General features: G+C 38.4%; 1 protein-coding gene and 1 pseudogene across 1 annotated transcript; one reads left to right on the top strand and one right to left on the bottom strand.

The window, feature by feature from the left end:
* LOC131894626 (zinc finger protein 431-like) overlaps nucleotides 1-4,791 on the top strand; it is a 22,607-nt pseudogene extending 17,816 nt beyond the window's left edge.
* A 31,171-nt stretch (nucleotides 4,792-35,962) lies between these two features.
* LOC131894455 (zinc finger protein 431-like) lies at nucleotides 35,963-58,572 on the bottom strand. Its single transcript, XM_059244709.1, has 4 exons — nucleotides 58,496-58,572; nucleotides 40,013-40,139; nucleotides 39,752-39,812; nucleotides 35,963-37,626 (listed from the first exon to the last, which is right to left on the bottom strand). Exons 1-4 carry the CDS (start codon nucleotides 58,496-58,498, stop codon nucleotides 36,165-36,167), a joined length of 1,653 nt encoding a protein of 550 aa, XP_059100692.1. The 5' UTR covers nucleotides 58,499-58,572; the 3' UTR covers nucleotides 35,963-36,164.
* Nucleotides 58,573-67,398: the final 8,826 nt, after the last annotated feature.

Below are 67,398 nucleotides of genomic sequence, written 5' to 3' on the forward strand. Positions count from 1 at the left end.
TCATACATTTTCTGGTATTATATTTTAGGCTACAATTGGGAAGACCATATTATTGAAGAACATTGTCAAAGTTCCAGAAGACATCGAAGGTAATTTTTATGTGCAAGGTGATACAAGTGTTCCTATGGAGAAATTTTAATGTGTCCTAGAAGTTTTAAGGAAAAGCAACAGTATAAATAAGCACAGCTTAAATTGTATTGATGATTACTAAATCCTCAAAAAAAAATATCCTCAATGTGAGGTAGCTAATATGTGTTTACAAGGCACTCTTCTAAGAAAGAAGAAAGGAAACAGTGCCTTAACTGATAACATCATTTGAATCATAGCCCTATGAGAGCTATGCTGTATAACTGCCAATCCATTTAGTTTCATACCACTCAGATATTACAAAAGGTATGCATGTTGAATAGGTGTTAAGTATTTGTCCAAAACCTTTTAATAAGCAAAGAGTCCATACTAAAACTAGTATAGCTCATATACTCATAACTCCTAAGTTTAGTGAGAGAGACAGTTTATGAGAATCAAGAAGGTTATTGTGGAGAAACTTTAATCCCTATATCACATGTCTGTGAAGAACAGAAAGTCAATCTGTATGAATGCAATATGGAAACCTTTTATTTGTTATTCTTGCTTTACTAGGTATATCATATGTCACTCTGGATATAAGCCATGTAAGCATAGGGATATGGAAAGAATCAACTTATTTCTGTCTCTCAATAATAGGAAGATATATAGTAGTCCCCACTTTGAGTAGACTTGTAGAATGTGATACAAGTTTACAATTAATTGGTTTTACAACTTCATTGGGAATACATCAACAAACTCATACCAGAGAAATTCACTTTGCAAATGTAGTATGACTCACAGTATAGGAAAATTTGCAAATGCAAAATTGTAGTAAATCTCAGAGTTCCTCCAGTTCTCTTTCAATATTTGAAAAATCTCATTTAGAAAAAAGATGCTGTAAATGTGAGCCATATAATAAAGGCTCTTACCATCACAGGCACTTTCAAAAATGCAAAACAATCCTTAATGAATAGGAACACCATGAGTGTAAACCTTAAGATCTGATTCCTCTTTACAGTTAGACCAAATTGTAAAATTAATTCATACAGATATAAAGATTCATCAGTGTAATGAATGTGGTAAAGCTTTTTACATTTGCCAATTATCTTTGCAGGTATGAAAGTAGTCATACTGGAGAGAAAACCTCTGAGTATACTCAGTATAGTAAAGACTTTGCATATCACAGACATCTTCAAAGGCAAGAAAGAATTCATGCTGGACAGCAACCCTATGAAAGTCTTCAATATGGTGAAAACTTTGTACGCCACAGTAGTCTCCGAAGAACATATACTGGAGTGAAACCCTATGAATGTAATCAATGTAGTAAAGCTTTTGCACATCACAGTAGTCTCCGAGTACATAAAAGAACACATACTGGAGAGAAACCTTACAAATGCAATCAATGTGATAAAGCCTTTGTACGTCAGAGTAATCTTCAGAAACATAAAAGAACACATACTGGAGAGAAACCCTACAAATGTAATCAATGTGGCAAAGATTTTGCAGATCCCACTCATCTTCAAGTACATAAAAGAACACATACTGGAGAGAAACCCTATGAATGTGATCAATGTGGGAAAGCCTTTTCACAAAATAGTAGTCTCCAAATACATAAAAGAATACATACTGGAGAGAGACCCTATGAATGTGATCAATGTGGGAAAGCCTTTTCACAAAATAGTAGTCTCCAAATACATAAAAGAACACATACTGGAGAGAAACCCTATGAATGTGATCAATGTGCTGAAGCTTTTGCATGTTACAGTGGTCTCCGAATGCATAAAGGAACACATACTGGAGAGAAACCGTATGAATGTAATCAGTGTGGTAAAGCTTTTGCACATCATAGTAGTCTCAGAGTACATGAAGGAAAACATTCTGGAGAGAGACCCTATGAATGTAATCAATGTGGTAAAGCCTTTGCATGTCATGGTACTCTCCGACTACATAAAAGAACCCATACTGGAGAGAGACCCTATGAATGTAATCAATGTGGTAAAGCCTTTACATTTAACAGTAGTCTCCGATTACATAAAAGAACACATACTGGAGAAAAACCCTATAAATGTAATCAATGTGGTAAAGCCTTTGCACGTCAAAGTCATCTGCAACTACATAACAGAACACATACTGGAGAGAAACCCTACAAATGTCATCAATGTGATAAAGCCTTTACATGTAGCAGTAATCTTAGAATTCATGAGAAAAAATCACATTGCAGAGAAACCTTATAAATGTTATCAGTGTGGTAAACTGCACTTCATGATAGTCTTTATACACAAATAAAACTTTTAGTGTGTAATTGGTCTGTTCAAGCTTTTGCATATTACAGTAATCTTTGAGGACCTGAAAAAAAACTAGTACAGAAGGGAATCTGACTATGAAGGATTTGATAAGATATTTAGCCAACACACTTATATTTAGTTACTCAAGATTATTCTGGAGAAAAGATCTGATGTGTCAACAATCTGTTCAAGTATTATGATGTCCCTATGAATTAATATGAAGAGGTAACCCTTTTAGATTTCACATCTCTCTTCAATTATGTGAAATAGTTTATCCAGGTGTAAAACTTTATGGATGTGTATTAGTGCCTTTTCTGTTACTGTGATAAAACATAATGTCTGAGTCCACTTACAGAAGAGTTTAATTTGGCCCTTGGTTGCAGAATATTACAGGATCACTATGAAAATGACATGGCAACAATTGTCAGATGTGGTAGGTAAAGCAGAAAGCTAAGAACTCACATCATCAACCTGCAGCATGAAGCAGAGAGTGGGATCTGAAAATGGTGTACAGATGTAAATTCTCAGACCCACCCACCCCCAGTGACATATTTCTTCCAACAGGACAGCATTTCCTAAATCTTCCCAAATGATACCACCAACTGAGAAGGATTAATTTCTCTGACTTCAAGTGTACATGCTTGCTTTCTGTTACATGAACTAATTCATGATGAAGAAAAACTCTGTAAGCCTTCAGATGCCTCAACACCTGTGTTACAGTAATGAATGCTTACATGAGAAGAATATTCATGAGTAAAAACTTTTTAATGATTTGTTTTCATTTTAAATTTGTGATATTAATGTGCCTTTGTGGGTATGTATATGTTTATGCTGGTTCCCAAGATTAGACCCTGTAATCTTTTTTTTTTAAGATTTAATTTTATTATGTATACACTTCTGTCTGCATGTATGCCTGAAGACCAGAAGAGGGTGCCAGATCCCATTACAGATGGTTGTGAGCCACCATGTGGTTGCTGGGAATTGAACTTAGGACTTCTAGAAGAGCAGCCAGATGTTCTTAACCATTGAGCCATCTCTCCAGCCCCAACCCTGTAATCTTGTAGCAGGAATTTCAGGAAATTGTCAAAAACCTGACCTTGGTCCTGGGGATGAATTTGTCTTAACTGCTTGGCCATGTCTCTCACCCTGTAAATGTTCTAAAGACTTTATATATCAACTTGATGTTAGAAAATAGAAAAGAACTCATATAAGAGAAAAATCCTATTCATGTAAACAATTTGGTAAAGACTTTAAACATCAAAGTTGTCTTCAGTTTCAAGGAAAAATGTTGTTTCATCTCTTTTTCATTATATCCTGAAAGAAGTAAATTATTTATCATGTTCATGCAAGTGTAATGGTGAAGGTCAACATCTGTGGTTGGGTTTGTATTTTGAAATACTTGGAGTAGGTATAGAATTTGCTGTATGTGTGGCAAATCCATTTAGTGAAGTTTATTTTATGGTCCTTGTATTCCTTCTGTGGCTATTGTTTATCTTTTTGCACTTTCACTTGGTTGATACATATTTTTCTGCTGCATTGTATAGAATGTGATGCCCATCATCTAAGTGATCCATTGTTTATTTAAGCATCAGGCAGTGTGTGGTCATACTTTTCAATTAAGGGTATCTGTGGAAGTGTATTGGGTTGTTGTTCCTGGTTTTGTGTTTCATATATTCACAAATTCCCTTGAGATGTTCTTTTTGTTATCTGGCCTGGCTTGGATATCTGTAATTAGTCAGGGATACAGTTCAACTCTTGATTCTCATGTGTCAGCCTCTTGAACACAAGTCCAAGGATAAAAGATATACCCCCAATGTTTGCTGTTTTGTCTACACATTTTAACAATGTTATGTTAAAATGCCTAATAGAAGAGAATATAAGAAAAAAATACCTCGTGTGTATCTAATGCAGCATTTTTATCTCTCTGGCTGAGATGTAATAAAGTATGATAATCAGCAATTTACTGTATATCTCACAGCATAGCTTGATTTGATATGGATATGGATATATTATTTGATATTTAATATGTCTTCATGTCCCCATTAGTTGCCAATTTGGCACTTCATCTTGAAGTACTGCCTTCTAGGTGAAATATCTAAAGATGCCAGATAACATAACAGCAATGGCATTTATTTTCCAAAAAATGTGGTGTGTGTTTGTATTGTAATTATTGCTTTTTAGGCCATGACAAATATGTGGAGACTAAAGACAACTTTGTGGAGTCTACTTTTCACCATATATATATATGGATCTATCAAGGTCAGGTACCAGCCCTGCACACCACAGACATTTTCCACCAAGCCTTCTCACTGATTCACAAATAAAATTAGTTGAAACATTGCATCAATAAAATATTGTCTTTTCAGATTGTAAACATTGCCATCTCAGGATGGATAAAAACAGGACAATTTGAATAATAAATCGTATGTGCAAATGAAAATGATATATTGTCTTTTTCTCTTATCCCTCCCTCCCTCTCTCCCTCCCTCCTTCTCTCCTCCTTCCCTCCCTTCCTCCTTCCCTGGAATGTGTTAGTTTATTCTGAGGACTAAATACTTGCTTATAACATTTTCTCAGAATCACAAATGAATGCCAGATAATTTTCTCAGTGGGTAAAATTAGTTGCTGCTAAGTCTGATCTCTAGGAGACCCATATTATCTCTACAAGTTTTTCTCTTATTTCTACACTTAGGCTGTGGCAAATACACACTCCCATACCAGCACATACATAAATAATTTTTAAACCTAAATAAGGGCTAATGAGGTCACTTTCAGCCAAACTTGACTCCCAAGGTTTCATCTCTAGAACTCACATGGGGGAAGTAGATAACTCACATAGGGAAAGTAGGTAATTGACACCTGTAAGTTGTCCTCTCACTGTCACATGCACACCATGGCACAGGTATATATATACACACAGTTCAACATTTCTTAAGTAGCTGAAATTAACAAAGCAAAGAAAATAACCCAATTATTGAGAACATATGAAATGATTTGCCAGTTTAAATTATTGGGAGCTGGAGAGATGGCTCAGTGATTAGGAGCACTGGCTGCTCTTCCAGAAGTTCTGAGTTCAATTCCCAGCAACCACTTGGTGGCTCACAACAATCCTTAATGAGATCTGGTGCCCTCTTCTGGCCTACAGGCATACATGCAGGCAGAACACTGTATACATAGTTGATAAATCTTTTTAAAAAGGGTTTAAAACTATAGAATTTCAAGAAGTATCACTGTTCATCAAATCAATGATGGCTTCTTTGTAAATCTTATTTTATTCTTTCTCTAATTCAAAGATAAATCATTTTAAAAAACAGCTGGGCTTAGAATTGCAAACCTGTAATCCTGGCACTTGAGAGACAGTGGCAGGCCAATATCTCTTGAGTTTGAGGCCACCTTGGTCCACATAGTGAGTTCCAGGACAGCTGTAGCTATGTAGAGATAGCCTGTCTCAAAAAAAAAAAATCTAAAAAGAAAGCATATCTTGAATTATGGAACTTTTCCTAATATGATCTGTTGGGACTCTATCACTGGTTTCAACAAAACCTTTTGTTATCTTTGCTTACATTAAGAGTACTGTATTAATAATGAAACTAAGAAACAATGTGGAGAGTCCATTTGCAGAGGGATAGAAATCCATTGAATCCTTGACAATCATCAAACAAGGACTTTCATCTCCTTCAAGTGATGTGAAACAGAAAGGATAATTGGGCGTCTTCATCTTCCTTATTATAATGACACATTTGGGAGCTAGAGAGTTTGCTCAGTAGTACTGCTCCTCTTAAGTACCCAAGTTTGGTTCTTAGTTCCCACATCAGATGGCTCAGGACTACTTGTATTTTTAGGTCCAGGATGTCAGATGGCTCTTCTGGTCTCCTAGGGCATCAGATATACAAATGGTAAAAAGGCACATATAATGTCATTCCAGATTGTTAAAAAAAAAAATGTTTTTGCTGTGGATGATTGATTGATAAATAAAACACTAATTGGCCAGTAGCCAGGCAGGAAGTATAAGTGGGACTAGAGAGAGGAGAATTTTGGGAACAGGAAGGCTGGGGGAGAGAAGAGGCTGCCAGCTGCCGCCATGAGAAGATGTTAAGATACTGGTAAGCCACGAGCCACGTGACAACTTATAGATTAATAAAAATGGATTAATTTAAGATATAAAAACAAGCCGGGCGGTGGTGGCGCACGCCTTTAATCCCAGCACTCGGGAGGCAGAGCCAGGCGGATCTCTGTGAGTTCGAGGCCAGCCTGGGCTACCAAGTGAGTTCCAGGAGAGGCGCAAAGCTACACAGAGAAACCCTGTCTCGAAAAACCAAAAAAAAAAAAAAAGATATAAAAACAAATAACAAGAAGCCTGCCACGGCCATAAAGTTTGTAAACAATATAAGTCTCTGTGTGTTTACTTGGTTGGGTCTGAGCAGCCATGGGACTGGTAGGTGAGAGAGATTTGTCCTGACTGTGGGCCAAGCAGGAAAACTCTAGCTACAAATGGCACCCAACGTGGGACTCGAACCCATGACCCTGAGATTAAGTCTCATGCTCTACTGACTGAGCACCAGGCAGGAAAACTCTAGCTACATGTTTCTTCATGTATATGAATTAAAGTTAATTTAGGGGTATAAGTATTGCTACTGTCTATAAAAATGTGTGTTAGGTACCAGTGGAGACCAGAAGATGGTGTCAGATCCTCCATGACAGAAGTTACAGAAAGTTATAAGCTGTATTTTGGGTGATGGGAATCATAGCCAGTCCCTGTGGATGAGCAGCCATTGTTCTTAGGTGCTAAGCCATTTATTTAGCCCTATGAACTTGTCCTTAATAGCAGAAAGGTGTGGAAGGCTGATCCTAAGTTAATCTTTACCTCAGCCCTGATGACTCAGAAGAAATATAACATTGATATCACCAGAAATTAACTTAGAATCAGTGCTTAAAGAAGTTTCTGAGCTCAAATCTCCACAAAATGATGGGAGTCTAAAAAAATGTTCAGGAGAGAAACTGACAATACAAGTCTTAGAAAGTGGCTGATTGCTTGACCAAAGATACAAGACTGAGTTTATCTCTAATGTGGTCAGTAGACATCAATGGCAGCCCACAAGGGCACAGGTCAGGTGTACTCCTGCTTGGGTTTATGCCTCTTGTAAGGAGAGAAAAGGAACTTGCAGATGGAAGGAACTGGAAGATTAGAGTGCTGAGAGTATTTCAGATAATAGAGGTCAAGGTTATAAGGATTGAGCAGGAAATAAACTCCATAGAAAACTAGGCTAGAGGTCATTGGATGGTTTGAGTGAGAATGGCCTCCATATGGTTATGTATTTGAATGCTTGCTCCCCAATTAGTGGAATTGATTGAGAAATAGGATATGGCATGGGTAGAGGAGGTGTGTCACTGGAAATTGGTTCTCTCTTTCTGCCTGCTGCCTGCAGATCAGTATGTAAACTCTAAGCTTCATGCTTGCCTACTGCCATCTTTCCTGACATGAAAATGGGTTAATGCTCTGAAAGTGTAACAAGTCCCCAATTAAAAGCCTTCTATTATAAGAGTTGATTTGACAATTTCCCCTTCACAACACTAAAACAGTAACTTGGACAGTCATTTGTGTCATATTTTGGCAAAGAAATCTGTCTGTTTTCTGCCCAAGTCCTGAAAGACTTAGGCAGAATTAAATGGTAATGACTTCTTTGACAAAACACTGAGTCAGTGATACAGTTAGTACTTATGATTCATGCAGGTATATAGTGAAAAAGAGCAACAAATAGGCACAAAGAAATGAAACATGCAGTTTGGAGGGGGAAACAAGTCATTTTAGGAGGAAATAGAAGAAGAGGATCACCCCTCTTGTTTCTGGGCCCATTGAATAGGATATGGCATTGCAAGAGAAATGTCTGCTAACAGTTATTTAGAGAGACACACAAACAGTTCAACAGTATTAAGTATACATCACAGAAATAGTATCAACAATTGCTAACTTCAAAAATGGATGGACAAGCTTGGTGTGGTGGCTCATGCTTTATGCCTTTAATCCAGAACTCAGGAAGCTTTAGTTTGCAGTCACATACTGAAACAGAAGCAGTAATTTCCAAGGAGGTTGGTGACATTAAAGAGAAGGTAGCTGCTCCTCATTGTAAGCATAGGAAAAGTGCCCTAAGGGTAAGACCTCACTCACTTAAACCTTCAATTTATGGAAGTAAAAGGCAAGCCAATTCCTAGCCACTAAAACCAATTTCATACAGAACATGTTGCTACTCTGTTCCAAGTTGGACAGAATCCATGAATAACCAGATCCCCATATGGTGGTATCACCTGAAATTTTTTTGGAAATAAAAAAGAGACAAAATTTAGCCAGGTGGTGGTGGTGCATGCCTTTAATCCCAGCACTCAGGAGGCAGAGCCAGGCAGATCTCTGTGAGTTTGAGGCCAGCCTGGTCTACAGAGTGAGATCCAGGACAGGCACCAACTACACAAAGAAATGTTGTCTCAAAAAAAACAAAAAAATAAATAAATAATAGAAAGTAGATTCAATAATCTACCTCTTATCTATAATGTAGTGATATATTGTATATGCTAATAAACTTATCTGGGGATCAGAGGACAGAGCCAGCCACTAGATTAGACAGAGAGGCCAGACAGTGGTGGCACACACCCTTAATCCTATCTCTTGGGAGGCAGAGACCCATCTGGATCTCTGTGAGTTCAAGGCCACACTGGAAACAGAGTCAGGCAGTGGTGGCACATGCCTTTAATCCCAGCACTTGAGATCTCATGCCTTTGCTTGGAAAGCAGCATGCCTTTAATCCCAGGAAGTGACATGGCTAGGTGGAGAATGGGATATAAGGTGTGAGGAGACAGGAACTAAGCAGCAGTTCAACTGAGACCCTCAGGAGTGAGAAACAGGATCAGCTAAGGAGTTGACAAGATGAGGTTGGCTGTGGCTTGTTCTGCTTCTCTGATCTTTCAGCTTTTACCTCAATATCTGGCTCCAGGTTTGTTTTTTTTATTAATAAGACCTATTAAGATTCATGTTACAGGGTTAAGCCTTTTGAAAATGAAGCCCCAGGTGTCTAAAACAGAGCAGCAGGGTTTGGTGTTTGCCCTGTTGGGTTTCAGTTTTGCTCTGGTCCAATCTTTCTCACTGTGTTATGAAAGGGTATATATAGTCTGTGCCATTGTATGTTGGAACAACATATTTAGTTTGTTCATTTTGTAAGACACCACAGTCAAGAGAGTACCATGATAACCAAACTAATGATAGTATTTATACTAATGTAACTAAAATGTATTTTCAAAGTGTGTAACAGTTAACATTTAACCTCTGAAACTTCTGGGTCCCACAGGATGGGCTCACCTTAGCAGGGAGTTGGGTTAACTTTGAGCAGAAGGCTACCATGTGATTTGCTGCCACCTTGATTTGTGACCTCATCCTGAAGGAAGCAGCCATGTGACCTTTGGTAATAATTTCATAAAAGAGGAAAATTTAGTGTGAATTTGTGGTTACTATAACCACTTGACATATACCAAAATGATGATAGCCATAAACTTCCTGGTAACACTGAACCTTCAAAATATTACCCCATTTATATACTAAAGAGGTGACATAGCCTTTCATAGTTTGTGTTTGCTTTATTTTATCTTTGACACATTGCTTTACATAATGTATTTTCTAGCTTCCGCATAAACTGAAGAATTTTCTTAGCCATGTATCTCCAAAAGGAAGTTGACACTTTAAAGTGTTTAGATGTGGAAGGCTCATGGGAATTTGCATCAGCCTAGAGCTGGTCTTGGGAGAGCTCACATCCCAAAAGGACCAAAGGAATAAATTTCTGGGTGTCAGACAAGCTGCTACCACCGGCAGCTATGACAGCTGGAGGGTACATATGCAGGCCACAGAGTCTTAATGTGCTGTCCCAACTTGACCCTCCCCATGGAATCTCCAAGCCTCTTTTTCTCTAAGATATTTGAGCCTCTTCTTGTCCAGGTTTGCTGCTGACTTTTGTTTCTGCTCCAGCATAACCCCCAAAACCACACTTTTGTTTTCATTTTCTAATTGTGACATAAACATGCTATGAAAATAGAACATCCAAATATTACTTCTTTCTCCATTATTTTATGACTTGTGTCCTCTGTGTCCTAGATCCTCTGATCTATGGGTATTTAAGTTAAGATTGTGTGTGGTAAATTATACTATTCCTTTTCTAACCTAGGAAGCCTGACTTATAGAAAGCCGTTTTTAAAAGGGGGGGGGGTTTTACACTGAATGTTATTATGCTTGATTCCTATTTAGGGTGAGAAATGTCACAGAGATTAACCGATTATAAATTGAGAGAACAGGCTTAAGGGAATGTTTAAGGAAATATTGTTAAGTTTATCCCACGAGAGAGCCAAAATTCTCACTAATTTGAAGTTTACTGATTTCTTTGACATGTGAGTTTCAATATATACATTCCAGGAGTTTTGCTGGATAAGCATCCAGCACAGATAGGCTAAAATCAGACAGAGAAAAATTCAAGGAGAATTCATTAATGTCATAAGTATTCCTGAGTCATATAATATATAAAGGAGCAGATAATCCATACAGACCCTGTCTTCTGGTTCACTAATGAAAAGGAGGAATCAAATATCCAGTTAAACATCAGGGTAAGCAGCTAATATGAGAGGCATTTCTTTTTATATCTGTCTTAGTATTTTATTGTTGTGAAGAGACACCATAACAGAACCTCTTATAAAGGAAAACATATATTTGGGGCTGGCTTACAGTTTCAAAGGTTTAGTCCATTATTATCATGACAGAAACCATGGTGGCATGCAGCACCATGCTTTTTTTTACAAGGTGTCCCTTGTAGAAAAATTCTCTGAGAAAACTCAGAGAATTGTTTTTCTACATCTTGATCTCTTTATAGGATGGGGGTACTGAATAAGTTTTTCAGCTTGTCTGTTTCTATTTTCAGATGCACCTAAACTGATTGTGGGTATTTGTCACATCAAACCTAGATAGGGAGGATCCAGACTGGATCTTGACAAAATTATCTCCAATAGATCCTAAACTTCATTGTTAAATAAAAGTGCATAACTTCTAGAAGACACTAGAGAAACTACACTTCTGATTTTGGCAACCTGCCTTACAGAGCTATATTCAAAGCACATTGCACAGTGATCACAAACAAGGAAGATATTTTTATGCACAGGCTCTGTTTCCCATGCTCTAGGCAACTCAGTCTTCAGAATAAAGTCATTCAGAGGCTGGTGCCCTGGCTCAGGGAGATGCAAGGGCCACTTGGGTCCCAATTGAATACTTCCCTGGCTCCTAGTTTCACATTCAGCCCTGGGGAAGATCCAGCATATCTGCTCCAACAACTCAGCTGGCCACTCCTCATTATCTTTGGAAAGCAACCCCTAGCTCACCATGTCGGTTCTTCCAAGCTCAACTGAACTCTTCTTATAGATCCTGGCAGTGGTCTCACAGTGCAGCACGTGCTCCTACCTGAGTAATGGAGCAAGGTTGCAACCTGGAGCCTAGAAGAGCCCTCCAACCCTGTAGACTGTTGTGTCCACTAGGAGACCCTGATTGGCTAGTGAGTCTTGAGTGACAAGAGTAGCTCCCTTAAGGAGACAGTGTGCTGAAGGGACACAGCACGGTGCTTATCTACCCTGGCCTTCAACCTTAGACAAAAACCAGTCCCAGTTCTGCAGAGATTTGCAAATTCAGAAGCATTCATGCCTGGCCTCCAAAAGCTGACTTTGCTGTCTTCCCTTACTTAACCAAGAACCCAGTAGTTGTTCAGTCCAAAAAGCTTCATGTCTCAGCCGGTCTTCAGTATGAACAGGAATTCCCAAAAGTGGGCTGTATCACCACTAAAGGAATAAACTTGCTAGAGAGAGCTAGGGCAAACAGGCAAAGAATAAAAGCTTCCTTCTTCCATGTTCTGTATACAGGCTGCCTACATGAGTAGCCCAGTTTAAAGATGGATCTTCCCACCTCAAAAGAACCAGATTAATGTTGGATTTTTACTGTTTCACATGATACATCCCTCACAGGTGTAATAAACTGCACTGGTTTTAGTTAATTCCAGATGTAGTTAAGTTGACAACCAAGAATACCAACCATAAGAGCCAATATAGAATTGCAGAGAAAGGTTTCTTATCTCTAGCAAGCAAGGAGAGCATGGGAATAATTTCCAAAGATTCCTAAGTATGTTCAGTTAACAAGCTCACTTCTAAACATGATCATAACATAAAAGCAGAGATATGTGGGGCATTCTTAGCACAAAGTCATGCAGAAAGCTATGTAAAATATAAAAATGATGGACAGAAATACTTCTGGCATGCTTATCTTGTTCTTAGTGGAAAATCAAGTAAATGATAATTTGAAAGCTGATTGCCTGGGAGCTAATGCTGTTAATCATGATGTATGATCTGAAAGATTATATATATATATATATATATATATATATATATATATATATATATATATATATATATATAAATGCCACAATTCCTACAAATGCAAAAGACAGGGAAAAATACAGAAAATATAGATGTTGTTCTTAGATGGATAGGTATGCTGAGCTATTCTAACCTCAAACAAGGTTGTTTTAGCTTTTGTACAGCCTGACTCAGAGGAAGGCCACAGCTGCTTCCATGCAGGACCAGAAAAAGCTCATTTTAACTAGCCCTGGCAGCTGACTTTCTCAGGGCTGTCACATTATTGTAGAGAATTCCATTCTTTTTTTAACCTTTTATGTGTATGACTGGTTACCTGTATATGTCTGTGCACAGTACCTGTAGAGGCCAGAAGAGGGCATTAGATTCCCTAGGACTAGAGTTACAGCAGCTTCTTAGTGAACATAGGAATGCTGGGGATGGAACCTGGGTCCTCTGCAACAGCACCCAATGGCCCTAAACACTGAGCCATTTTTCTAGGACAGTGGTTCTCAACCTTCCTAATGCTGTGATCCTTTAATACAGTTCCTCGTGTTTTGGTGACCCCAGCCATAAAATTGCTTCATTGCTACTTCATTAACTCTAATTTTGCTACTGTTAGGAATCATAATGTAAATATCTGATATGCAGGATATCTGATATGCAATCACTGTGAAAGAGTTATTAAATACCTATAGGGGGTGCAACTCACAGGTTGAGAATTATTGATCTAGGCCCTCTCATTTTTCATTTAGATTTTATTTTTTATTCATTTTCAATTAAAATATTACATCACTTTTCACCTTCCTTGCCATCCCTTCATCCCTACTTAACTTTCCTACTCCTGCTTGTTTGTCAAGTTTCTCTATACCATATACTTATAGGAATAAGTGTATGAAAATATATGACTGTATTTTGTTTAGTAACTTTTTTTGGTTGTGTATATATAGTTTCAGGGTTAACCACCTAACCATGTATTAGGTAACCAGTTAGAGAGTTCATCCCTGCCTTAGGCTAATTCTTCCACTTGAAGGAGATTCCGTTCTTTAATGATGAACAGGAGTCTGATCCCCTAGTGACCTAACCAGCCTTGGACAAAGAAACATAGTCAAGAACAGAAAACATGAGCCGAAGAAATAGCTCAGCAGTTAATAGTACTGAAGACTTCCAGAGCATGCAGAATGTGTTTCAGTACACATATGGTGCTTCCAACTGTCTGTAAATCCAGCTCCAGGAGATCTGACACTCGCTTTCTGTCCCCCTCACCACCAGGCATGAACTGGGTACAGAGACAAAATTACAGGGAAAACACCCATACACATTAAATAATAACTAAAAAAAAATTTTAAAGAGACAATTGCAGAATAAAACTCTTTTTTTTTCAAGCCAGTAATGGTGATGCATGTCTTAAATCACAGCACACTGGATGCAGAGGCAGAAAGATCACTGTCAGTTTGGGGAAAGCTTGTACTACATCAACACACACACACACACACACACACACACACACACACACACACACACACACACACGAAAAGAACCAAACTGAATAACAGAGGAAAAGAGCATTGGAGAAATGAGAAGATACCTCTTAAAGTCTTTACAGTTTTCACCCACTCATTACCATACAATCAATCCATCATTTTCAAAAACAAAGTTATCCAGCATGTTAGCACATGCCATTAATCACCAAACCTGAGAGACAAAGGCAGGCTGATCACCATGAGCTCAAGGCCAGACTGGTCTAAATAGTCAGTTCCATAGTAAGACCCATCTCAAAAAAACAAACACTAAAAGGGAAATATATTTTTCATTTGTGTTTTAGACAGTGTTCTATTGCTATGCAGAAGCACCATGACCACAGAAACTCTTATAAATGAAAGCATTTAATTGGGGCTTTCTTATGGCTTCAGAGGTTTAGTCTACTATCATTGTCTTTGTTAGGGTTTCTACTGCTGTGACAAAAACACCATGATCAAAAAGCAAGTTGGGGAGGAAAGGGTTTATTTGGCTTACACTTCAGCATTGCTGTTCATCACTGAAGGAAGTCAGGACAGCAACTCAAGCAGAACTGGAACCTGGAGGCAGGAGCTAAATAGTTGGCTCAGCAGCTAAGAGCACTGGATTTTCTTCCATTCCATTGGAATACACACTAACAAAACTTATACACTGAAATCAAATTAATTTTAATTTAAAAAAGAATAACAAATACACGAAAAAACTTTGTTTACAATATGGAGTGTTTTTTATATATATATATATATATATATATATATATATATATATATATATATATATATATATATATATATCTTTATACCATTTGCATACCTGGTGCCAAAAGAGACCAAAAGAGTTCATCGTATCTCCTGGGTCTGGAATTACTGAGCCATCTGATGTGGGTGCTAGTAACCAAACTTGAGTACCCAATAGTAGCAGTATTACCAAGCCTACCCTCCACTCCCAATATTTCATTATAATGCAAAGATAAATATGCCACCTTCTGTGGTCTATGAGTTGAATGTGATGAAAGTCTGATTTAGTGGATTTCTAGCCTTCTGTGAATGGACTTTCCACATTTCTTATTGTCATTTTTAACACGATTCTCTTGATGTGAGTAAAGACACCAAAAGGTTTTGTTAAGTAGTGGTGAATCCAGCCAGGTTATATTATGAAAAGTTCCATAATTTGAGATATGGGGTTTTTTTGGTGGGGGGCAGTGGTTAAAACAGGATTATTCTAAGTAGTCATGCCTTCCCTGAAACTCACTATGGACTGTGTTGGCCTCAAACTCAAAGAGATCTGCATGATTCTGTCTCCCAGTGCTGGGATTACAAGCATGAACCACTAAGCCCAGCTGAGATATTTTTAAGTGATCTATCTTTGAATCAAAGCATGAAAAAATAATGTAAAATTTAAACAGGAACTGTCATTGTTTTTATGAACAATAACTCTTCTCAAAATTCTACAATGTATTAATTTTCAACTGGTAAATCATTTCATATGCTCTCAACATTATGGTTATTTATTTTCCTTGCTTTGTTAACTTCAATCTTTTAAACTGTTTTAACTGTGTACATACATTTGTGCTATGGTGTGCATATATAACACTCAGAGGACAATTTACAGGTATTAATTACTACATCCTATATGTGAGTTCTAGAGACCAAACCCAGGAAGTAAAAGTTTGGCTGCCAGTGACCTCACCGGCCTTATTTAATATTAAAAATTATTTATGTATGTGCTGGTGTGTGGATGTACATATGCCACGGCCCACCTATAGACATAAGAGAAAAACTGTAGGAGTAATATGTGTCTCCCAGAGATTGAACTCAGGTCATCAGTCTTAGCATCAACCAACTTTACCCACTGAGACTATTCTTAGGCATTCATTTGTGTTTCTGAGAAAGTGTTATGAACAAGTGTTTCGTCCTCAGAATAAATATATTTATTTATTTTCATAAATATTCATATTTATGAAAATATGAAAAAAATTCATAATTTTCATTTGCAAATATGATTTATTATTAAAATTGTTTTATGTTCCTCCATCCTTAGATAACAATATTTTACAATCTGAATAGGAGACAATATTTTACTGATGTAATGTTTCTACTAATCTTATTTGAGCACCCGTGAGACATCTCATTGGGAAAAACATGTCTGTGGTGTTCAAGGCTAGAAATATGACATTGATCATCATACAAAAAGGGGCAAAACAACCCCCCCAAAGTTTTCTTCTTGTACCCACATATGTCATGGCCTACACACCTATAATCACATTACACAGAGAGACAGACAGACAGAGACCAGAACTGTTCTTTTAAAAAATAAATGTTGGGCTGGAGAGATGGCTCAGAGGTTAAGAACACTGTCTGCTCTTCCAGAGGTCCTGAGTTCAATTCCCAGCAACCACATGGTAGCCCACAACCATCTATAATGAGATCTGATGCCCTCTTCTGGCCTATGGTAAGCTTGCAGAAAGAACACTGTTTACATAATAAATAAAATAAAAAAATAAATCTTAAAAAAATAAAATAAAATAAATGTCATTGCTCTTACATTATATGGCATCTCTAGATAATTCCCTTAGGAGGCAATACTTCAAGATGAAGTAATACATGGATAAAATTTGGACCATGAAGATATAGAAATATCAAATAATATATACACATCCATAGCATATCAAGCTATGTTATGAGATTTACAGTGGATTGCTGAATATCTTACTTTATTACATCTTTATCAGGTAGATGAAATTGTTGCTTTAGATACACAAGACATTTACTATTTGTCATATCATCTTTTATTAAGTATTTTAACATTAATATTTTAAAAACACGTTAGTCTCTCAAATGTGGACATCCAATTTTCCCAGGACCATTTGTTGAGGATACTTTCTTTTCTTCAGGTTATGCATCTTTATCAGATGTTGAATAGGTGTAGCTTCATGTACTCATGTTTGGGTGTAAATTTACTTCACTTGTTTTTCATGTCTGTTTTTCTGCCAATAGCATATTGTTTTTCTCATTGTTGGTTTGTAGTATATGTTGAGATACAGAATGTTAATCTCTCCAGAATTGTTGATTTTGTTCAGGATATTCTTTGCCTGCCTGGGGTCTGTTGTGGTTCTATATGAATTTTAAGATAGACTTTTATATTTCTGTGAAGAATTGTATGGGAATTTTAGTTGGAATTGCACTAAATAGCTTTATATAAAATGTTCATTTTCATATTATTAAATCTACCAATCTGTGAGGGTCAGATAGATACGTTTCTTTTTCTAGTGTCTCTCTATCATTGCAGATGTCCTTCACTTCATTGAGTAGATTCATTCTTACTTCTTTAATTTTCTTTGAGGTTATTGTAAATGGGATTTTGTTCACCATCTCTTTCTTTGCATGTTGTTTGTATATAGAAAAGCTATTGATTTGTGTGAGATGATTCTGTATCCTGTTACATTGCTGAATTAGCTTATTGTTTCAAGAAGTTTTCTGTGGAACTTTTGTGATACCCCATGTTATCCATAAATAGGGATATTTTGACTTATTCCTGTATTCATATTCCTTTAGTTTCCTTCTTTTGCCGAATAACACCAGCCAGTACTTAGAGCTTACAACATTATAAATAGTGGGTATAACAGACATTATGTCTCATTTCTGACTTCAACTGGATTTCTTCAAGCTTCTTTTTGTTTAGAATGATGTTGGCTGCATTTCTCAAAATACCTTTAGTAAATTGAGGTATTTTTTCTCTATCTGTACATTGACTAGTACATTTTTCATTAAGCCATGTTGGATGCTCTCAAATGCTTTTCCTTCATCTATTGAAATGATCATATGATTTTTGTCTTTTAGTCCATTTATGTGGTTTGTTACATTTATTGGCTTGTTTAAATTGAATTATCACTGCATTTCAGGGACAAAGTCTACTTAATGTCTACTTGGTCATGACAGTCTTTTTGATGCATGTCTGTATACTGTTTGAAAGCATTATATTGAGGAATTAGAATCTAGGGCTTGGCAGGAGGAAAATCAATATGGGAAGGAACATAATTACATTTTAATTTGAAATACATACCATTACAAAACAAAGACAAAATAAAGGCCTTGTCTGGTAAGACAATGAAAACAGATGTCATCCATCAAAATAAAGTTGCAGTTGTCCAGAGATTTGGAGTATCTTTACCATATGTAACTCAAAAAGTATAGTAAATCATACAAATAGATATGAAAAGAAAATCACATGATTCTTTCATGAGGTGTAAAAGGCTTTTGGTGATATCCAATACATGTGAATGACAAAAACCTGGGAAGTACAGTACCTGAGGGAACATGACACATCATAACAGAGGCTATATCCCCCTACAAGGAGAAAAACCTCTAAGAAATCCCATTAAAATCAGGAATGAGACCAGGGTGTCTACTCTCCCCATTCCTTTCCAATATAGTACTTAAAGCACTCACTATCACTAAAGTAATAAGGCAAGATAATAAAATTAAAGGACAAATAGCAACAAGAACTTGATTCATCCTTATTTTCAAATGGTGTATTATGCACAAGAGATTCCATGCCTGGAGAATTACAGGGGTCAGACAACTGTTGTACATGCACCATGAGCCCTGGGTTACAGCAAAGAGCCTACTATAGTACATACACTATTTATGTTGAGTTATAGGCATGAAACTCTCACAGTACATGAATCATGAACGTTGGGTTACTGGTTTGAACCTCACACAGTACACTCACAGTGAGTGCAGTGGTATTGGGATAAACATCCCACAGTACATGCACCATGAGTATAGGATTATAGGCATGAGCCTTCCGTAGTATACGCACCATGATTGCTAGGATACAAGTGTCAGACAACCACTATACATATACCATGGGTACTGTGCTGCAGCAAATAGCCACTATAGCACATCCACTGTGAATACTTGGTTATAGGCATGAACCTCCCATAGTATATGCACAGTGAATGCTGGGATACTGGTTTCAATTTCACATAGGACATTCATAAGGAATGCTGTGTCATTAGGGATGAGCCTCCCAAAGTATGTGCATTGTGAGTGCTAGGATACATGTGTGGGCTGCCCTCATTAGAGGCACTGTGAGTGCTTGGTTACAGATCTAAGTGTCCAGAGTACATGCAGTATGTGTGCTGGTTTACAACCATGAGCCCCCACAAATACATGCACCATGAATGCTGTTTTACAACCATAAGTCCTCACAAATACATTCACATGAATGTTGGGATACAGCCTGGAGCCTCCCAAAGTACATGCACCATGAGTGCCAGATTACAGCCATGAGCCCACCATACTACATGTTCTGTGAATACTGGGTTATAGTCATGAGCTTCCCACAGTGTAAGTACAATGAGTTCTGGGCTATAGGCTTGAACCTCCCACAGTACATGCATCATGAGTACTGGTATTCAGATGTCAGCCTCCTAAAATATATGAATCATGGGTGATCTGTTACAGGCTAGTGCTTCTTGCAGTACATGCACCATGAGTTCCAGGCTACAGGCATGAGTATTACAAAATACATGCACCATGAGTGCAGATTTACAGGCCTAAGCCTCCTAGAGTAAATGCATCATGAGTACTTATTATACAAATGTCAGCCACTCACAGTCCCTACACTGTGAGGGCTGGGTTACAGGACTAAGCCCACTATAGTAAATGTATCATGAATACAGCCTTATAGAGATAGGACCCCATAGTACATGCACCACGAGTGCTCCTTTATTGGTATGATCCTCCCACAGTAAATGCACCATGAGAGCTGGGATATAGGCATGAACCTCCCACAGTATGTAACATAAGTAATAGGATTTCACATTTCAGCCTCCCATAGTATATGCATGATGAATACTAGTATACAGATAGCACTCTCCCACAATATATGTGTAATGAATAATGAGTTACAGGCTGGATCCCCCCATAGTACATGCACCACCATGAGTTCCGGGTTACAAGTTTGAGTCTTCTACTGTGAATGCTGAGTTAAATGTGCACGTCTGCATGTAATTGCACCATGAGTGCTGGGATACAGCATGAGCCTTCTACAACACATGCATCATGAGTGCTATACTGTAGGCCTGAACCTTCTAGAATACATGCAGAGAGAGTGTTGGGTCATAGGCATGAACTCACCATGCACTGTGATTGCGTAGTTATAGGTGTGAGCAATCCACAGTAAATGCACTATGAGTACTGGATTATATTGTGTAATCTACTCTGAAAAGAAAAAAGAGAGAATATGGATATGATAAGATAAAAAGGTAGATTATTGAAACTACTCTGATAAAGCAACTACTTGTTTTAAATATTTTACATTGGATTGGATTTTTGTATATTGTATACAAATTTTCTACATTGATACAAATTTGAGATTATTTTTCTTAGAACATACTGTACATACATTTCTACTCTTATTCAAGGTATTGTACCTATACATTTCTTTTAACAATGTAATGCAAATTGCTAGTCCTTGAAAGTTATTGTTACCAACTAATTAAGATATAAAGAAATGCAAGTTAGTAGTTAGTTATTACAATCGAAGTTGTAGTCATATCAGGTATGTTTTCAAGATCAAACAGAAATATATTTTAGATAAACAGTTCATCTCAAACACTTCAGAGATCTACAGAATATGGCATTTAAGATATTTTAATAACAGACTCTTTTTTTATGACAATGAGACATATCTGCTCCTGGCAGCACCAATCTACTTCAGAGAAGATAATGGGCATGGAAGAAACTCCATATGGAGTTTACTTTGTTTGTGGCAAAAGTTAGCCACTGGGCAAGAAAATGCACATGCCTTGTTTGCTGACACTATGCTGTCTAAAGGGACAAGTGGGACACAAAAAAAGGACTCTAGAACCTTGCCAAGACAAGGTAGGAAGGCCCTTTAGAAAATCCTGCTTCACAGATGAGTCTGTCATATATGCTAGGCCTGTAGGCCAAAGATAGATGCCGCAACATTGCAAAGGAACCTTGGGTGTTTGTCCATGCAGCCAGATGTTTCTGTCATGCCTCACATTTTTTGGAAGTCACTTGCTTGTACTTCCTGCTTACTAAGGTAAGATTATTTCTTCTTGAGTCTCTGAAGGAGTTGAAGACTAGATAGTTATAGTTTTCCTTGTTAACAAATTCAGAAAGGAAACTCACTAAAGGTGTGTAAAGTGTATAAATTTGAAAGACATCAAAAAGATAGTTTTCAGTTGGTAATACAAGTTAGGATAGAACATGAAGTATGTACAGCATTTTGGAATCAGCAAAATAGGATAAATAATGGAATATTTTCTCTGAATCTGTCAAATGTTAATGGACTGGATATTGTTAATGTAATTCTTGACTGTATATATTATATATACTTATTATACATATTGTATATAGTTTTTCTTATATTAGTTGTAACCTTTTATTATTTTAGACAAAAAAGGAGAAATGTGGTGATATATTGTGTACCCAATAAACTTGCCTGAGGATCAGAGGACAAAGCCAGCCACTAGATTGGACATAGTGGTCAGGCAGTGGTGGCACATACCTTTAATTCCATGCCTTTGCTTGGGAAGCACACATACCTTTAATCTCAGGAAGTAATATGCAGGGCAGAGAAAGGTATATAAGGCATGAGAAAACAGAAGCTCCCTCTCATTAGGCTGAGGATTTCATAGAAGTAAGAACTAGTGACTGGCTGTTCTGCTTCTCTGATCTTTCAGTTTTCACCCTGATATCTGGCTCTGGGTTTTTTATTAAATGACTATCTAAGATTCAAACAAGTGCAAACTTATACAGCCACTTTGGAAATCAGTATGGTTGTTTCTCAGAAAACTGGGAATCAATCTACCTCATGATCCAGCAATACCACTCTTGGGCATATATATACTCAAAGGTTGTACATTCATACCACAAGGACATTTGCTCAACTATGTTTATAGCAGCATTATTAGTGATAGCCAGAACCTGGAAACAACCTTGTTGCCCATCATCAGGCATTGATCCACATAGACCTGAAAAACCTTTTAAAAGATTCTGGCTGGGCGGTGGTGGTGCACACCTTTAATCCCAGCACTCGGGAGGCAGAGCCAGGTGGATCTCTGTGAGTTTGAGGCCAGCCTGGGCTACCAAGTGAGTTCCAGGAAAGGCGCAAAGCTACACAGAGAAACCCTGTCTCAAAAAAAAAAAAAACAAAAAAACAAAAAACAAAAAAAAACAAAAAAAAAGATTCTGAATGCACAGAAATGGAGCCAAGAGCAGCTTCCTAGTTCATGTCTCTCATTCAGACCATGGTACAGAGAGAGATGCTATTACTTTTGAGCTTGAGCACAATATGGCAGATTCCTGCCCCCGTACACAGAGGCATCTCCAAGCCTCACAGCATGCTGTATGGCAGATTTCGCTTTTGCTATAAGGTTTCTGAGCTACGTGCTGCTTGATGGAGGCATAGACCCACTGCTTCCCAGAGTTGGTGGTGAGCATAGCTCCCAGAGCTGGCAATAAATGTACCTCTGTCATGTTGAGAAGCTGAGTTGGGCAGGGCCAGCAGCAAAAGTTACCACTTCAGTTCTAGACACACAACTTAGCAGTTTAAAAAGTCTCCTGATCAGAAAAGGATAAACCAGATTCAGGCAGAAAGGCCTCTAACAGGTCACAGTGTGTTTAAAAAAATGTATGTAGCCTTGGGAAAAATAAAGACAATGGGTATAGGCAATTATAGGAAGAAATAAATGGTTTTAAAAATAAAACAAAGTCTTTAAAGAGACAATAAAAATAATATAAAATAAAAAAGCCACATAAGCTCATTGCATGAGTCGGCTGTTTGAAACCTGGGGTCTATGCAGGGTCGCTTGGCTCGGCCTGGGAGGAGGGGACTGGACCTACCTGCACTGAGTCTACCAGGTTGATCTCAGTCTGTGGGGAAGGCTTTGCCCTGGATGAGATGGGAATGGGGGCAGGCTGGGGGGGGGAAGGTGAGGGGGCGGGAGGGGGGAGAACAAAGGAATCCGTGGCTGATATGTAGAACTGAATTGTATTGCAAAATAAAAATTTAAAAAAAAAGCCACATAAGATGAAATATACACAGAGAGTCTGGATACTATATGTTATTATGAAGGCTAAAGAAGGAACAGCAGCTGCTAAGACACATTTGATTATAAATATTGCTAGATTAATTCAACATATGTATTCTAAAGTTATCTTGTCTTCAAATTTTGGGTCTAAGAATATGTTGCTTTGGAAAAGAGGTTCTGCTTTTTTCTTTCCACAGAAGATGAGAAGCTGTGGATTCCTTCTGGGTTAATATGGTTGCATCAAGGAAGATCCTCTGAGAGATCGCCAGTGGGATTCAATATCAAGAACAGATTCCAGGCAAACTGGCTGAGATGATCCAGTCAGGACTTGACCATAATCTTAAATTTTCTCAGGGTCCCCCAAAGATTACCAATGCCTCCAATCAGCAGGAAATAGCCAAGAAAACTATGCTCACATTTCCAGAAAATGGATTATGGAGGTTTGTCTTTGTTTAGGAGGTTTGGTCCTCCTAATTGTTATTGGTCATAGTCAATCTCATTCTAAAAGAAGAAAGGGGGATATAATATAGATTATTGAATTTATTTTCATCTAAAAAACAACTATTAATCTTACGTATTTTACATTAGTATAGATTTTGGTTCATTAATACAAATTTAAAGTTAATTTTATTATACTATATGTATATTTCTACTCTTGTTTAGGGTATTATGTTCATGCAGCTTATTAAAAAATGTAATACAGCTGGGTGGTGGTGGTGCAAACGCCTTTAATCCCAGCACTCGAGAGGCAGAGGCAGGTGGATCTCTTGTGAGTTTGAGGCCAGCCTAGGCTACAGAGTGAGTTCCAGAAAAGGTTCCAAAGCTACACAGAGAAACCCCGTCTCAAAAAAAAAAAAAAACCCAAAAATGTAATATATAATTAAAAATATAACTTAATAGTCATCTTAATAGTCAAACCTATAGTCGTGTTAGTTAGCTTCTCTAGGTATACAGAGTTATATTTCAGATAGACAGGTAATCTTCAAACATTTCAAAGACCTACAGCATATGGCATTTAAAATGTTTAAGAACTTAGACTTTTCTGGACAGTGAGACATGTCTGCTCCTGGTAGCACCAATTACTTCAAAGAAGATGATGGGCATCAAAGAAACTCATTATGGAGTTTGCTTACAATATGGAAAAGGCTATTCATTTGTGAAAGAAACTGTTCTTGCCTGGACTGCTTGACAGTATGTTGTATAAACCAGATACACAGGACCCATAGGAAAGTGACCACTGAACTTTGCCAAAACAATGTGAGATTGTCCTTCAGGTTCCTGCTTCACAGAAGATACTGCCAGACATTCTGCAGGGCACAGAGGAAAGCTACGGACAAACTTTGCCAAAATAGGCAGGACAGTTCTTCAAATTTCCTGCTTCACTGAAAAGTCTGCCTAGGCCTATAGGCTGAAGATGGATGCCCTAATGTTACAAAAAAAACTTTGGTGACTGTCCAGGCAACCAAATGTCTCTTGTCATTTCTAGAACATTGGAAGTTGCTTGCAATGCACTTCCTGTTTACTCAGATAATATCCTTCTGGGGTCTTCAATGGAGCGGAAGACTAGATAGTTATAGTTTTCCTTGGTCATGATAAAATGTAAATTAGATATGAAAATTTAGACTCACAAAAATTGGATAGATGATAAAGTATTTTCTTTAATTTTGTCAAATACAATAGACTAGATATTATAACTGTAATTCTTGCTTGATAACTGTTTTGTTATATGTAATTTTACTATATTAAAATGAAAACCTTCCTTTTTGATTGGACAGAAAAGGAGAAGAGCTGTGGGATCATCTTTCTGTGTGCTGTGAACATGTGTTGCTACCATTTAATAAAAAAAACTGCTATGGCCTATGGTAAGACAGAATGGAGCCAGGCAAGAAATCCAAGCAGAAATACAGGGAAGAGAAGGGCAGGGGTCAGAGGAGATGCTGCAAGTTGCTGCCAGGAGAAGCAAGATGTAAGAGAACAGGTAATGCTACAAAACCACATGGCAAAGCATAGATTAATAGGAATGGACTGAGTTAAGTTGTAAGAGCTAGTTAGTAATGAGCCTAAGCCATAGACCAAATAACTTATAATTAATATGTCTCTATATGTTAATTTGGGACTGAATGACTGCAGAATGGGGTAGGACACAGGAAAACTTCTGTCTACACAACTTACATGCCCTTCAATCAAAGGCTGGATAAAGAAAATGTGGTTCATTTACACAATGGAGTATTACTCAGCTGTGAAACAATGACATCATGAAATTTTCAGACAAATGGATGGAACTAGAAAAACATCCTGAGTGAGGTAACCCAACCAGAAAGACAAACATGGTATGTACTCACTCATAAGTGGATATTAGATGAAAAGCAAAGGATAACCAGGTTATAATACACAACCCCAGAGAAGTTAGGTAACAAGGAGGACCCTAACAGAGACATGCATGGATCCCCCTAGGAAGGGGAAATAGATAAGATCTCCTGAGTAAATCGGGAGTGTGGGGGGAGGGGGTGGAAGTAAGAGGAGGTAGCAAGAAAATATGAGGGAATAAGATGGTCAAGTTGGGGGAGAGACAGAGTGGGGGAACAAGGAAAGAGATGTTTTATTTTATTTTATTTTTTGTTTTTTAAGATAGTGTTCCTCTGTGTAGCTTTTTGGAGCCTGTCTTTGATCTTACTCTGTAGACCAGGCTGGCCTTGAACTCATGAAGATCTGCCTGCCTCTGCCTCTGCCTCCCAAGTGCTGGGATTAAAGGCATGTGCCACCACTACCCAGCTAGGAAAGAGATATTTTAATAGAGGGAGCCATTATTGGGTTAGGGAGAAATCTGGTACTAGGGAAATTCCCAGGAACCCACAAGGGTGACCCCAGCTAAGACTCTAAGCAATAGTGGAGATGATTCCTGAACTGGCCTTCCCCTGTAATCAGATTGGTAACTACCCTAATTGTCATCATAGAACCTTCATCCATTAACTGACGGAAGCATATGCAGAGATCCACAGCTAAGCACTGGGTGGCGCTCCTGGAGTTCAGTTGAAGAGAGGGAGGAGGGATTATATGAGCAAAAGAGTAAGGTCATGATGGGGAAACCCACTGAGACAGCCAACTGGAGCTAGTTGGAGCTCACTGACTCTGGACTGACAGCTGGGGAACTTTGCATGGGATGGAACTAGGCCTTCTGAATGTGGGCGACTGTTGTGTGGCTTGGGCAGTTTCTGGGGCCACTGGAAGTGGGATCAGGATTTATCCTTAGTGCATGAACTGGCTTTTTGGAGTCCATTCTCTATGGAGAGATACCTTGCTCAGCCTCAATACAGGGGGAGGGGCTTGGTCTTGCCTCAACTTGATATGCCAGACTTTGTTGACTCCCCATGGGAGGCCTTACCATCTCTGAGGAGTGGATGGGGTGGGGTGAGGGGAAGAGAAGGGATGAGCAGGAGGAGGGGAGGGAGAGGGAATTGTGGTTAGTATGTAAAATGAAAAGAAACTTTTAAATTAAAAATGAAAAAGAAAAAAGGAATATTTAACAATCTAACAATGTATTATCCATTAAAATCACTTAAATAGCAAAACCCCAAGCAATCATAACAAAAGTTGAAAAACCCAGATATGCCCAAGAAATGGGGAAAGGGAAGCCATTGAGTTTGAGAAAAGAAAATAAAACTCTACAGAAACTCCCCCATATCAACAAATTTCCAGGGACTAATAAAGTATTATAGCCAATTTTTAGAATATAAAAATACATGAAAGTCCATCATTTTCTGAAAAAAGAATAATGAATTAGATGTATAATTCATTAAAACATGAAACATAGACAGCATTACTGATGAAAGACACAAACCTAAAAATATACCATGATCCTTCAAAGCAAGAAGTACAAGATTCTAATAAGACAACAATAAAAACAAACCATGAGCCAGCCCTTACACTGTGGTACTCTAGTACTCTGCTTTGCTAATAATAGAAAAATGGTGTCTTTTTTGAGGCTCTTCCAGAATTCAGGAGACTTACTTAAAGTAACTCTGATGTTTCAACATTGAAGATAATAGTTTTAACTAATAAAACTATTTCATTCTCTAAAGATACAGGAAATAAAGCCTTTTGTTATCAGATAGAAACTATTTTATGTTTCCTCTGATTAATGATTGGATGTAATTCTGGATCATAGTAAGGCAAGGTAATGCAAACCTTTTAAATTGAAAAGCAAGATAACAGATTTTTTTTTAATTGTATGATTTGTGCTATACACCTAAAGCAACTTGTTTTGCTCCAATTGTTTCATAAGCCATAAAGACTTTTGGAAAAAATAGTTTAATCCCATTTTTATGTGTGTTTTTGTGCATGCAAGAATGTCTTTCGTGTGTGTGTGTGTGTGTGTGTGTGTGTGTGTGTGTGTGTGTGTGTGTGTGTTTGTAAAGAGAAAAGAGTTTTGTCAGATACTTTGGATCTGGAGTTGAAAGTACATATGAGCCTTCCAAGATGGGCATTAGGATCTAAACACAGGCCATCCCCAAGAAGAAAGAGTATGTGCTGAGCCCCCTGTCTAGCCCCAAAGTACATTTCACGTAATAAACTAGAAGTATTTCACATATGAACAAAACAATAAAAGAAGTAAATAAATGGTGACTCATAATATGAACATGATGAATCGATATTAAGATGTTTGGCATGTTCAATTTGCAGCATAAATTCAACACACCCAAAGGAAACTTGCAACAATTTATGAAAGAAATGCTGTTTCTAAAGGTATATGGAAAGGTGAAAAGCTTAGAATGCTCAGTAGAATTAAGAAGAAATAATACACACATTGACAGAATCTGACTTCTGTGTTTAACAGAAAATGACATCAAGAAAGGGTGATACATTTGTGAAACAATAAGCTGGCAGAGAGAAAAGCTAAAAACAACAGCACAAAACTGCAGTCATGTTTTAAACAAAGGACCAAAGCAAACTCAGCCAGGAGTATGTAATCTTGAAAGATGTTATCCACCTGCCTGCTATTCCATACGGATAGAAATTATGTACACAAAGACTTCAGAACTCCCCCAAAACTGACTTAAAGTGAACCCTAAACTCTTAGGCTCCTGATCCTCCAGCTGCTATTGTGCCGAGCAGAGAGACCCCACTCTCTACAACATACTCTGGCCGTGGAGGGGATCAGAGACCCTGCTGCTATACCTCTGCAGTCCACACTTCCAATTGTGGTTTCAGCAAATACAGCCACACTTACGCTCAAAGAAATATCAAATACGAATGTTTTCCATCAAATATTATCAAACTTGTTTTTAAGGTATGGAATTCAAATCTCTATATCTCCCCCACTCAGCAAAGTCTTGTTTATTCCCCAGCCTACTTCTGTATTCTAGGAATTTGATGGCCTGGAGCAGTGACCCTGCTCTCCTTGAAGAAGTCTTGCTTCCCTTCCTCATTCATGTCCTATGCACCATTTCCTTTCAGATTCACTCAGTGAGTAAGATTGTGAGGGCCAACCCCAGATACTGGGGACAAAACACAGTCACCACCTTCCTTAGGATAAAATCAAGTGCAGTTACTGTCTAGGGGAGTTCCCTTTTCAAATGCACACTCACACTCCTGATCAAGAGAAAAGGTAGCCATGTCCAAACACTTGAAACAATTTAGAGGTTAGTCTGGGAACTTAGCTTACCCGAGGAACCACCTGAGATTGCCTCCCTGGATAGATACTTCCCACCATCTTCTGTAGTGGTCCTGTGCCTCTGGAACTCTCTAGGTCACCAAAAGAAACCAGAGGATGGAAGTTTTTGGACATCATAGTGAGGGCAGGTCTAAGGGAATTACCAGGGCAACAAGGAACACTCTGTGCATAGATGAAGTGTAAGAAATGATGTGGAGAACAAAAATGTATTCCTTTAGTGGTTAGGTTTTCTTGGGATCGAGATGTGTTTGACTTGAAACTTGTGTGAAAGAAAACTCTTTAAAAGGGTGTTTAGCACAACGTAAACCAACACAGGATAACAGCCTAGGTAGAAAGAGCTCTAAAGAAAAAGAGAGTCAGGGAAAGAAACTAAAGAAGGAAATATTTCCCCTAAACAGAGGGGAGCCAAATCCTCCAGCTGTGCTACAGGATCCCTTAATGTAACTCGCCCTACTCTAAGGAGACACTGAACAACACAAAGTCTGCAAACTGACCTTTAAGTCCCTAGCTTTCCTCTCTGTGCATGGCACTATTCATTGTTTCCCTCCCCACCCAGCACCCACAGATTTGGGAAACCTTGAATCAATTCTGGTGGAAGGGACAAAGGCAGTCTCTGTGTAATTACGTCTGTCTTAGATAATGATGTTCGCACTGCTTTCTGAGTAAAAGGGTCCCAAAAGCCTTCCAGGTTTTAATTTAAGATGAACTATTCGAAAAAGTTTGTTTCCCAATATTTTAAATGCCAACACACATGAAGGGTTACAGATCTATCTAATCTCACATTAGATATCCCACAGCATACGGAACTGGGATAAATTGGTGCCCAGAAACATGTTGTACCTGGGACTTGAGGAGGAAAAAAACCCTGGGTGACAATGTAATTCATGTGTAAGAAATATTTCACTGTCTCTGATTGGGATCATGAAATTCTTTCCTCTGTTCCTTTTGCTATTTTGAGCCTATCTGCCTAGGTTATAGATATTATCCCCTCCTATATACAAGCTAAACAAACTAACATGTCTTTTTTTAAAAAAAGGAGTGACAGTGCACATTTAATCTGAGATGTGTGGATCCTGCAGAGACTTTTGCCTGAAGGGAGATGGGCTCACCTTCCACTGGAACTGAGATAATCTTGATCAAAAAGGAACTATGTTTGTAAGTGCTTGTGTTTACTTACTGGGCCAACATGGCCTGATATGGCCATTGGAAGGGCCACAACACAATTGAGGCTGTGACAATTTTATTGAGAGCAATCAGATTTTTATACTTTCATCAGAAACAGAATATAGTGGCAATTGCCAGGATCAAAACATTTGTAGTTGCCAGGATACAGGGCATAGGGTACACAAGATTAATGTTCAAGACCAATTGTCACACTCCCTTAGTGACTAATATAGGAACATACAGAGAAATGCAAAGCAGCCTCAATGCTTTATTGTCTGAGGGAGTGCATCAGTCTCTCAGGAACTGGAAGCTACATTATGCCCCAGGAGCCATGGACTCTAACCTGAAAAACCTATGATGCATTCCTCTCAAGGCAACTAGGCCAAGTCAACTCTATGGTTCCCTGCACATGTGTTTTGTTCCCATCTTACTGGTGATTACATCACAATGAAAGCAGCAATGTATCTTGGCCATCATGTTTACTAATGGTTTCCTAAAAGGTGTAAATGCCATGTGACTTCCTCGTTAAAGTGAAATAAAACAAAATGAACACATCCATAAATTTCCTGCTGCCACTGAACCCTTAAAGGATTACCTCATTTATACTAAAGAAGTGACACCAGTGTGTTAGTTTTGTTTCATTTTTGACACACTGCTTTATCTGATAGATTTAATGGCTTCCAGAGGGAAATGAAGCATTTTCTTAACCATGTGCCTCCAATATTAGCAAAGCATCTGGCACTTTTAAATGCTTAGGCTTGGAAGGTTCATGTAAATTTACATCAGCCTAGAATCAGTCTTGGGGAAGCAAGGCCCTACCTGAACCAAAAGAATACCAGGTGCTAGAAAAGCTGTTGCCAGCAGTCAGGCTTTACAGCGGCAGGCTGGAGAGGAAGGCTATGCTGGGTCTTAATGGTTTGCCCCAGCTTCCTACCTGAAATTTCCAAGATGTTTTCTCCAAGAAATCCTTTAGTCCATTTTTGCCCTACCATGCCCTAAAAACAATGTTTTTGTTTTTGTTTTCTAGTCTCTTCATAGGCATCAGTGAAGCAGTTAACCATCCCTTTCAGACAAGTTGGTCTTCATTCCTGCAAATTCATTTTCTCTCCTTACAGGGAGCATAAACTCCAGCATAAGACATCGGGCCTGTGTCCTTGTGGGCTCCCACTGCTGCCTATTTACCACATTTGAGATAAACTCAGTCGTGTGGCTTTGGTCAAGTGGTCAGACACTTTTAAGGCTACTGCTTTCAAATTCTCTCCTGAACATTCTTTGCACACTTTCCTCATTTTGTGCAGATTTAGGTTTAAAATTTTCTTGAAGCATCAAATCTAAGTTAGTTTCTGATGCTATCAATCTTATATTTCTCATGGGTCATTAGGGCTAACGTAAAGATGAACTGAAAACAGCACTTATCTCTTACTGCTATGAATAACATGTATATGGGTATGAATACATGGCTCAGCAGCTAAACACAGTGGCTTTTTGTCCATAGGGCCTGGCTTTGATTCCCAGCACCCAAAAGACATCTCACAACTGTCTGTATTTCACTGTCATTTCAGCCATTGGAGATTTGACATTCTCTTCTTGTCTCCACTGGTACCTGGAATTCAATTGTTTTACACACTGGCAAAACTTATACACCTAAATTAAATTAACTTTAATTAAAAAATAACACATGTGAAGTAAACCTTTTCTTCAATATGAAGTCACATGTCTCTGTCTCTACACCATTTCCATACCTGGTGCCCAAGGAGGCCAAAACAGTGCCTCATATCTTGTGAACCTGGAATTAGAGGTAGAGTTGAGCTATCTGACATGGGTGCTATGAACCAAACTTGGGTACCTAACAGGATCATTACTACTGAGCCAACTCTCCAGCTACCAAATAAGTCATTATAATGCAGTAGATGAAGAGGCCCCATTACTCCTTCTGCTACATGGTCATTGAATGAGTCAATGGATTTCTAGCCCTCTGTGAATGGACTCTCCTCTTTGTTTCTTATTGTCATTATTAATACATTTCTCTTGATGTGAGTAAAGAAAACAAAAGGATTTGTAGAATGCAGATAAGTTCAGCCAGATTATATAAGAAAAGTTCCATAATCTTTTTTTTTGTTTGTTTGTTTTGAGAAAGGATCTTTCTATGTAGCAACAGCTATCCTGGGATTCACTATCTCAACCACACCTGCCTAAAATTCATTGAGATCCTCCAGACTGTCTCCCAAGTGCTGCAGTTACATGAACCACTATGCTCAGCTGGGATATATTATTTTAATGACCTATGTTTGAATCCGAGAATAAAAAAATATAATGCAAATTTTAAACAGGAACCATTATTGTTTTGATGAACAGTAATTCTACTTAAAATTCTACAATGTATTAATTTCAACTGGCAAGTAATTTTATTTGTTCTCAATATTTAGGTTATTTTCTTCACTTTCCTGATTTCAACTTTTAAAACTGTTTTAACAGTGTGTATACACTTATGCCACAGTGTGCATGTGACACTCAGAACAACTTACAGGTGTAATTACTACTTCATCTATGTGAGTTCTAGTGATCAAATGCAGGTAGTCAAGTTTGGCTGCAAGTGACCTCATTGGCCTTATTTGGGTTTTAAAATTATTTTTCTATATGCTGGTGTTTGGGTGTGCATATGCCACAGCCCAAGTATAGAATAAAAGAAAAACTTGTAGGAGTACTATGGGTCTCCAAGAGACTGAACTCAGGTAATCAGGCTTAGTAACAACCAAATTTACTCACTGAGACAATTCCCTGGAATTCATTTGTGGTTCTGAGAAAGTGTTATGAACAAGTGTTTACTTCTCAGAAGAAATTAATACAATCCAAAAATGGCAGTATATCATATTCATTTGCAAATAGGATTCATTATTCAAATTGTCCTGTGTTCCTCTATCTTTAAATGTTTATAATTTTAATAGATAACATTTTATTGATATAATGTCTCTACTAATCATAGTCAAGTACCAGTGAGATGCTTCATTAGAGTAAAAAATGTCTGTGGTGTGCAAGGCTGGTAATCTGATTTCATCACCATACAAAGAGGACCGAAAGAATTTTCTCAAGTTTTCTTCAGGTCTCAACATGTCTGCTATGCCCTACAAACCCATAATCACCACACACACACACACACACACACACACACACACACACACACACACACACACACATTTTTTCTAAAATAAATCTCAATTCCCTGACATTATCTGGCATCTCTAGATAACTCCCTTAGGAGGCAATACTTCAAGAGGGAGTGCCAAGTGGATAAAAATTGGATCATAAAGTAGGAACATCAAATAATATATACATATCTATAGCACATCAAACTATGAGATACACAGTTGATTGCTGATTATTCTTCATTATATCTCTACCAGATAGATGAAAATGCTACTTTGAATACACAGATGAGGTATTTTAATGTTTCTGAGATTATCTTCTATTAAGCATTTGAATATTAACAGTTTTAAAAAGTATTGACAAAACAGGACACATTGGAGGCACATCTTCTATTGTTGGACTTGTACTCAGAAGGCTGACACATGAGAAACATCTGTTCAAATGTATCCTTGACTGTTTACTGATATCCAGGCCAGGCTGGACCACAAACCATGTCTGAAGGAAATTTGTGAAAATATGAAAAAACAAAACAAGTAACAACAATCCATCACCCTTTCACAGACACCTTTACTTGAAAAGTATTATACACTGCCCAATACTTAAATAAACAATGGACCCCTTTGATGATGGGCATTCCATCCTATACATATCAGCAGAAAAATACCTATTACCAATTGAAAGCACAATAGATGAACAGAAGCCAAAAAATGAATGTATGAACCACCAAATAAACTTCAGTAACTGGATTTGTCATATATACAGAATTCATCAATAGCTACTCCAAAAGCTTCAAAACACAAGCCACGATACTGTGATCTCCACCATCAGTCTTGAGTGCACATGCTAAATAATTTACTTGCTTCAAGCCTATGATGAAAAAAGAGATTAAACAAGAGTTTTTTCTTTGAAACTGAAGACAACTGTGATGTCAAAATCACATGAATAGGGTTTTCCTCATGCATGAGTTCTTCCCTATTTCCTTATGTTAAGATGACATATAAAGGCTTTAAAAATATTTACAGGGCTAGAGACAGGGCCAGTTAAGTCAAGCTCATGCCAAGGAACTAGGTAAGGTTTTTTTTTCCCTACAACTTTCTGTAATTGCTTTTAGAAATTCAGGAAGATTACAAGGTCTAACTTTCTTGGGTACCACCAAGAACATGCATATACCCAAAGACACACTTCCAGCACATTTCAAGACAGGGTTTCTCTGTGCAGTTTTGGTGCCTGTCCTGGATCTCACTCTGTAGACCAGGATGGCCTTGAACTCAAAGAGATCTGCCTAACTCTGCCTCCCGAGTGCTAGGATTAAAGGTGTGTGCCACCACCGCCCAGCCACATAAAACATTTAAAACAAATTGTTAAACATGTTTTCACTTATGACAATTTTTCTTGTGTAAACATTCATTCCTGTAACCCACAGGTTGAGGCATCTAGAAGCTTACATAGAGTTTTTCTTCATCATGAATTAGTTCATGTAAAAGAAAACAAGCATGTAGCCTTCAAAAACAGACAATCAATAATTCTCAGTTGTTGGTACCATTTGGAAAATTTTAGAAATGCTGACCTTTAGAGGGAATATGTCACTCATTGTGAGTTTTGAGATTTTAAATTCTCACACCACTTCCAGTTTCCATTCTCTGCTCCACATTTCAGGTCAAGGACATGAACTCTGAGCTTTGCCCTGCCTCTCTCATGAAGATCATAACCATAAGCCAAATTAAGCTCTTTTTTATTTTGGGTTTTCTAAGACAAGAGTTTCTCTGTGTTGCTTTGGAGCCTGTCCTGACTTGCTCTGTAGACCAGGCTGGCCTCAAACTCACAGAGATCTGCCTGCCTCTGCCTCCTGAGTGCTGGGATTAAAGGTGTGCACCACCACGCCCAGCTAAGCTCTTTTATAAATTGCCTCAAATACTGTTTTTATCAGTATCTTAATTAGGGTTTCTATTGCTGTGAAAAGACATCAGGACCATGGGCAATGTTTATGAAAGAAAACATTAAATTGAGGTGTTGGCTTACAGTTCAGAGGTTCAGGCTATTATCATCATGGTGGAGATCATGGTAGTGTGCAGACAGACATGGTGCTGGCTATATCTTGATCAGAAGGTAACAGGAAGTGGACTGACTGTCACACTGAGTGAACCTTGAAAAAGAGATCTCAAAGTTTCCCTCCACATTAACACACTTCCTCCAACAAAGTGAAAATCCCTATGAGCGTATGGGGACCAATTACATTCAAACCACACAGAAAGAGAAAAGGCACTAGTACACTTCCATAAAGTTTTACTCTGGATGAGTTATTTCATGTAATTGGAGAGAAGTGTGATATCTAAAAGGTTTGTATTGCTAATTTAGTCCACAGAGCTATTGTCCATGAATTTGTAGGTGCAAACAAAATAAAGAGGGACATTATAATGCTTGAACAGATTGTTGACATGTGTCAGCTTTTTTTTTTTCACCACAATATTCTTGTGTAACTAAATGTAAGTTTGTTGGCTAAAGATCTTACCAAATTCTTTATACTCATAGATTCCCCTTCAGTAGCAGTTCTTTCATGTCATCAAAGACTATTATAATATACAAAGACTTTAACAAATTGATTACACAATACAGGTTTTACTCTTGGACTATTATAATATACAAAGACTTTAACAAATTGATTACACAATACAGGTTTTACTCTTGGATGAACTCATTGATGGTATCAAGGATTACAGTGAAGTACAAAGACTTTATGAAACTTATTACATTCATACATTTACTCTCCAATGATTTTTTTTCATGCCTTTGAAGATAATTGTGACATACAAAGGCTTTCTCACATTGTTTACATTTATAGGATCTCTTTAGTATGTGAGCTTTTATGCATTTGAAGATGTTTCTGTTGTGAAAATGTTTTACCATATTGATTACAATCATAGGGTTTCTCTTCCACATGAATTCTTCTATGCCTTTGAAGACCACTACAACATGCAAAGGCTTTCCCACATTGATAACATTTATAGGGTTTCTCTCCAGTATGTGTTCTTCTATGTATTCGGAGATTATATTGTTTAGAAAAGGTTTTACCACACTGATTACATTCATATGGTTTCTCTTCAATATGATTTTTTTCATGATTTCGAAGAACACTATGATGTGCAAAAGCTTTACCACATTGATTACATTTATAGGGTTTCTCTCCAGTATGTAAACTTTTATGTATTTGAAGATACTTCTGTTGTGAAAAGGTTTTACCACATTGATTACATTCATAGGGTTTCACACCTGTATGAGTTCTTTCATGTATTTTAAGATTACTGTAATCTGCAAAAGCTTTACCACATTGCTTACATTCATAAGGTTTCTCTCCAGTATGAACTCTTTCATGCTTTTGTAGAGAACGATAACATGCAAAGCTTTTCCCACATTGATTACATTTATAGGGTTTCTCTCCAGTATGTGAACTTTTATGTATTTGGAGATTATTCAGTTGTGAAAACGTTTTACCACATTGATTACATTCATAGGGTTTTACTCCAGTATGTGTTCTTTCATGTATTTTAAGATTACTGTAATATGCAAAAGCTTTACCACATTGATTACATTCATAGGGTTTCTCCCCAGTATGAACTCTTTCATGCTTTTGAAGATAACTATGGCATGCAAAGGATTTCCCACACTGGTTACATTTGTAGGGTTTCTCTCCAGTATGTGAACTTTTATGTATTTGGAGATGCTTCTGTTGTGAAAAGGTTTTACCACATTGATTACATTCATAGGGTTTTACTCCAGTATGTGTTCTTTCATGTATTTTAAGATTACTGTAATATGCAATAGCTTTACCACATTGCTTACATTCATAGGGTTTCTCTCCAGTATGAACTCTTTCATGCCTCTGAAGAGAACGATGATATGCAAAGGCTTTCCCACATTGATTACATTTATAGGGTTTCTCTCCAGTATGTGAACCTTTATGTATTTGGAGATGACTCTGTTGTGAAAACGTTTTACCACATTGATTACATTCATAGGGTTTCACTCCAGTATGTGTTCTTTCATGTATTTTAAGATTACTGTAATCTGCAAAAGCTTTACTACATTGCTTACATTCATGGGGTTTCTCTCCAGTATGAATTCTTTCATGCTTTTGAAGATAACTGTGGCAGGCAAAGGCTTTCCCACATTGATTACATTCATAGGGTTTTTCTCCAGTGTGTGTTCTTTTATGTACTTGGAGATTACTCTGTCGTGAAAAGGCTTTCCCACATTGACTACATTCATAGGGTTTCTCTCCAGTATGACTTCTTTCATGCCTGTGAAGATAATTGGCACATGTAAATGCTTTACCACATCCATTATGCTGATAAATGTTTTTATCTGTATGACTTAATTTTACAGTTTGGTCTAAGGGTAAAGAAGAGTCAGATCTTAAGGTTTTTACATTGTTTAAATTCATAGGGTTCCTAATCATTATGGGGTCTTAGATATCTGTAATGGTTAGAGCCCTTAGTACATGGGCTCACATTTATAGCATCCTTTTAATATGAGCTTTTTCATATAATTAGAGAGAACTGGAAGAATTCAGAGCTGATAACTGCACTGATTACATTTATAACATTTTCCTATATGTTGAATCACACTACATTTGCAATGTGAACCAGGACAAACAGAAGAATTTCCACACTTTTTATACCAGCAGGGCTCTTATCTGATGTGAGTTTGTTGATATATTTCCAATGAAGCTGTAAAAATAACTAATTATAAACTTATATCACATTCAGAAAGTCTACTCAGAGAGGGAACTACTACATATCTTCTACTTGTTCTGGGAAAGAGAGGTACATTGCTTCTTTCCATATCCTTTATGCACACATGGCGTGTTTTCAGAGTGACATGTGATATAATATTAATGAAAGAATACCTAATAAAAGGTTTCCATATTGCATTTACAGTTTTTTTTTTTTTTGTTCCTCAAAGACATATGGTACAGGTATTAAGGTTTTTCTACAACAATCTTCTTAACTCTTATAAACTCCCCCCTTACTAAACTTTGGTAACTCACCACAAGTATATAACATTAACTTTATTACAGACTATTTCTGTGTTAGAAGGCTTTAGAAATGTACTTATCACCTAATCAATGGGTATGGCTTTTGTTATATCTGAGTAGAATGGAACTAAATGGATTAACAGTTTTACAGCCTAGCTATCATGGGGCTATGATTCAAGTGGTGGTATCTGTTAAGGCATTGTTTCCTTGTCTTCTTTCTTAAAGGAATGCCTTGAAAAAAGAGATCAAATACCTGACATTGAGGTAGATGGTACTGTGACAATTTAGTAATCATCAACATACTTAAAGCTGTGCTCATTTACGCTGTTGCTTTTCCTTAAAACTTCTACAGCAAGCTACTCATGTGTCTAGTGGTGCCATTAGTGGGTGAGAGATGTCCTCTCCTCCCATCAACACCTGAGGCAGGTGGGAGAACAGGCCTTGTGCCTTGCTTGAGAAGTACAATAGAGCCAACCCTGTCGGCAGAGGTTTAGGGTGAGCCAGCCCCAAGGCTGTGAGCATAGGAGAGCTGTACCCACTTACTCATCTCTCTAGTGGCAGCATAGGCAGGAAAGAGATGCCTTCCCCTGCACCCACCCATAAACACCTGAAGCTGGTGGGAGAGCTGCCCCTGAGGTCATAAGAGCAGAATAGCTGTCCCTGCCCCTCATCAGCTGCAGCACTCAGGAGAGTGGCCCCTACACCTTACCTGGGCAACCTAGCAGAGCTGGCCTTGAAGGTATAGGTGAGGAAGAATGGACCCTGAGGACATGAGAACCAGAGAACTGGTCCTGCCCCTTGCTCATCACTGCAAGGGGTGAACTAGCCAGGGAGACGGAGAGCTCACCCTGGTGGTGAATACAGGGGACAGCTGGTGGGATGAGCAACCCTGCAAGTACCCAGGACCAGAACCAGGGTTATGAGCTGGTCCACCCCAATATCCACCCCATCTGTGATCTCCTAGAGCACTGGAAGAGGAGATCAGTCCTGTGGACCTAAAGCTGCAAGATCTCCAAGACACAGAGCAGCAATGAGATGTCCAGGAAGAGTCCCATAGAGGGCCCAGCATGAGTGATACAGCAAAGACCAGGGGCCTAGAACCAGACCAATTATTCTTTGTGATAAATGCCTACATATAAAAATGTACGGATAAAGGGTTTACTACATGACTCACTGTGTCATACTACAGCTTCCATGAGGAAATCTTCCCCTTTTTCCTTTTTCCTTTTTTCTCTTAAATTTTATTTTGTTTTATTTGGGGCGGGGAAGACAGGCATGATGTGAAAGACACAAAGAATAAATAAATTCTTTTTAAGTTTAAAAAAACTTCCACTACAAATTAAAATTTTTTTGTGGCACATTTGTATCAGCTTGCGCATGAAAATTACCTTCGAAGTCTTCTAGATCTTTGAAAATCTTCTTTAATATTATGTTCATCCCATTTGTAGCCTAAAATATAATACCAGAAAGTGTATATTATTGAAGATTATGCAAAGTTTAAGTTACTATATTCAGTGAACCTAAGAATTATACCTGATTTATTTACCACATTCTTCATCTTTATCAATCAAAATTATGGCAGAGCATCAATAACCAAGAAACAGTTTTCTCCTTTTTTAAAAGTTGAAAGGAAAAATTCATGGTCTTACCTATAGCAGTGAGATTGCTGTAGGTCTCCAGCATCACATTTTTGTAGAGACTCTTCTGGGAAGGATCCAGCAAAGCCCACTCATCCTGAGTGAAGTTTACATGCACATCATCATAGGTCACTGAATTCTAATATATCCCATTGATATATACAAGAGAAAGTGAGATATTGATCATAATGTAAATGTATACTTCTTTGACAATATATTTGTATAATTACAGTGCTTCCCACAATTATTCCATGACAGAGAAGTTCTAATATAATCACCAAGATGTTTTTGAATTTAGCTGAAAATAAAGTTCAGAAATGTAATTTCTTGGCTCTTTGAATAGAATTTGCCCTTCCAAGAGAAATGACTATTAACAGACCTACAGAGAGATATAAGAAATCAACAGGACTCAGTACACATCAGAGAAATTGTATGAACAATTACTAACTACAAAAAAAATGGGCAAGAAGAGCGTATTCTCTCATGCCTTTAATCCCAGCACTCCAGAATCAGAAGTAAGTGAATTTCATTGTGTTGGAGGCCAGCCTGGTCTATGAAATGAGTTCCAGGATAGCCAAAGGTACATATATGGACCCTGCCCCCACAAAAAAAAAAAAAAAACCCTAGCCAAACAAACAAAAAAGAGGTCTCATTGAAGTTCCTACTTCAGTGAGATATGCATTCATTCCAGTTTTCTATTCATCTCTCAGAAACCCGAAGTGTTAACTAAGATCTTACTAAAAGAGAATACATGTTTAACCCATTAGAGATGAACAGGGGAAAATGTAAGCATTGTAAATTCAAATTTAAAAAAAACACACAAGAAGGGACTGCAGAGATGGCTCAGCAGTTAAGAGCACTGGCTGCTCTTCCAGAGGTCCTGAGTTCAATTCCCAGCAACCACATGGGATGTAATGAAATCACAACCATCTGTAATGAAATCCTGTGCCCTCTTCTGGCCTGTAGACATACATACAGGCAGAACACTGTATACATAATAAATAAATAAATAAATAAATAAATAAATAAATAAATAAATAAACAAACAAATAAATAAATCTTTAATATATATACAGATTGTAAAAAAAAATTTAAAAAACCAAAAAAAACCAAAAAATAGGACAGAAGAGATGACTTAGGAGTTAAGAGCACCTGCTGGTCTTGTAGAGAAGATGGGTTCAGTTGCCAGTACTTACATGGAGGCTCACAACTATCTATAACCCCATGTTCAGAGGTTCTGAGTCCATGCTTTAAGTACTGGAAGCACCAGAAACATGTATGTATATCCATGCATACAGGCAAAATATTCATATTTATTCAAAAATTCAAAACATACAGCAAAAGGCTGTAGGAATGTCACACCTCTGCAATCTAATGACTCAAGAACCTCAGACAGTTCAGAATATATGCAATCAAAGGAGAAAAAGTGATATCCTCTACAAAGTTAAGAATTCAAGATGTTGGTGAAGCTCAGCATAACAGCATATGTTTGCGTACAAAAACCTACATTCCAGGTTCACCAGTCAATAATATAAAAATAAAAAACCTGGGCATGTTCACCCATACCTTTACTATCAGCACATGAAAGGCAGAGTCAGGCAGATCTAAGTTCAAGGCTATCCTTGTCTCAAGAACTATTTTCAGGACAGCCAGTGTTATATAGAGAAACCTTGCCTTCAAAAACAAAAACAAAAAATTTACAAAATAAAGAAATACATAAAAAGCAACCTAAGGGCATAGCAATGAAAAGCAATTGCTTCTACTGTATCTTATATTATTCAGGGATACAGTCTATAATGGTGGTGAGTTCATGACAGCTAGAGAAGGAAGCACATTGCTCAATTTCAACAAGAAAGTAGACACAAAGAACAGGAAATGAGGTAAAGCTATAGATAGTCAAATCACATCCCCAATGAGGAACTTCCTCTAGAAAGGCTCTTCCTATTGAAGATTCCATAAGCACCATAAAGAAAGCCACCAATGAGAGAAAAATGTTCATATGTATCATCCTATGAGTGTTTTTTTCAATCAATTACATTCTGTCCCAGTTCACTATGCAGCTATGGTCACCCTAGGAAAATGTATTTAGTCCAGGTGGTCCCCAAGAGCCTTAATTGTTACTTAGCCTCTCCGTGTCTGTGGATTGTAGTGTGATTATCTTTTACTTCATAATGAAACTAATATTCACTTCTTTGTGAGTACACATAATGCTTGTCATTCTGGGTCTGGGTTGTCTCTCTCAGGATGAATTTTTCTAGTTCTATCCATGACCTGCAAATTTTATGATATCATTTTTTAACAGCTGAGTAATACTCCATTGTGTAAATATACTATATTTTCTTTATCTATTTTTCACTTGAAGGATATCTAGGTTCTTTCTAGTTTCTGGCTATTATGAATAAAGTTGCTAAGAACATAGTTGAGCCAGTGTACTTGTGGTAGGGTAGAGTGTCCTTTGGGTATATGTCCAAGAGTGGCACACCTGGGTCTTGAGGTAAATGAATTCCCAGTTTTCTGAGGAACTCCCATATTAATTTCCAGTGACTTTTCAAGTTCGCAATATCACCAGCAATGTAGGAGTGTTTCCCTTGCTCCACATCCTCACCAGCGTGAGCTGCCACTTCTGTTATTGATCTTAGCCATTCTGACAGGTGTTAAGATGGAATTTCAAAGTAGTTTTGATTTGCATTTCTGTCGGGGACCTGTTGAAGGGTTCTTGGAGGGAGGAGTGAGGAATTGAGAAATAATAGGAAGAAATATAGACGTAGACAGGGAGAAAGACAGAGATGCAGGGTAGCTTTGGAGGCACCTGGGTCAATACCCAGTTGCCCCAAGTTTATTCATGATGGGCTTTTTATACATCAGTAAGGGGAGGAGCAAAAGACCTCCCCCTTTTAAGGTCTAGGTATAAAGTACCAATAAGTATAGATCCTTCAAAATACCTGGTAGCCATGCCTTTGGCCAAATCATCCTCTTATGGATCCCTGCTGGACAAAGCAAGCTCAGACTTTCTGACCTTGAGTAAGGCCTTACTACGGAGCCTCTGTGGGCCCCCACACATTTCCCTGATACCTAAGGATGTCGGATATATCTTTAAGTGTTTCTCACACATTTGAGATTCTTCTGCTGAGAATAGTGTTTGTTTAGATCTGTAACCCATTTTTAATTGGATTGTTTGTTTTTTTTGATGTCTAGTTTATTGAGTTCTGTATCACCCTGAGTGAGGCAACCCAGACCCAGATAGACAAACATGATATGTCCTCACTTATAAGTGGGCATTAGCTGTTAGATAAGAAATAATCATGCTACAATCCACAGACCCAGAGAGGCTAAGTAACAAAGAAGGCTCCAGGGGTAACACATGAATCTCCCTTGAAAAGGAAATAGAATAGATTTTGTAGACAGAATGGGTGCAGGAGGAGATGGAAATAGTAAGGATCAGGTAGGGGAGGTAGGGGAGGGGGAAGAGAGTACAGAGAGAGAAAACTAGAAAAGGGGAGCATTTATGGGGAAACCTAGTGCAGTGAAAACTTCCTGGAATCTATGAGGGTAACCCGAGTGAGGACTACTAACTAGTAACTGAGAATACAGAAGCCTGAATTGGCCATATTCTTAGCCAGGCAAGGCTCCCAGCAGTGGGACTGGGACATCAACACAGCCAAAAAATCTTTGACTTTGTGAGAGTTACCAACCAAGGACTGGATTAACTTGAGGCCCAAGCTACTAGAGGAAGCCCATGCCAAACACTGCCTGAATGGGCAGAAACTGGAAACTGAATGGCTCAGAGACCTAGGGTAGAACTAACCACAACTGCTTGAAAAAAAAAAAAGTCAATGAAATGAGAGAAATATTCTGCTATACTCATCGGTTGGTGCTTAGCCCAATCAAATTAGTGAGGCGTCCTTTGGGAGCTGATGGGAGCAGACATCCATAACCAAACATTAGCTGGAGCTTGGAGAACCCTGAGAAAGAATGGGCGGGGTGGAACGTTGTAGGATCCAGTGGGTTCAAGGACATTAGGAGAATAAAGCCTTAGAGAATCAAGGAAGCAGGGCTCATAGGAGTTCCCAGAGACTGAACTAGCACTCACAGAAACTCACTGGTCTATACTAGGTCCTTGACAAACATGTTATGGTTGTTTACCTTCGAGTTTAGTGGGACTCCTAATTTTTAAAAATAAATGCAAGATACAGATTTTTTTAAAGAAACATTGTATGTAGTATATGTAACAAGAGTTTATGAGCCTCCTGAATTGGGTGTTAGGATTTGAACTCAGGACATCCCTATGAAGAATATGTGCTGAGCGACCTGAACTTAGGACATCCCCATGAAGAACATGTGCTGAGCGACCTGCCCAGCAGGCCTTTTTATCCACCACAACAAAACCTAAACAAATAAATAAGTAAATAAGTAATTCCTGGGAACATGATACATCAATATTAAGATACTGCACATAGTCAATTAACAGCATGAATTAAATACAATCTGAAGAAAATTCCTAACAATTTAGAACAGAAAAGCTGATTCCAAAGCTACATGCAAAGTGGAAATACTTTGAATGCTCAATGGGATTATTAAAAAATAGTATACACATTGATAACACAATGTTATTCTATACTTAACACAAATGTACAATAATCAAAAATGTGTACAATATCTGTGATGGAATAAAGAGGATCCAGAGAAAAAGCCAAGAACAAAAGCAATATATATATATTGCCAACAGAGGTGATCTCCTGAAATCCTGCAATGGCTCTATAGCCCCTCATGCCCCCTGGTGGTTTCAGGCAAACAAAGCTCCACTGATACTCAATGACAAAATAACACCAAAAATAATTGAAAATCTGCTTCCTACAACATGGATTCTAGCACAAAATGCAGAACCTCCTCTATCCACCTGCCCAATACCACACATAGCTGAGAAACCTCTGCAGCTCAGAAAATCTTTTTGTTTCCTGGAACTAAACATCACTGAATCACGACATGGTGGATGGCAGTAGCAGAATGTTAAAAGCATTCTAATCATGTATTGTTGAAGGATGATTTCTTCATCACCTCCTTTCTACCATTTTCAAAACTATCTGTAATATTTATAAGACAAACCTGAATGTGGATTGCAACACTCAGAACTTTTAGAAACCAGGCCTTCAGTTTTCCAATCTCTTCCCACTGCACACCAAACACAATGTCTGTGTGTATATACTGGACAGTGATATTATGAGCATTACAGCCTCCCATAGCCAGGGTGGTAGAGCCTCCATTCCTAGGGAATCAACACTCAGGAATGCTCAGAGGCCAAGGACCACTGACCAGGTCACCTCATAGACCAAAAGAACCACAGTCTAACTCAAGGTCCATCCCAGTCCAAGCAGCTCTGACATTTCAGTAGACCTGCTCTTCCTGGTCTGGGAACAGTAGCCCCTATGCTCACCATGGCATACATTGTGGTCTCCCTCACAGATCACTACAGCAGAACTAGAAGAGAATCCTGCAAAGAACCTGTAAGCTACCTCCACTGGTGCTTCTGATTGCTAAGCCTACCAGAATTGCTCATGAACTAGGGCCACTCAGCTAGGCCTCAGGACATTAGCAGCTCCCCTGTTGGGTGAGCAGAGACTAAATGACTAAACTAAATTACTCAGACAGAACAGGCGTTCCCAGCTCTGCCCTTCCACACTAGGGACAGACAGGTCCCTAGGCTGGGAAATTTGTATTTTAGTAGAAATTCTTCCAGTCTCCCAGAACACTTTCTGTTATTCTTCCAAAGAAGAGGGTCCTGTGAGTGAACATTCCATTACACACTCAATGTCCAGGGCAGCCAACCCTTTGCTTCATAGACGGAAAGTCCTGCAGACAAACACAGGCCACATTCAAACAGTAACTGTTGTGACTGTGTCACTTTTGTTAAAGAAAAACAGTCCATGAAATATAAAACAATGAGGGGTCATGATAAGTCTTGGAGGCAGCAAAGAGACTGTGAATATGATGTAGTTATAATCTCAAAAAATTATTTTCAAAAGCTGAAACAGTCTTTATGGTCATGTGCTCCAGAGACCAGGGATGTGTATGAGAGCACACCAAGGATTATGCATAACTTTCTCTCAGGCTGAGCATCTTAAACCAGGAAAATAACAGTCTTCTTAGGCAGGACCACACACACCATTTTACCTAGATCTTCTATTTTGGTTGAACAAGTGTAACCACAGTAATTTGGATTCACAATAAGTTTGGTCCTTTATCCAGATTGATTGCTCTGGTCTGTGACCCCAAGAAATGACCACTCAGGACATTTATCAATTATCTAAAATTGATTACCTGACTCCACATTGCTAATGTCAACTACTGTCACAACAGGAAAGCTCTCACCCTCCTTCCTGCCCGCCCCCTTCTGCACAGTCAGTACACCAGCTTCAAAGTTGGTCAATGAACTCAAATCTTGCATAAGTCCCTCTTCATTGTAAGTCCCCATAAAAGCAAGAGAAATTGGAGGATGCTCATTAGCTGGTCTATTTTTTCTTCTCACTTGCCAGTCAGAGCCCAGCCTGGAAAGAGTTGCAGGACTGTCTTTCCAGCACTGGGCAGCAGAGGTAGGATTAGGTGTTCAAAGAAATTCTCACTTACATAGTATGAGGCAAGACTAGACATGACTAGTCATTTCTCTAAACAGAAAAAAAAATAAATCAATAGCACTTGAGAAAAAAGGAATGGAAATTCTTATGACCAAGAAACACTGGAAAACAGAAACAAATAGAAATTAGAGCATTAATGCATAAGGAAAATGATATTTTAAAAGTGATGCCAATAATTGAGTATTTAAAATGATAAAAAAATTATTTTTAAGATTAAAAAAATCTTAGCTATATTGACTTTGAAAAAGTATAGGCCCTTCCCTAATAGAAGAAATGCCATTAATAAGAGAATAATTGATCTTGCCCATACGCACATGTAGGCTACTGAAATCTGTAACCTGACACACAGAGTTATAGTCAATGGCCTATTTCTCAACCCTCTGAGTTGACATAACTATGCCAAGGAGGACTGAACATATCTGCATAGGAGAGTTGCCTAATTGAAAATTCAATAGTCATTGGCTCAAGCTAATCTTTCCAATTTATACATCCACTTCTGTTGGATAATGCTTTTGTACACTGGTTTAATAAAACACTGATTGGCCAGTAGCCAGGCAGGAAGTATAGGTGGGATAAACAGACAAGGAGAATTCCGGGAAGAGGAAGGCTGAGTCCAGGAAGCAGCATGTAATGGCACACAGGTAAAGCCACGGAACATGTAGCAACACATAGATTAACAGAGATGGGCTGAGTTTAAGTGTAAGAGCTAGTCAGTGGTAGGCCTGAGCTAATGGCTTAGCAGTTTTAATTAATATAAGCCTCTGTGTGTTTACTTGGGTCTGAACGGCTGTGGACTGGGCAGGACACAGAAGAACTTTCAGCTACAAATGGCACCCACACGTGGTGGCAAGAATTTCCACTCAAAACCTGAAGAAGCTTTAAAAAAGGGTTCTAAAATAGAGCCAAGAGCAGCTTCCTAGTTGTGTCTCTCAGGAAAGCTGGGATACAAAGACGTCATGGCATGTGGACTTGAGCTATAGGATGGCAGGTTCATGGCACATGGGCTTGACCTACAGCATGGCAGATTCCCACTGCAGTACACAGAGGTGTCTCCAAGCCACACATTACGCTGCATGGTGGACTTAGCCTTTGCTAGTACAGGGGGAAAAAAGATTTCTGAGCTACATGCTACTTTGATAGAAGCATAGACCCACTGCCTCCCACAGTCAGCGAACAGCATGGCTCCCAAAGCTGGAGGTGAATTAGCTCTGCCATGCTAAAAAGCTGAAATGGGCAGAGTCAGCAACCAAGGTTGCTGTTTCAGTCCCCAAAATGCAGTTTAGCAATTTAAAATCTCTCCTCGTCAGAGAAGGATTACAGATTCACAATAGGGCAAATTCAGATGGAATAAGACTTTAGTTTACAATGTGTGTAAAAATGTACGTAGGCTTGGAAGAGAAAAAAAATGGAATATAGACAGTTATATAAAGAAATAGAAAGTTTTAAAAAAAATAAAGTCTTTAAAGAAAAAGTAAAAATAATATAAAAATAAGCCACGTAAAGATGGAAATCACACAGAGAGTCTGGATTATATTGTCTTTGGGATTTTTAACTGCAGAGAGACATTTGAATGTAAAAGCTGTTGTGTTAAGTCAATATGTATATTTTAAATGTGTCTAAGGATATGTTGCTTTGGAAAAGAGGTTCTGCTTTTGTTTCCACAAAGATAAGAACCTGTGGATTGCTTCGAGGCTAATACGGTTTGACCAGCCAAGACCCCCTGACAGTCTCTGATGACACCATGGCCCAGATGATCCAACATCCAAAAACAGCTTCAAGGCAACTGGCTCAGAGAATACAGCATCACAGTCCAGTCAGGTCAAGTCCAGTCAGGATTTACTTGACCGTAATTCTTAGTTTTCTTAGGATCCCCATAAGAATACAGCACTCTTTCTCAGCAGGAAGTAGCCTAGAAAACCATGCCCACATTCCCAAAAAATGGATTATGGATGTTTGTCTTTGCTTAGATTATTGGTTGCAAATTGTTATTGGTCATAGTCAATCTCTTTCTAAAAGAAGGGGGATATGATATAGAAATGTAGGATATAGATATGATAGATTAAAAGGGTAGATTATTGAATCTACTTATAAAGAGCAACTTATTTTAAATTGCTATAGATTTCAGTTTATTGATACAAATTTAAAGTTAATTTTGTTATACTTTATATATATTTCTACTCTTGTTTAAGGTATTATGTTTATGTAACTCATTTAAATTGTAATGGATAATTAAGAAATACAGTTTAATAGTTAATCATCTATGATAATCAAACTTATAGTCACGTTAGTTAAGTTTTCTAGGTATACATAGATATATTTCAGATAGATAGGTAATCTTCAAACACTTCAAAGACCTACAGAATATGACATTTAAAATGTTTTTAAAACTTAGACTTTCTGGACAGTGAGACATGTCTACTCCTGGCAGCATCAATTTACTTGAAAGAGAAAGATGAGCATCAAAGACACTCCATATGGAGTTTATCTTCTTCTTGGCAAAAATAGCCATTTGGGCAAGAAACATTTTGTTATACTTTATATATATTTCTACTCTTGTTTAAGGTATTATGTTTATGTAACTCATTTAAATTGTAATGGATAATTAAGAAATACAGGTTAATAGTTAATCATCTATGGTAATCAATCTTATAGTCATGTTAGTTTAGTTTTCTAGGTATAAATAGATATATTTCAGATGAATAGGTAATCTTCAAACACTTCAAAGACCTACAGAATATGATATTTAAAATGTTTTAAAAACTTAGACTTTCTAGATAGTGAGACACGTCTATTCCTGGCAGCACCAATTTACTTCAAAGAGAAAGATGGGCATCAAAGACACTCCATATGGAGTTTATCTTCTTCTTTGCAAAAATAGCCATTTGGGCAAGAAACTGTTCTTGCCTGGACTGCTTGACAAAAATGTTGTATCAACTGGACATGCAGGAGCCAAGGATGCTGACCACTGAACTTTGCAAGATGAGATGGTCCTTCAGGTTCCTGCTTCACAGAAGAAACTGCCAGACATTTTACAGGACACAGGAAAAAGAGACTGAGAGATTCTAGGCCTATATGGCTGAAGATGGATGCCCCAAATTTACAGAGGAACTTTAGGTGACTGTCCAGGTGGTCCCCTGTCTCTGTCATTCTAGATTTTTGGAAGTTGCTTACAATGCACTTTCTGTTTACTTAGGTAACATTACACCCTTCTGAGGTCTTTAATGTAGTTGAAGACTAGATAGTTAAAACTTTCCGAAGTTGGGGCTGGAGAGATGGCTCAGAGGTTAAGAGCACTGACTGCTCTTCCAGAGGTCCTGAGTTCAATTCCCAGCAACCACATGGTGGCTCACAACCATCCGTAATGAGATCTGGTGCCCTCTTCTGGCCTGCAGACATAACACTGTATACATAATAAATAAATCTTAAAAAAAAAAAAAAAAAAAAAAAAAAAAAAAAAAGAATGCCTTTAAAAAAAAAAAAAAAAAAAACTTTCCGAAGTTATGATAAAAGATAAGTTAGATATGAAATCTTAAACTCACAAATATAGGATAAATAGAATATTTTCTTTCAATTTGCCAAATATAAATAGACTAGATATTGTAACTGTAATTCTTGCTTGATAACTGTTTTGTTAGATATAATTTTACTGTGTTAAAGTTAAAACTTTCCTTTTTAATTAAACAGAAAAGGGGAAATGCTGTGGGATAATGCTTTTGTACACTGGTTTAATAAAATGCTGATTGGCCAGTAGCCAGGCAGGAAGTATAGGTGGGATAAGCAGATAAGGAGAATTCTGGGAAGAGGAAGGCTGAGTCAGGCTCCCTCCAGGGAGCAGCATGTAATGGCACATAGGTAAAGCCACAGAACACATGGTGACATATAGATTAACAGAAATGGGCTGAGTTTAAGTGTAAGAGCTAGTCAGTGGTAGGCCTGAGCTAATGGCTGAGCAGTTTTAATATAAGCCTCTGTGTGTTTACTTGGGTCTGAGTGGCTGTGGACTGCACAGGACATGGAAAAACTTTCAGCTACAACCCCAAACATAGTCTGTCTTCATTCACAAAGCATGAATTAATACATGCTGGAAAATTACAAAATCACTTTCCTGCCACAATCAGGTCCTTTTCCATATTGGTGACCCCAGCAGCTCATTTCCTAACATTTCCTCCTATGGTATACACAATAAACTATTCCCCATATTCTGATCTGAAGGCAGAAACCATATTCTACATACAGATCCTTTTTCTGTGAGTGCAAAGAACAGTTGACTACATGACTCAAATGGGTAATTTGAAAAATCTGAGGAAGTACAGGCCTTTTTTTTTTTTAAGAATTTAAGAGTTGTAATATAGTGGAGAGCAAGTTATTGCCCCAGAGAACAAAAGACTGGGATCATGGACACTGGAGTCAACATAAGAAAGCTTACTCATAAACAATTTTCTAAAAGGCTCCAAGTACAGCTGTTCTAGAATTAATATGCCTTCCCAGGGAGAAATAACTCTATATACTTAAGAGATTAATAAAGAAAAATCTCTTTAATGACAGCATGCATTCATCTCTGGCTAATGATCCAAGAAGAGCTAGCCTAGAACAAATTTTGCATTCTACATCCACTGTCATTTTTAAGTTTTTTTTAGGTTCAGGCTCTAGGTTACACTTTGAATAATTTAAATAGGAATAGGAGACTACAGGTCTGGCCACTTAGGCAGACAGGAGATTTCTACAGCAAAGATATTCCCAGAATTGTTTCTTAAGTATATCAGTGACCAGAATCATCAGGTCATTCTTTAGTGACAGGGTCCTGAAGTGGAGGTCCAAGAACATCAGAAAGATAGTAAAAGTAGAAGGTAGAAAAGATTAAAGCTGGGTTGGGAAGGTCTTGCACAAGCTATGTCTCATGCCAAGTAAGCCTCTTAAGAAGAATAGCATTGGGAGGAGGAAGGACAGGGGAATCCATGGCTGATATGTAAAATTAAATTAATTATAAAATAAAAATATTTTAAAAAGAAGAAGAATAGCATCATATATACTATTTTCAGGGGGTGAATGGAACAAAATGGAAGAGATCTATGAAGTCAGTAGAAACTATCATACCATGGGGCAAACTCAGGAGGAGGCTAATCAAACAATGCTTCACAAAAGAAATATAGGGTATCTCAAGAACATTACTAAACCCGCAGTGGCCTTGGACTAGGGCAAGGAGAAAAAGCTTCCTTTTTTAATATTCTTTATATATGTTGGCTGGCACCAAAGAAGATATGGCACATATTAAAAGTGGATCTTATAACCTTAAAAGATTCAGATTAATGATGGGTCTTCCCACTTCAAAAGTTGCAAAGCTTCAATTAAGAAAAAAAAAATCCCTCACAAGTGTATCCAGTTCTTCAGGTTTAGTTAATTCCAGAGAAGTCAGTTTGACTTCCAAGAATAGTCACCACAGAAGCACAGACAGAAGAACTGGGAAATATTTCTTACCTGCAGGAGGCAAGGAGAGCACAGGAGTCATTTCCAAAGCAATGCTTTTCCTAAACAAGGGAAGCATGGGGATTTTACATAGGGAGTCTGGATATGTTACTGTAGAGTTCTGCCTATTACTAAGCATGTTCAGTTAACAAATCCACTTCTGAATGTGGTCACAACGATAAGCAGATACACTGAGAGGCATTCTTACCTCAAAGTCATGAAGGAACACATATAAATTATAAAAATGATGGAAAGAAATGCCTCTGGCATGTTCATCTTGTGCCACATGGTCTTAGCTGAAAATCAAGTAAATGACACTGTGAAAGTGATTGCTTTGGACCCTATACTACATGTCAATAATGGTGCTTGACTGAAAAGATAGATGTATCAGTGCTATGATTCTCAAAAAAACAAAGGACAGAGAACACAAATATAGAAAACATCAAGGAAAAGTCATCTATCAGCATTGTGGTTGCCCCTCATATTTGGATAGCTCTGCTGAGCTATTGTATCCTCAGAACAAGGCTGCTTTTAACTCTGAGCAGGCTGGCTCACAGGAGGCCACGGCAGCTTCCATGCAGGACCAAAAGTTCATTTTAACTAGATCTTGCTGCTGTCTGTCTCAGGGCTGTGACATCACTGTAGAGAATTCCATTCTTTTCATTTTTTTTTAAACCTTTATTTTAATTTTAGTTATATGGGTATTTTGCCTGTATACATCTTTGCACATTACCTACAGAAGCCAGGAGGCAGCAGGAGATGCCTGGGTCTGGAATTACAGCAAATGATTCACTACCATGTGTGTTCTAGGAATGGAATCTGATTCCTCTATAACAATACCTAGTGCTCTTAATAGCTCAGTGATCTCTCTAGCTCTTTTTTATTCAAACTTCATTTCTATACTTTTTTTGTTTTTTTGAGATAGGGTTTCTCTGTTAACTTTTTGGAGCCTATCCTGGAACTTGCTCTGTAGACCAGGCTGGCCTCAAATTCACAGAGATCTGCCTGCCTCTGCAACCTGAGTGCTGGGATTAAAGAAGTGTGCCACCACCACCCAGCTATTTCTATACATTTATAATAAAAAGGCATTATATCACTTTCCCCTTTTGTTTTTCTCAATCCGTTCCTTCTTATATACTTCCCTTTCAACTTCTTCCTTGTTAAGTATGTATGAATACATATGCGGAAATACATGAATACAAACTTCTGAGTTGGGGCTGGAGAGATGGCTCAGAGGTTAAGAGCACTGGCTGCTCTTCCAGAGGTCCTGAGCTCAATTCCCACCACCCACATGGTGACTCACAGCCATCCATAATGAGATCTGGTGCCCTCTTCTGGCATGCAAGGATACATGGAGGCAGAATGTTATATACATAATAAATAAATAAATCTTAAAAAAAATTTCTGAGTCCATTTTTGTTGGTTGTATGTGTGTGGTTTTAGGGCTGACCACATTCTATTTAATACTCAATTAAGGAGCTTATCCTTGCCTGAGGCTAATTCTATCATATGGAAAATTCCACTTTTTGATGAGCAATAAGTGTTTGACCCACCAACTAGGCTGTCTTTGATACGAAACATTACTAAGAGCAGAAAACTTGGAGTAGAAAATACCTTAGCAGTAATAAGCACTAAAGATTTTTCTAGAGCACCCAAATTACATATGGAAGCTCACTACTATCTGTTAACTCCAGTTCCAGGGGTTCAAACACCATTTCCTGGCCACCTTGGACACCATGCATGAATGGGGTATAAAGACACAAGTAAAAGAAAATACCCATACACATAAAATAACAACAAAAAATGAACTTGTAAAATGAACAAACAAATAAAAAATAACCAGACAACTTGCACTATAAAACTTCTTTTTCAAGCTGTTTGTGGTAGTGCATTCTTTAATACCAGTATTCCAGACACAACAGCAGGAAGATCACTGTGAGTTTTAAAGCATGTGCGACATAGTCAACACACACACACACACAGAGGAAAAGAACAAAACCAAGTAACATACAGGAAAATGAGCATTGGAGCATTGAGACAATATAATACCTCTTAAAGTCATCTCAAGTGTCTGCCACTGGTGCCCATAGATCATTTTCAAAAAATGGACATTGCCAAACGTGCTAGCACATGCCATTTAATCTTAGCAATGGGAGCAAAAGTAGGCTGCTATTCATAAATTTGAGACCATGCTGGTTGACACAGTCACTTCCAAAGTAAGACCCATCTCAAAAAGACCTAAAAATGTTTAAAAGGTGTATATAATTTTGATTTGTTTTCTTTGTTTAATGCTAGGTCTAGTTTGGAATCTCAGTTGACCTTTGTTCCCTACATATAATATAATTCGTAATACATACTGAGTGTTTAATAAATACTTAGATAGATAGATAGATATAGATAAATATAGATATATAGATATATAAATTCCAAACTTTAGACCATCTTTTATAGAAGACAGAGTTTTTAAGTAATTTGATATTGGTCTGGTTAAAATAAAGGAGAGTGTTCTTAACAGGGTTGCTTCTTCATAGACGTCTAAACGTGTGAATCTTGGAATCACTCATATGTTCAAAGGCTTGGGACAGATGCTAACTGCTTTAGAGCTAAAGTTAGAACAAACTCCTCCTTGGTTTCAATAATTAGAAGGGGTGACTTTTCTGTATTCTGATTTTCCATAGAAAACTTCTGTATAGTTACTACTCTATTGCTGTGATGAAATACACCATGTCCAAGGCAATTTATAAAAGAAAGCATTTAATTGGGCTTAAAAGTGCCACTGGGTTTGAGTCTATGAAGGCCCAGTAAACACATGGCAGAAAGAAAAGCTTAGAGTTCACATCTGAACCTCAAGCAGGAGGTAGAGTACACAATGGACATGGTTAGAGGTTTTTGAAATCTCAAAGCCCAACCCTGTGACACACCTCCTTTGGAAAAGCCATAGCTCTATTCCTTCCCAAACCATTCCACATATTGGGGAAACAATATTAGAACATATGAGTCTATGGATGTCACTCTCATTTAACCACCTCATATTTCTTCAACTCTTAGAGAGCAACAACTACTTTTTATCAGACCACATTCTACTATATCCTTAAATGATACCATTACATTTCCAGCATGAGCATTGCTATTGCACTGGAAAGAATCAGAGCATAACACGGAATGAACAGACCAAAATCTATCAGGGCAAATATCAAATCTTATAGCACCTTGTCCAGCATCTTGAGATCATGATGAAATTGCCTGGACTCCAAAGGATTTAGTTATTCCCACTCTTTCAGCTCTTTCAGCTGCAGCACACATAGCCTCTCTTTTAGGCCAGCTCACTAGAATACCTGCAGCTTTCTCATAGGATGCCCCCATGGTCCTCCTAGTTCCAATCTCCTGTGTACAGTAGTCTATTTCATCCTATTGAAAGTAGACTAGAGGAGCTGGGCAGATTGCACAGTGGTTAAGATCACTGGGTGCTCTTTCTGCAGTCCCAGATTCCATTCCTAGCACTCACATGACAGCTCACAATTGTCTGTAAGAACAATTCCACAGGATCCAAAAAGATAAATAGTTGGGTATAAGGTGGTACCTGGCACTGACTTGGCTGACTATATGAGGTTTGTCTATGTGTCCTGATACTTAGATTCAAAAATTAGTGACACGAAAATATACTTCTGTCCTACAGTAGAACATGAGAGAGTTGTTTGAATTACTTTCCTCTTTGCAGCAACAAAATAACTAACAATATGTGATATGAGGAATGAAAGGTATATTGTAGCTTGTAGTTCCAAGGAGAAATACTCCAATAGGGAGGGAAAGATTTGGGAACAGTACTGGGAGTCTAGCTCCAGTATTGAGTCCAAGGTCAGGAATCAGAGAGCAAATAGAAATTTCCAATGGGTATAAAACTTGAGTACTCCACAGTAATCCATTTCTCAAAGGAGGCTGTATTTCCTAAAGGTCGCAAAACTGCAAAATATCACTGCTAGCTTGAGATCCAGGGTTCAAATTCATGAAGTGTGGAAGATGTTATAGGGTAAAATGGCCAGCTAAGACACTGAGGCAGAAGAATCCCAGCCAATTCCACACCAGTCTGGGTTCTAGCCAGACAGCAAACAAGGGTAGTCTCTTATTTCTTCATCCTACTGCCTGCTGACTCTACTTTTAACCTGACACCTTCCTGAATTTTAGGAGATGAAAGAGGAGGGGGAGAGGAGACCCAGTAGACAGGAGGAGACCTGAAGGAGATGGGAAAGGACAAAAGGAGACAGGAGAGCACTTGAGTGGCCCCAGGGCACTGGAGCTACTGGCAGGTCTCTGAGTCCCAGAATCAGCACCCTGGAGACTCTACTGTCTGGGCCATCTAGTCATGATCTCTTGGAGATGGTATACTGGGTGGTGACTGATAAACTGCTCCTGTTCCCAGCCTTGTAATTACTGTTTGTGCCTCAAACCAGCTTGACATGCCTTCAGTCAAGTGACAAGGACACTGAGATATGAGCAAGGAAGAGGCAAAATGATGTTAGCCTCACCCAATCAGCAGCCCGTTACAGTCTCCTCCCCATCCCTGACCCCAACACATTATGAGTTCTTGCCATTGCAGAAATGTGAGCTTTGAATTTAATACAACTGGGACTCACACCTCACAATACTTAGATCTTGGGGTTCACAGGCCTCATGGAAGAAGACACCTTGAGCCTAGAAGGTGGGATTGTCCAGCAGCCCACAGGCTTGCTCTAGAGTCTAGGAGAAGTCACTGAGGGACATTTGTCTGAGCCCATCACATAGTCTCACTTATTCCTGCAGATCTGCCTCCATACCCCATACTCAGTCCTTGAATGAAATTAAAACCCTTAAATTCATTCCTCTGCCTACTAAGTTCTGTGATCACAGGGTGGTAACACCATACTTGGCTTGGGTGCTATCTTATTCAACTTTACTGTCACTGCATGAACATGTGGACACTCAAAAAAATACATTTTAAAATGAATAAAAAGAAGCTTTATAGCCTGGCAGTGGTGGTACATACCTTTGATCTCAGCCCTTGGGAGGAAAAAATAGGCAGATCTCTGTGAGTTCAAGGCCAGCCTGGTCTACAGAGTGAGATCCAGGAGAGGCACCAAAACTACACAGAGAAACCCTGTCTGGAAAAACAAAACAAAACAAAACCAAAAAAATGAAGATGCAGCCTTACAGAAAGCTGCCATGGTGGAAGAAGCTTTATAGAAATTAGCCACGGTGGCAGGTTATGGTGGTTGATCACACTGTATCCACTGCCAGGAACCCAACAGTGATAAATCTTGGTCCTTATTACATAATCCAGTACCAACACCACAGAATGGAGTGGTACTATCACTTCTGGTAGATGAGTCTTCTCATCTCAATGAATTTAACAAGCTAATCTCTCATAGCACACCCAGGGAATAACATGATCTAGATGAGCCCTCAAGGTGTGCCTGAAGGCGTGTCTCTTAGCTGATTATAGATCTTGTCAAGTTGACAATATTAACCATTACACAAAGTTAATAAAACTTGCTGTGTAGACTGCCTACACAGAGACAACATCCCTTTTTTAGTGACATCTCAAATAGCAATAAGCCAAGTTTTAGGAATTGTAAAGCCAGTTGCAACAGTGCATGACAATAATCCAATGACTTTAAGGCAAAATAGGAAGCAGATAGGAGAAACCCTGAAAGACTCTGGGCATCTGATAGCAAATTGGAGACCCTGTCTCAAACATTGTTATAGGAATGTAGATTTATAGCTGGTTAATGCTGGGGAACAAACATACACATCTTAACCATATTAATCTAATAGGCATGGTTAGCATCTTTGGTGTATTTGGGAGGCAGCCCTTCCTTAACTAAATTCCACTTTATATGGCTTGATGTCTCCTAAGAATTGGTAAATCCTTGTACCATCAATTCTACTCTTCTACATCACAGTTTAGCAATGGAGTGTGACTCTACACAGGAGATACCGTTTACAAGCTCCATAAAATTAACTTCAGACAGATCACAAACGTAAGTGTTAACAAGTGCAGAATTTCTGAGAGCTACTAGAGACTAGAGACAATGCAAGCACTACATTTCACAGTGATGTCAACAACAGGCTGTTTTTAAGCACAGTCCCACTCCCAGTGTTCTGCACAGACTCAGCCCTCGGAGTGAAGTTATTCAGAGGCTGCCACCCCGGCCTAGGGAGTCACAAGGACCAGGCAGACCAGGCAGGACCAGGCAGAACCATGCCGAACTCTGCGTCTGGCCGCGGGCTCACACCCAGCTTGGGGGTAGGACCAAGCACACTGGCTCCCTGGCTCAGCCGGCTTCTCCTCCCAGTCTAGGGACAACGACCGATCGCACACTATGACTGGTCCCTCCTCCCCGTCTGGGGACAGCAGCCCCTTGCTCACCATGGTGGGGCTGTCAGACTTGCCCACGCTCTCCCCACAACTCCCCGCAGCGCAGCCACTGCGGAACACTTGCGCCAACTTCCTACTTCCTCAGCAGAGGGGCTGAGCCAAAAGTCTGGAAACGGGAAGAACCCGCCCACTTGACTGGCAGGTCTACTGGGCATCCTGATTGGCTAGTGAGGCCGAATGACAGGAGTAGTTCCCTTGGAGACTGGGTGAGCTGAAGGACACAGCACAGTAGTTCCCAGCCATAGCTTCCACCCAAAGCACAAACCTATCTCATATTGGCTAGAGATTTGTGCCAAATTAAACAGCGAGTTTCTTGTTAATAACGGCTTTCAGTTTTAAAAGGAAGTATACAAATTCAGAAGAAGGCTAGTCAGACAATGCTGCACAAGAGGAGCACCGGGTATCTCAAGAACATTATAAACAAAGTTCACAGTGGCCCTGGGACTGATAACCACAGCCCCATGTGCAGAAAGAGCAGCATCTGAAGCCAACCCTCCCCAAAAGCCCTGGCCACAGACCTTTACCAGTTCTCCCAAGCATATTCCTGGTTTTAGAGAAGGATCTCTATTTCTTTCTAAACATCACAGCCTTAGAGAAACCTCCCAAGGCCTAGGCAGGTTGCCAAATTCAGAGAGGCCTAGCTTCTTCTAGAAGTTCTGCACTTTCAGTTTGACATTTAGGTGTAAGATCCATTTGGAGGACGGGCGGTGGTGGCGCACGCCTTTAATCCCAGCACTCAGGAGGCAGAGAAAGGCGAATCTCTGTGAATTCAAGGCCAGCCTGGTCTACAGAGTGAATTCCAGCACAGGCTCCAAAGCTACACAGAAAAACCTTGTCTCAAAAAACAAAACAAAAAGATCCATTTGGAGTTAATTTTGTGGAGATTATAAATGGCATCTCATGTACTAAGTAGCACTCCACTACTGAGCTGTAATACAGAAAAGTGGAATTGGTGATATAAAGGATTTACCAATGCTTAGGAGATAGTAAGTACACAAAGAATTTAGCTAAGGCGGGGGGTGGGGGTGGGGGGTGGGGGGGGTGGGAGTGTGTGTGTGTGTGTGTGTGTGTGTGTGTGTGCCTCATAAATACCTCAAAGATAAGTAGTATGTTAACCAGGCCTGTTAGGGATTAGGATGTTAGGATGTAAATGTTTGTTCACCTTTTATGTATATTGTTATTGGGCACATGTCTATGGCAAAAAACTGCTAATAGGATTCTCATCCATGGAAAGGATAGAGCGACCCTCTGTGTAAAGGTCTCTCTATAGTAAGCAGGAGCATGATGGTTTTAAGAGGGATTTCTTAATTGTGTTGTACTGGATGCATACACATCAATTTATCAATTTGATAATGTTTTGTTAAGTATTTGCTGTTTCTTTGTATTGTCTACTTGCACCCATTAAAAACCAAAAGCATGGTTATAGTAGTGATGCCATGTATTATATGTAGACTGTCTTGTGTTTTCTCTAAGGTTTAGTTTAACAGATTGTACCTAGGAAATATTAATTTATTACATTATCTTATACACAGCTTCTATTTGGCTTTCTTTTATTTAACTGTTGTTGTTCAGTGCTATCTTAAGATAAACAATTGGCACCTTCCTATGATCAGCTGTGCCTGCTTACAAAGGATGACCACCACCAGGTTTGCTGACTGTTGGTATTCCTTCACAGAAGGAGGTATTCCTTTCGTCTGAGTATACAGCTTCTTTCCCAGGCAACTGTAAGCAATTTGACCCTAATGACATGTGACCTTGTGGTTTTGTGGAGGAATAGAGGAACATATCCTGGGAAAGACTTGCAAGGGGTTAGATTTTGCATCTGCATCTATGAGAAAGTTACCTTAAAAGTGAGAATTTACCTTGAGTGCTATCAGGCTTACCACTTATGCACACTGAGAAATGTAATGTAATGCTGGGGTACATGGACAGTGGAATAGTAGAGGGAAGGTGAGCTCCACATATGCAGCTATGAGAAAGTCATTGTACATGTGTAGACATTCCTGTGTGATAGCTTTTGGGTTATCTGTCTTAGAGTTTTTATTGCTGTGAAGAGACATCAGGACTTATGACAACTCTTATAAAGGAAAACATTTCATTGAGGTTGGCTTATAATTTCAGAAGTTTTAGTCCATTATCATCATGGAGAGAAGCATGGTGGCATGCAGGCAGACATGGAGCTATAGAAAGAGCTGAGAGTTCTATATCCAGATCAGCAGGCAGCAGAAAGTGTCTGTGACATGCTTTCTCCAACAAGGACACAACTATTCCAAAAAGGCCATACCTCCTAATAGTGCCACTCCCTGTGGGACTATGGGGGCCATTTTGATTCAAGCCACCACAGTATCCAAACTCCTGTATCCCCTCAACCATGTTCAATAAGTAAGAGCAATAAACTCATTGGTTTTCCATGGCAGACTTTTGGTAAAATTGCACTTTGCATTGGCATTAGGACTTATAAGGATGAGATACACATTGCTTTGTACCCCTCGAATAGGGAATAAATTCTCACAACAGAACATTAATATATTTGTTAATGTTCCTGTGTCTCATAGTATTAGAAAAAGGAGGCAGTACATAAAAGAACATGTAAATATGGAAGTGGCCTTAGTAAAGAAAATTGTAGATCTATGAAGATGATAATGAGTGGGTGGCTCCAGAATTAAAAAACAAACAAACTGGAAAGCCTTGGCAAGTTATGAAGATCTGAGTAAGCTGGGGCCTTGGGACCAGAAATCCCTCCAGGCCAAGGCCTGGATGGCAGGAGAGGCACTGACTGCTGGGCTGTGGGGCCACAAACAATAATTACAATATCAGTAGATGCATGTGCAGCTACTAAGCTGACAGAAAAACATCAAAGACATGTCTCAATAACACACACACAAGAACACACATACACACATATTGTTGAATTGTTGAATACAATTTTGCTTTGTTTTTTGAGACAGGATCTTATTAGAAAGCTCCAGCTAGCCTGGAACTCATTATGTAATGTTTAAAGAATAATTAATATTAAATATTTTAAAATAAATTCTAATAAATATTTCCTTCTATATGATTTGCTTATTATTAGAAGCATGACAGTTTTCTATACAAGAGGGAGCTTCCAAACAGTTTTCTTTGTATTTATTTGTATTTGAAGAGAACTGGAAGTGGGAGAAATTTTACACTGTTTACATTCCTGAGTTGTTTTCCATCATCCAATCATTCTATGAAATCATAAGGTATTGACAGAACTAGTCTTGTGAATGTTTGCCACAAGATTTCCTCGGCTGGAGGTATCGAATTTTCTTCTCTAGTTTTAGTTGCCTGAGCATAGTAAAGGAGATGCTCCCCTCCCTTTAAAGCTCAGATACCTAATTCTTTGTGGCGCAGCATCTGGGTACGATTGAAGGGCTCCATGTTCTTGATAGGCCCACTGAATCATCGGCTATGCGGCTGCCTGATAACCGTTTGTCTTTAGTGGTAATCTGACTAGCGACTCGGCTGATTCTGTTGTTTCTGGTATTGAGATATCTGATGCTTTGGTTTGGCACTATGGAAAGTGGCTCAGAACCCTTCTAAGCAATCAGGTGTAGTCTTGGGTATAGCTAGATTGGGCAAGGCCAAAGATGGAGGGTATGTTGATACTGTTCTCCTTTGAGAAGACAGCTGACCATCTCTTTGATGCTGCCTACTTTGCATAAGACTCCTTATGTGGTAGGTTTTCAGAACCAATGGATTGTTTGTCTCCAGGGGCCAACTAAGGCAACCTGTCATCCGCATGTACTTACATATTTGTCTGTTTTGCTGTTGATCTGCTATGTCCAACATTCTGAATGAGTAGTTGTTTCTGAGATCTTTGTGCTTCACACTGCCATGGGTTTAGAACTACTGAGAAGTAGCTATAATTATAGCATAACCACATGCAATAAAGCATCTAGTAATTATATAGCCATAGAAAATAGATTCATTAATAAATACTTATTGCAATATTTGAAACTTACATATTTTTTTAAAAATAAAGATTAAAAAATGTGATTATAGTACAATTTCTTTTTTCCTTTTTTTTTTTTTTTTTTTTTTTTTTTTTTTGGTTTTTCGAGACAGGGTTTCTCTGTGTAGCTTTGCGCCTTTCCTGGGACTCACTTGGTAGCCCAGGCTGGCCTCGAACTCACAGAGATCCGCCTGGCTCTGCCTCCCGAGTGCTGGGATTAAAGGCGTGCGCCACCACCACCCGGCATAGTACAATTTCTTTACATCTTTTCAATGAACTGAGTGCTGTCGGATGTCTTTCTGTATGCTGTAAATATATATGTTGTTCCCATTGGTTAATAAATAAGCTGGTTTGGCCTGTGGCAAGGCAGCTTAGAGGCAGGCAGGAAATCCATGGAGAGAGACAGGAAAGATAAAGACAGAATCTGGAGAGATGCCAGCCTGCCGCCCAAGGAACAACATGCCAGCAGACCGGTAAAGCCACAGAACACGTGGCAAAACATAGATTAATAGAAATGGATTTATTTAAGATATAATAAATAAATATGTAAATAATATTGAGCCTTTGAATGATTATTTTATAAGCAGCTGAGGGGCTATGGGGCCAGGTGGGATCAGAGAAACTTTCCACTACAACTGAGGATGTTAACATAAGTTAGTTTCTGCTGCTGGATCCTACCGGCTCCCTCGGGGGAGGGGGTGAGAAGGTGCTACATCAACAGCACAGACACCGGGAATCAGGTAAAAGGCAAACAGCAGACTCCTTTATTCAGCAATGGGGAGAGCCTTAACTACTCTCCTCCCAGCACCCAGGCTGTGTCCTGATCCTCTCATTGGCTAGGCATGATCAGGACCTCTGACAGCTCCTGTTGCTCGGCCCTCAGGCAGACTCCAGATTGGCTCCTCTCTTGGCCTCTTAGGCCTTTATCTTCCTACAAGTTTCCATATGGCACATTTGTTAGCCAAGTCATGAAGGATAATTACTGAATTAAATCACATTTGCAGAAATGGAGAAAAAGAACATGATATTTAAAAGCTATGCACTTTGAGTTAAAACAATAGTTTTAGACTTTGGAACCAATGAGATGAACATCTATAGCCAACTGAAATATTCCACATGGTTTTCCTTGGCTCCTAGTGAGTTGACAGATGTTACCAACACTACTCATTTGAGTCTGTTTGAGAAGTAAATGCTGACCTGGTAATTATTGAATGATTAGCTTCTGTGGAAAAACCTACAGGAATAGTCACAAATAATATTTTTAAGGAATATGAGAAAACACAAATTTAGTACAAACTGAGATGGAATTTACTAAATCCCTTCATGGGAGAATATTACATGTGGAACACAGAAAAGCTTAATTTGATGACCCTCTTAATTAGAAGGCTCTACCTATCCCTCTAAACCAGTGGTTCTCAACCTTCCTAATGTGGTGACCTTTTAGTACAATTCCACATGATGTGGTGACCTCCAACCATAAAACTATTTTTATTGCTACTTCATAATTGTAATTCAGATACTGTTATGAATCATGATATAAATATCTGGTATGAGACCCCTGTGAAAGGATCTTTTGACCCCAAAGGGGTCATAACCCACAGGTTAAGAACTGCTGCAGTCAGCCGGGCGGTGGTGGCGCACGCCTTTAATCCCAGCACTCGGGAGGCAGAGGCAGGTGGATCTCTGTGAGTTCGAGGCCAGCCTGGTCTCCAAAGTGAGTTCCAGGAAAGGCGCAAAGCTACACAGAGAAACCCTGTCTCGAAAAAACCAAAAAAAAAATAAAAAATAAAAAAAATAAATAAATAAATAAAAAATAAAAAAGAACTGCTGCAGTCTAGACCAAGATTCTTTTCCTCTAGAACAGGCTTCTATCCCTCCAGATCAGGCTTCTGGACTCAAGTGAATTAGGTACTCAAAACTTTGTAATATTCACTACATACATTTTTATCCACAGGCATAACAGATCTCCTCAGTTGATACCCTCTTGGAAACTTTGTAATTCCATTAATTCTTTTGTTAAGCATCTCATTATCTTATTCAAGCACTGTTATCAATCAAAATGTTCCTCTGCCCTTCATATTTAATTTTCATTGTTTCTTAATTCCCTTCAGTTTTTCGTTGTCCCACTGAGGGCACCAAAACAGCTTAATAGTAACCAGCCATTTCAAGCTCCTTGTGTGCACTGTTCTGGTTTTAAAAGCCTTATTTACTTAAAAAAAAATACAGAACTGCCCGTCTTCTGAAAAATTCTTCCAAATCAATGAGTGAATGTTCTAACAATAGAGACATATTTTTCTGATACTCTTGGTGCCTGATCTGAGCTTGTGTGTGTGTGTGTGTGTGTGTGTGTGTGTGTGTGTGTGTGTGCGTGTCTGTGTCTGTGTGTATATGACTCAGCCTGATGAGTCAGTTATTCTGTAAATGGTTTCAAAGCTGACCAGTTGTGTAAATGGTTTCAGAGCTCTGCACTCTGCTCTGCACTGGACTACCAATAAGAAGGCTCTGGGAGAGGTAAATTCTTCTTCTCCCAGCAGGCATTAGTTGCCTGCAGTTCTTTGTCTATGGGTGGACCTCATGAAATTCTTTTCTTCCATGTTAACACATCCATTGATCTTGCCATTGTCTGGTCTTGTTTATGCAGCCAATGCTAGGAGAGACTGTTTCCGACTAGACTTCCTGGTTTTCTGGCTTTTACCACATTTTCGCTCCCCTCTTCCACAATGTTCCTTGAGCCATAGATGCAGGAACTGTCTAAGTAGACTTAAAATCCATCCAAAAAGTGGGAAATTATACCGGATATTGGTATTATACCTGAAGCTAGTGAAGTCACAGACTTTAGTACTCAGTTACATGCATAACCACACTGCCTCTTTGCTTGGTCAGCATAAATTATCATGCCTGATTGTAAAAAAGAAAATGAAAGCATCCAATACCTGTAGATGATTAAAGCTGTCACTTTGCAGGAGGTTTTCATTTAGAGAGAAGGTGACAAACCTATAGGAACAGTAATCAGGTTTTTGCAGATATGTTCTCTATAAATTCAGAAGGAAAAATGAATGTAAAGCTGCTTTGTGATACAGCAGAGCCCAAATACAAGCCTGCAAGACACCAAGATATGCTAAATAAACAGAAAGGGGTAATAAAAACCCCTAGAAATAGATTACATAATGCTCTATTAACTTTGAATTTTCTCAGTGCTAATGAGAAAAGTACAATAGCTGCAGAGAGACACTGGAATAGAAAATAGAATTCAAAATAATAGAAAAAACTACAGAATTAAATCAGCCTATATACTTTAAGGATGTGCTGACCTCAGAATGGAAACCAGGATATGTATTATGTTGGGGATGAGGTTTTGTTTTTGTTTCTACAGGAGAAGATAAGCTGTCGATACCATCAAAATTGATAAAGGTTCGATTTGAACAAGAGAGACTTCTTAATTAGAAGAGGTTATAGTTCATTGCCCAGCATGACCATCCAATTTAAACTAACTTACACCAGTAACAAATGCTTTTCATTTAATCAGATATAACTTGCCAAAAGGGAATCTCCCCAAAATTAGGGTTGGGGAAGGGTTTTTGTTTTTGTCTTTCAGGAGAATGAAGGCTAAGGAATCTGAAGAACACAGGTCAAATGAGACATCTGAAGAAAAAGGACAAATTATCTAGAAAAAAATGTCCCAAGAAAAAGAGTAAATTGGCCTATTGGTATATCACATATAAAATTTCATAAGTCTTCCTACATGTTTGTTTTTGTTCTTCTCTACAGACACTTAACACAAATGGCCTTTTTGTAGTCCCAGTTCAATTAAAAATAAAGCTGGCTTTGGAGTTGGAGAATGGCTCTCTCTTTCTTTAAACCCAAGCATGTTGTTAAAAGGAAAATGCAAAATCTCTGTATCATGTCAGAAGAAAGAGCCATCTTCTGATGTGGGACAGAAGAAAACAAAAAAATTAAGGGACTATTCTATTGCCACTAATCTCAATTCTTTGGTTCTATTTTGATTCTTTAAATTTTTCTTAAAGTATGAATTTTATATTAAAATGTATAAGATTAATATATATTGTTTAAACTCTCATTGTCATATTAATGGTCATGTAGAGTACTAACTAATTCTAGAGAAAGAAAAAGGCTTCATTTAGCTGCCTATACATGTTTCTGTGTTTTAGTCTCTGTTTTCTGCAGGGAATCATGACCATACCTAACAGTGAATTTGAAGACTCCAGAAAGATGATGGGGCCCCACAACAATGATTCCGCATGGACAATATTAATACCCCTAAGCTGACAAACATCACCCAAAGATCAGCTTTGAACTACAAACTGCTCAGGACAATTTCAAGATGGCTAGCTGAGATGATCCAGCTTCACAGACTACTTGAACAAGGACTTGAGATAAGTCTTGCACTTTGGCATTATACAGAAACTGGACAATAAATGATATAGCTACCTTTACTAGGACTTGACAATTAACCCAAAATTTTTCTTTTCAGGATCCCCTAAAGATGCCTTCACCCACAAACAGCAGAAAGTAATTTTAAGAACAAAACACCCACATTCCCAAGAGGTGGGGTGGGGCAGGAATTTTTTTTTCTTTCAATGAGTTTTGGGTTTGGGATAATTTTCATTGTTTAGGATGATTGGTTACAAGTTGTTGTTGTTGTTAATGGTCAGGAAAAGGGATAAACAAAGGAGATTAGATTTAAGGTTCTTATTTTAAGAAGAAAAGAAAAGAGATGGTATAGATATGCTATAGATAAAAAGGTAGATTATTGAATCCACTTTTAAAAGACAACTACTAGTTTTAAAAACTTCACATTGGATTGGATTTTTATATATTGTATACAAATCATATGTATTGAGACTGATATTGTTAGAAAATGCTCTATGTATATTTCTAATCTTGTTCAGGATATTGT

This window comes from Peromyscus eremicus, chromosome 17 (genome assembly GCF_949786415.1).
Source record: "Peromyscus eremicus chromosome 17, PerEre_H2_v1, whole genome shotgun sequence".
Taxonomy (NCBI): domain Eukaryota; kingdom Metazoa; phylum Chordata; class Mammalia; order Rodentia; family Cricetidae; genus Peromyscus; species Peromyscus eremicus.

Excerpts from the sequence above, each read along its gene's own strand:
- LOC131894455 (XM_059244709.1), bottom strand. Across the intron at positions 39,813-40,012 it reads CAGCAATCTCACTGCTATAG|GCTACAAATGGGATGAACAT; the intron begins GTAAGACCATGA and ends ATTATATTTTAG. Across the intron at positions 37,627-39,751 it reads AGATCTAGAAGACTTCGAAG|GCATGAAAGAAGTCATACTG; the intron begins GTAATTTTCATG and ends TTATCTTCACAG.